This window comes from Myotis lucifugus, unplaced genomic scaffold, assembly GCF_000147115.1.
Source record: "Myotis lucifugus unplaced genomic scaffold, Myoluc2.0 scaffold_105, whole genome shotgun sequence".
Lineage (NCBI taxonomy): Eukaryota > Metazoa > Chordata > Mammalia > Chiroptera > Vespertilionidae > Myotis > Myotis lucifugus.
This window is the reverse complement of record NW_005871153.1, coordinates 497,769-559,145: the sequence shown is the minus strand read 5'-3', so window position 1 is coordinate 559,145 and position 61,377 is coordinate 497,769. Positions and strand designations below refer to the sequence as shown.

The window sequence follows — 61,377 nt, the reverse complement described above, 5'->3', positions numbered from 1 at the left end:
CTCCCCACCCCCCCAGTTTAGGTTATTTAGTCCCTCTCATAGGTTCCTGGACCCCCGTGGTGACCAGCCTTGGCAGGCTGCTGCCTGTCTTTTGTCTCTGCCTGGTTCTCCTTCTCATCACCCCTCCCTAATCCCCAATCAGTCTTGCTATCTGCTCTGCCACAGACTTGAGGTCAGCCCGTCTGAGTCAACTGTTTCTGGTCCAAAGACAAGCCCCTGCCTGAAACAGCTCACCAAGGGAGAGGTGCGCTCTGAGCTGTCAGCCCAGGCCCCACGGGCCCCTGGCTCAGGGGTCTTGGGAAGAGCCCTCTCTCCGGGCCCCTGCACCCACTAAAGATCGGTCCTGGCCCTTGATTGGCTCCTTCACACCCCCCCCCCCCCCCACTGAGTGACCTTGGGCAACTGGCCTCTTTTCTCTGAGCCTGTTCCTGCCTCCATAAAAGAAGACAACACCACCAACTCTCAGGACTGTTGTGAGCATTAAATGGAAAAACATCATTTCCCAAACTTCAGTCATTCTCTTTCCCTGCACATCACCTGCTCTATTTTTTTTAAAATATATTTTATTGATTTTTCACAGAGAAGAAGGGAGAGGGATAGAGAGCTAGAAACATTGATGAGAGAGATCGATCAGCTGCCTCCTGCACGCCCCCCACTGGGGATGTGCCCGCAACCCAGGTACATGCCCTTGACCGGAATCGAACCTGGGACCTTTCAGTCCGCAGGCCGACGCTCTATCCACTGAGCCAAACCGGTTCGGCTTGCTCTATTTTTTATTTGGTTTTTGTCACTAAATCAACTTTTTTTAATATTTATTTATTTATTTATTTATTTATTTATTTTTGGGGTCTTCATTATTTATTACTATGTAACAAACTAATCCAAAACTTAGTAGCTTACAACAACATATATGATCCAGTTTCTGTGGGTCCAGATTCTGGGTACAGTTTCCCTGGATTCCATCGCTCAGGATCTCACAAGGGCTGGAATCAATGTGTCCTCTGTGGCTACAGCCATCTCAAGGCTAACCTATAGAAGAATCTGCTTTTAGGCTCCATCATAGGATAGCTGCATGGCTGTTGGTAGGATTCATTTTCTCCAGGGATTTCTCAGTGGCTTTGACCAGGGGCCACTCTCAGCTCCTTGCCTGTGGGCCTTTCCGTGTGGGCTCACGTCGTGGAACTGGCTTCATCAGCGTAGCAAGGAGACCCACAGAGTAAATGTGAACAAGATGGAAGTCACAGTCTCCTATAGCCTAGTCTCAGTACTGATATCTCAACCCATTTTAAAAAACTAAACTACAGCTTTAACTAGAGTTCACCAGTTTTCCCACCGCTGTTCTTGTTCCAGGATGTGACATCTAGGAGGTCACATGGCATTGAGTTGTCTTGTCTCCTTGATCTGTAATCATTCCTCTTTCCTTGTGTTTCATGATCTTAACATTTTTCAGAACGGTAGCTATTCTGTAGAATGCCCCTCAGTTAGGTTTGCAGAAATAGTGCAAGGAAGTTCCATATAGTCTTTATGTGAAGTGAAACCTGGCGGCGGCCGCCGGCGCGCCGCAGCCGGTTGGTTCCAGCGGCCGCAGGTGAGCCTCGGCGGGCCGCCACCTCCTCCGCCAGGAGGCGCGCGCCGGAGAGGGTCCGGACTAAATCAACTTTTAATCATCTCACTTTATACAAAATATATGTTGCTGAAGAACACGGAGCTCATACAATAGATAGATTCATATACGCAGCCCCTCTTGTTCCTTTGAATTGACCCATTTGGCTCCAAATCCTTCAATTCTTGGTCAGGCCCGGCCTCTTTGGAGCTGGCTAGATTCTAATGCTCATTACAGCGAATGCTTACTTATTAAAATGCAAAGTCCGGCAGCCTGGTGCAGCATGCTTCGGGAGACCCTGTAGGAACGAATGGGCAGCTGGGCCCCATGCCCTGTCCTAGGCAGACGGGCAGTGGCTGTGAACCGCGGGGGAAACCTCTGCCTGGGGGAGTCACTAGCCACTTGGGAGAGCCAGGACGAGGGCCCTCCATGCGGCCCGCCCCAGGCCCACGCCCAGAGCGGAGACCGGGACTCAGGGGACAGGGAGCGCGAGGCCTGACTGTGAAGTGAGAGTCAGCTCGTCCTGGGTGTCACCTTCAGGCCGTCACCCTAGTGCACACCTCCGCCAGCTGGTACTTGAGAACCGAGTGCGGGGAGGCTGGGACCCGGGGAAGGAGTGAGGGCAGGATGTTGCTCTTCAGCATAGCTCAGGCCTCTGGCGCTGTGTGGCCAGGCGGGGCCTGACTCCATGAGCTCGGAGTGGCCTGTCCTCACCAGGATTTAAGTGTTTGGGGACTGGAGCTTTGTCTCTTCAAAAACAAGTCCGTTAAGTTGTGCCATGGGGCCTGCATATAACAATCCTTAATTGGGCTCCGCACCTTCAGCATAGAAGGCCCTTCACGCTCTCCACTTGCTACCTCACAGCCGCCCTATGAGGTACAGCCGGCCCTCTGTATCTGCAGGTGACAGGAGAGGGGTTGGTTCCAAGACCCCTGCCCATGCCGAAATCCTCAGATGCTCAAGTCCCTCCTGTCAAATAGTGCAGTATTTGCATCTAATCTTCCCTCCCATATACTTTAAATCATCTCTGCATTACTTGTAATACCTAATACAATGTAAATCAGTGGCTCTCAACCTTCTGGCCCTTTAAATACAGTTCCTCATGTTGTGACCCCCAACCATAAAATTATTTTCGTTGCTACTTCATAACTGTAATGTTGCTACTGTGATGAATCATAATGTAAATATCTGATATGCAGGATGGTCTTAGGCGACCCCTGTGAAAGGGTCGTTTGACCGCCAAAGGGGTCGCGACCCACAGGTTGAGAACCGCTGCCTTAATCTGAATCAAACCCAGGACCCTTCAGTCTACGGGCCAATGCTCTATCCACTGAGCAAAACCGGCTAGGGCAGAACATATTCTTTTTAAAAAAATTAATTTCAGTACCTCCTGGATACATTATGGTTATTTAGTCTTTGTTGAGTGAGTGAGTGGATGAATGAATGAATGAATGCTTATTCCCACTATCCCATTTCAGGCCTCAGACTTTGTCAGCTCCTCCCTGGACGACAACAATAAGCCCTTGATTGGCTCCCCCCCCGCCCCCGAAGATGCCCCTTCACCCAGTGCCCTCCCTCCCCACCCCCACACAGCTCTACCATGGCCCCCACAGCTGGGACCCAGGGGGCAAGGAGGGCAAGCAAGGCTGCTCAGGAGCCCTCTAACCCTGCTCCTTTCTTGGTCACGGTTAGCCCTGGGACAGCCTTTGAACTGGGCTTGGGACAGTGTGATACGCCCAGACACCCTCTCCCCTGGATCCAGGCCCTGACACCCTGCTCAGCTGTTCCTTCACGCTAACAAGTGCTCTGCTTATGGCTGGTTCTGCCTCTGCTTTTTCTCTTCTTTCTCCCCCCTCTTCGCCGCCCCCCCCCCCGCAAGTGCTGTGACTTGGAAAGACTCCGAGCCTCTGGTGGAACTCCAAGTCAATAATTTAATCATGGGCAATTCAGGCCAACTTGATGGTGGGAATTCTTTCAGTGTATATGAATATCAAATTATCACATCGCGCCCTGGCCAGTTTGGCTCAATGGATAGAGCGTCGGCCTGCAGACTGAAAGGTCCCAGGTTCGATTCTGGTCAAGGGCACATGCCTGGGTTGTGGGCTCGATCCCCAGTAGGAGGTGTGCAGGAGGCAGCCAATCAATGATTCTCTCTCATCATTGATGTTTCTATCTCTCTCTCCCTCTCCCTTCATCTATGAAATCAATAAAATATATATATATATTTTTAAACTGTTATCAACATTTTTAAAAAATTATCACATTGCACACTTTATCTTTTAAAAGAATTTTAAAAAACTGATTTCAGAGAGGAAGGGAGAAAGAGAGATAGAAACATCAATGATGAGAGAGAATCACTGATCAGCTGCCTCCTGCACGCCCCACACTGGGGATTGAGCCCGCAACCCGGCATGTGCCCTGACTGGGAATCGAACCATGACCTCCTGATTCATGGGTCAACACTCAACCACTGAGCCACACCGGCCGGGCTTACACTTAAGTATATACAAATTTTATTTGTCAATTATATCTCAGGAAAATGGAAACGGAAAGAAGAAAATCCAGGCCAGAGCATGGGGCACTGGCAGGGCCCGAGGGCCTGAAGATGGAGGCTTGGCCGGGCCCCGCACTGCTGGGGGCCAGGGGGTGAGTGAGTTCTCCAAGAGGGGGCCCGCCCGGAGGAGGGGGCCTGGAAGACTTCCTGGTAGGAGGTAAGAGGGAGAAGCATAGACGGAGCACCGGGAGGTCAACAGGTGAGCAAGGAGAGCGTCTGATTCCTGAGATCGAGGGTAAAGAGAGTTTTCAAGAAAGAGGGTGTGATTGCCAGTGTCAATGCCACAGCGAAGGATGGAGGAAAAGGGGCGTCACTCACTCCCTGATTGGAAGTGCACAGACCCTCTCCTGGGACTGGGCCCGGCTGTGACGGAGACCCTCAGGCTGGCTCGGTGCTGAGGAAACCCCGGGTGAGGCTGGATGGGTGTGGGCCCTCCACAGACCCAGGGACAAGAGCCGGAGACCCACTGGGCAGAAACAGGGTGGGACGGAAACCAAACAAATTGCTCCTTTAAAGCCACCTGGAATCCGTGTTTCAGGAATGTCTGGGTTTGGGCTTCTTTCCTGCAGCAGGATATTTAAAGAAAGCAAACCTTTTAAAGCTGCAACTCCAAAGCAAAGAGCCTTCTGTGTGCCTACTTCTGGTCTCTGCTTCCAGAACAAACCTCCTTTACTCTTTGGTCTGGACTGTGTCCAAGGCAGATAGAAACTCTTGGCCCAGACGGGTGCAACCCAAGTCCCCACTGAGGGTTCAGAGTGAGCCGGGCACAGCCAGACCCGGAGGCCTCTCAGAGGCTTCCACGCCAGGGCCCCCCGAGGCCAGGCGCCTGGGGGGGCTAACAGATGGTGGTGCCAGCTGGGAGCAGAGGGGGCCACATTCCTGCCCTGAACCCAGGCCCAGCCACCTCCTTCCGGGACAGGTACTTGGTAGGGGAGAGAGGGAGCTGAGAAGTCACCCAAGGAAGGTGACCCAGGCGTAGTCGGTCTGGGGTTTAAAATAAGATGGTCCGTCCCCGGCCACTTCCAAATGACTCACATCCAGAGTCTGCAAGAGGCAGCCCGAAGAAGGGAGATGGAGACGAAACGGAAAGGGAGTTACTCCTGCCGGCTCCCAAGCCCGAGTCTGGCCCTTCACTCTCCTTTCACAGCCGCCCCACACCCACCCGGGCCGGCCTGCACAAGGAAGCCACAGTCCAGAGACAGTCTTCCCGCAGGGGCCATGTGATCTGCCGCTGGGAGCCGGCAGGCATGGGCTTTCGTTTCCCTCTGCAGATGCGGTGACAGCGGCTCTGAGGGGGCGAGGGCAGCGGTTCTCAACCTGTGGGTCGCGACCCCTTTGGGGGTCGAACGACCCTTTCACAGGGGTCGCCTAAGACCATCAGAAAACACATATATAATTACATATTGTTTTTGTGATTAATCACTATGCTTTAATTATGTTCAATTTGTAACAATGAAAATACATCCTGCATATCAGATATTTACATTACGATTCATAACAGTGGCAAAATTACAGTTATGAAGTAGCAACGAAAATAACTTTATGGTTGGGGGTCACCACAACATGAGGAACTGAAAAGGGTCGCGGCATTAGGAAGGTCGAGAACCACTGGGCCAGGGGCTTTTCCAGGGCCGCCGCCGCCAGGAACCACAGACCCTGCTTTCCAACCCAGGCTTCCGGACGCCCAGTCTGTGCTCTCCCCACAGCGTTCCACTGCCCTGGCCAGGAAAGGGCGGGCGGGAGCACGCCTCCCCCTCTGCCAGGGCCTGGGAACAGGTATCTAGGAACTGTGGGCAGGGGGCTCTCCCAGCCCAGATGGCCAAGGGTCCTGCCCAGCGGTCAGTACTCTTGCTTGGTGACCTAATGTCCCCACCCCCACGATAGGGGGCAGATGAGGTTCGGGTAAAGGACCCTCGAGGGCCAGGGGAGAAATCCTGCACACACCCCGTCCACCCGAGGGCTTGTCCTCAGACCAGGCACTGTCCTCCGCTGGTCACTGAGTCATAGACCCCCTGGCAGTCAGGGCAGGAGCAGCCAGGAGGATCCTTCAGGAAACTCTGCTTGCAGGTAGGGAGGCGTGGCCAGGGTCACGTCCACAGAAGGAACAGAAGCGCCCGGCCAGCGTGGCTCAGTGGTTGAGCGTCGACCTATGAACCAGGAGGTCACGGTTTGATTCCCAGTCAGGGCTCATGCCCAGGTTGCAGGCTCGATCTCCAGTGTGGGGCGTGCAGGAGGCAGCTGTTTGATGAATCTCTCTCATCATTGATGCTTCTATCTCTCTCTTCCTCTCTGAAATAAAAAATATGTATTTTTTTTAAAAAAGGAACAGCATCATCTTCCTCCCAAGTTGCTTTGAGGATTACATGGATAATACAAGCAAAGCACAGCCCACAGTTCGCATTCAAACCGACGCTATTATTGTCCTCGCTGTTGTGATGTTAGCCACCAGAGCCAAGTTACTAGGCTTCCAAGGGAGGGAGGAGTCAGTCCAGGCCTCTGACCCATCTGGCTTCTCACCTGGGGTGACGGGAGGCTGAGCAGCAGGAGACCTGGGGCCCCGCCTGGCCTCTCGCGAGACATTCGATCTGGGGAAAGCCCTGTGGAACCTCTCCCCGGTCTTCTCCTCACTGAGAAATGAGCTAGAGAGTCAGTAGGCGCTTTCCAGTTTGGGAATCCCCGATTTCAGCAGCAAAACAGGCCGGCCAGAAGGCGGCCTGGTGAGCGCGTGCCTGGCTCGGAGGAGGAAGCCCAGGTCAGAGACAAAGGCGCCCTGTGCAGGCCTGGCCCCGAGTTCTGTGGGTTTCCATACCCAGGCGCAGGGGCTTCCAGGAATCACAGTTAAAAGTTAATACTTGAAAGTCAGACGGTTGACGTTGTGTTCCTGGAAGCTGTAGTCCAGGAAAGGTGGGTGGGGGAAGAGGCAGAGAGAGTAGGAAGATCATGAAAGGCAGTGACAAGAGGAGGAGGAGGGACAGGGAGAGAAAGGAGAGAATGGGAAGGTGAGAAGAGGTGAGGCCGACAGGCCGGAGGGACAATGGGGCCGCACACAGAGACAGCGGGGAGAGGGCAGACTGGGCAGGAGCAGTGGGCAGTGGCCCTCAGTGTGGCCCAGACAGAGGGCTCAGAACACCATAGCGTGTGATTTCCTTCAGCCTGGGGCACCATGCCCCCCCCCCCCACACCTGCCACATACACACACACAAAACAGAAACAACAGGTGCTTTCTTTTTTATTTTTTTAATCCTCACCCGAGGATATTTTTTTCATTGATTTTTAGAGAGAGTGGAAGGGAGAGGGAGAGACAGAGAGAAACACTCATGTGAGAGAGACATGTCGATGGGTTGCCTCCTGCAGCCCCCGACCAGGGCCAGGAGCCTACAACTGAGGTACGTGCCCTTGACAGGAATCGAACTCGGGACCCTTCAGTCTGCAGGCCGACACTCTATCCACTGAGCCAAACCAGCCAGGGCAACAAGGTGCTGTCTTAACAAGAACTCCCTGTGGGAGGGCTGCTCCCTGAAGACTCAGCCCAGGCTCCATTCCCCTTTGGCCCGGAGACAGCAGTGCTGCTTGATTTTCTGTAAAATGCCACCTCAAACTCCCCTAGGAGGCAGCATCCTTCACCTTTGCTGCCCGGCCACTAGGAAACCACACCAAACTGGGCAGGAGCAGGCTGCTGTTGCCATGTGCCCGGCTTCCTGAGGCCCCGGGATCATACTGTGCTGTCGATTATGCACCTGCCATGGGCCAGTGTGCATGCCAGTCTCTTCGCATGCCCTGCAGAACGAATCTCCGCAATGGTGCTGAGATAGGTATTCACCTCCGGCCGGGGAACCAGGCAGTCTGGCTTCAGAGCCCATGTCTTAACCAGAGCTCTGAGTGGACGGGAGGAGAGCTGCCGTGGAGCCAGTGCAATGGGAAGGCCGGCATGGCCTGGGCTCGGCCCCGCAGCAGCCGGCGACTTTGGGGAAGTGGTGTTCGCTCAGCGCTAGCTTTCTCGTCTCTAACACGAGACTAACAGCTTCAGAGGGTTGTTATGAGGGTGAAAGGCGATCTTATGAACCACCTGGCACGGAAGGTGCTCAATAAAAGTTCTGTTACCCAGGCCCTGGCAAACCTCCAGCCCAGGGCCACGTCCTTCCAGCCTCGCTCTGCAGGCAGGAACTAAAGGAGGACAGGGTGCCGATGGAGCATCACCCGGGGTGCCAGGCGCTGTGCCCGGGTGCCCAGGAGGGGCAGCCAGGCAGGGGCCTGTGCCCTGCGAGGTATTAGGATTCTGGCCCCCATGTCAGGACACTGCTGCAACCTCCTCTGCGCCATCCGCCCCTGCCCTGCCCCACCCTCAGCCACCTGCAGGGCCCCTTGGGTGAGGCGGGCAGGGCCGAGCAGGGCAGGGCTGAGCGGGAGGCAGCAGGGCGTCATTATCGCTCCCAGCACAGGGCTGGAGACAGAGTTAAGCCCGGACTTCTTATCAGCTTCCCAAGCCTTGTGCTGCCATGCAGGGCCTGGCTCTGAGGCATGGGGGCTGGAAGGCAGGGCCCTGTGGTCACCGCCGTCGGCCTTCCTCCTCTGCAATGGTCCCCTGGGCAGGAACGGGAGGGAGCCTGGGAAAAACGGAGCGTGCCCCCTGCCTTGGAGACCCTGTCACCCTAAGCAGTCCCTTCCCTGTCTAGTTCCCATCTGTCGTTGGGAGTGGAGGGGCAGCTGGGTGAGATGACCCCCTGTGACCACCTGCGAGGGAGCCATGGTCATCGTGTGTATAGACAACGAACCTGGGCCAGGTGGAAGGGAGAGACGTGCTCCTGCAGCACTAGTTTGAAGCAGAGCTGAGTGATACCTGACCCCCAGCTCAGTGCTCTTCCCACCCACAAGCCCTGACCTTCTAGAAGGTCCATGGAGGAAAGCTCTAGCGGTGATGAGGGGGTAGGGCAGGGGTCACTCCTTGGCTGCAGCCCAAGGGAAGGCAGGGATGGCATGGCTTCATGAGGTGTGGAGAGCAGATTCCAACAATGGACCCTGATAACACCCCTCCTTTAGGATCAGTGGGACTTCAAGAGGCCTGTCTGAGAATCGAGGGCAAGTTCAACGGAAATGGGGAGGGAGGAGAAAAGGAAGGTGGGTGCAGCTCAATTGAGGCCCCCAGCCTGGCAGGAAAGACTATCTGAGGGGCCCCAATGCATAACAGAAAGGGGGCGGAGTGGGGGGGGGGTCAAAACAAGAGGTGGGCTAGGTCCCACTTACCCCTAGAGGAACAGAAGTCCTAGAAGTCTGAGGCTGGTAGAGACTAGAGAGACCTAGGATCCTCATCCCACAGGAGGGGTCAAGGCCTCCTTGGAGAGTCTGAGGAAAGTTACATCTGTGCTCAGGCTGTCAAGGAGATGACTCACCCTGGCTTAGGACTTGGGAGGCCTTGCCTGAGACGGGGAGAACCCCCTATGTAGCTGGAGGCAGGGACCTGGTATTGAAGAGAAAACCACAGGCTCAAAACGGCATCACTCGTGCTAAAGCTCATGATGCCAAACGTAGGTTTAATACCTGATCTAACTGCAGTTTCAGCCTCTCCCAGAAAAGTCATCTCACCCAGGCTGGAATTTTCTTGTCAAGCACCAATAACATAATCTGTCATGTAGGCCCTCTCCATCCCCCATAGGAAAAAAAAAGGCAATCTGAATGGCAAAACCCTCCCGTTCTCTTCCCCCAAAAAAGACATGCAGGCCCAAAAATAACCTTTCTTTTCTTTTACTCATAGCTCCCTTGCCCCACTCCTCCTCCTATAAAAACCTTCCTTTTTATACCACCCCTCAGAGCACCCTTCATGAGTCATTTAATAAAGCCAATTAGGCCCTGGCCAGTGTGGCTCAGTTGGCTGGGCGTTGTCCTGGGCACAGAATGGTTGCTAGTTCGATTCCTGGTCAGGGCACATGCCTGGGTTTCGGGCTCTATCCCTGGCAGGGGGCTTACAGGAGGCAGCTGATCAATGTCCTCATATTTGATCTCTCTCTCTCTCTCTCCCTCTCCTTTCCTCCTCTGTCTCTAAAAATCAATTTTAAAAATCTTTAAAGTAAAAATTAAAAATAAAAAAGCCAAGTAGATCTTCAAGTTTACTCCGTTGAATTCTGTTTTTTAACACCGGTAAGTGAAGTCCTGATGACCAGCCACCCAGCTCTGAACCAGTCAGGGCAGTGGGGGGGAGGGGGGGCGGTGAGCTAGGCCCACCCAGACCCAGGCCCTGGGACTTGGCCTCCTCAGCCCCTGCACAGCTGGGCTGCAGGTAGATGCCACTCCCGAACCAGCCAGTTCCATGAATACCTCCCCACCCCGGCCTTGGCCCAGGTTCCTGGATCTTGTCCACGCTGGACCAGGCCCAGGCCACCCCAAGGACTTGCACTTGGGAGTGGGCCTGAGAGCTCTGCGGGTGCCCCATTTCACCAGCCCGGGCTGAGCTGTGCCCCCTGCACACAGACAAACTCACACAGATCCGTGTTTCACATACACACCTAGGCTCAGGGGCGGAAAAGGCCTCATACCTTCCTTCCTTCGTCATGTGACCATGGGCAGCGGGCTTCCCAGGCTACCTGAGGCTGCTTCAGCTTTGCTGGTAAATGCGGGCTCCCGGAATTTTAACTGTGGCCACTTACGCTGTTTACAGCAAGGCTCACACTGGGCTGCCCTTTTGCTTGCCGGGGAGCAGTACTCTGCACCCCTCCCCAGACGCCAGGGCAATGCTGAGTTAAGCAGAGCTGAGAGCTGAGAAAAAGCATGAACCCCAAGGGGACTCAGGGTTTGGGGAGACACTGGGAGCAGGGCAAAGGGGATGAGAAATAGCTGGAGTCCTGGGGTTGCACAAGGCTGGCCAGGAGCCTCAGAGCCAGAGCCAGAGTGGCTGGTGAGGCTGGGGCTGGACAGGGACAGGCCCTGGTGGCCGCAGCCGGTGGAGTTGGGAGGAAGAGGGAAAGGCTGCTTCTCAAGAACTCAGCATATGAGAACTGGAGCCCCATCCTGCACTGTAGGTCGCTGGAGAATGAGCTCCTGCCCCCAACACACAAGCACGTGCAGGCTCACACAGGCATGACCACCCCCACAGGCCCCTGTGATGTTCAACTGACCGCTTCACCTTCATCACCACCACCCCCCACCCCGATTTCACCTGGCTACGAGGGAAGCAGGGTGGTGGCTCCCCCATCCTCACCTCTGAAGGCAGCAGTTCTGAGACTTCCAATGCAAGGAAGTAGGGAGGCTCCCGAGGCTCCCACAATGCCCTGATACGGACGGCAGGGTCACATGGGCACTTGGTAAAAATTCCGATTCAAATTCTCGCCCTCCCCCACCCCATAATTCTGGGTCGGCGGCCGGGGGCCCAGGTAATTCTGAGAAGGTGGTCTTTGGAGAAACCCTGCGTGTTGTTAGCTGTGTGGTGGAGAAAATAACGACAACCATACTGCTCCGTTCATTGTGCGCCTACTGTGTGCCACCTGTTTTGCAGGAACCACCTCACTCGCTCCATCCCCTGACCACCTTTCAGGAAGGTGCCATTATTTCCAAGAGGAGCCGCAGTCTCCTGTGGACTCCCGCATACACCACCCCCTTAAGGGGCCTGCGGACTCAGGGCCTGGGGCCCTCCGCAGGAACAGGACCGGACTACCCAGAAGGGAGGGACCAAGGTGAGGCCCACCAGCAGGAAGAAGCAGGGCCGGACTATGGTGGGGACCCCCACTCTCCACCTCCGGGGATGAGGATCGCGAGGGCCCACTCCCAGACGGAGGGCCAGCCCCCACCCACCCAGGTGGCTCCAATGCCTCGGGTTGGACCCGGCCAGGCTTGGCGAATTCCCAGGCAGCGGGCGCCCCCTGCAGCCAGACAGCGGTGTGGCAGGGCGGGGCCGGATCCTTCCGGAGGCTGACATCCCTGACAGTGTGGGGGTTTTCCCTTGAAGGCAGGCGGCCAGGACAGCTACTGTGGGTTTTATGGTTGGCCCCATTTTAAGAACGAGAGAAATCTGAGTGTCTTGCCCAAGGTCACAGAGCCAACTAGTGTTGGACCTTCCTCCCTCCCAGGGTCTTTGTCCCAGCCCCTCACACCCAGGACAGACACACGCAGCAGGGCAATGGTACAGCAGGAAAAGGGTGTTTAATGAACTTGGGGGCGGGAGGGGGGGGGCGGGGCAGGGGAGAATGATCTTGGAATTCCTACCAAGGGCGGGGCTCAGGAGGTTCGGTTCGGGTGCAGGGACTCCTGGCATCGCTGGGTGTGAAGGGGCAAGCCTCATCTGGGGGCCTCCTGCGGCCGGGGCAGCACTGGGCCTGCGTGGAGCTAAACGAAGTGGGGGTGTGGGGTCTTTTCCCAAACCCCACAGCTCAGGGCCCACCTGCTGGGGAGCAAGAAACTGTCCAGCCGCCACCACCCCCAGGCAGAGCAAAGGGAGTGGGCTGGCACCATAGAATGTCATGGCACCCCCATTGGACTTCGGAGAAGAAAAATGACTTTAAATAAAGGAAACTGACCCCCTGAGTTATAAACCATGGGGCTCGTTTCAGTCCCCATTACAGCTGAGGGAGCTGAGGCTCAGAAGGGTGAGTGACCCCCCCAAGACTAACCAGCAGTGAGAGGTGTGGGCTCTGTGTCTCCGGGGAACCCCCGGCGTTACCTGGCGGACTGTGGCCCCACCTCCAGCGCTCCTCCGGCTATAAGCCCCTCCCTTGAGCTTTGAGCGCTCTAGCTTCAGAGCTTCCCCCCAGCACCTGTACAATCGAAGCCACCCCTCTCCCAGCACACACTCACTACTCACCTCCTGGAGGGCTGCCGCCTCCCCACTCCCTGGGGGAGCATTTCCTGGTCCGTGGGGAGCCAGAGGTTGGGGCTGGTGGCCAGACGCAGACCCAGGGACGACTGAGGGGTTGAGTGCAGAGGGGCACATTGGGCAATGCAGGTTCTGCATGAGCACCCAGTCTGGCTCCACCACCCTCTGCAGCCAGACAGCTTTGGCCATGTACCTGGGGAGCAATAAGCCAGATGCAAGGGGTAGTGGCCCCCCTGGCCTGGTCCCCATGCCTCCTCAACTTAGGGAACACACAGCCCAGGGCTTGGGCCTGCAGGGAGCTGGGGCCGGTCTTATCCGGCCTGCAGTATCCCTCTACTCCATTTCTTAGGACAAGAATGAAAGGAAGTAGGGAGGCTCGGGGGCTCCCACAATGCCCTGAAGGAAACCTCAGAGAACAGTGGGTGTGAGGGTCTGGGAGCTGTGCTAAGAGGCCAGGAGAGATGGCCCAGCTTCCCCCCACCCCACCGGCTCCATGGGCCACTGCTTGGACCTCTGGTTTGCCAACTTACTTGGGTCCCAGCGGTGCACAAATTGCTAAATACCAGTTGCTGGCGCAGCCCTGGTCAAAGGGGTTGTATCCCCACAGGTATCGGCACTGGAGAGGGGTGTAGATGGAAAGAGGAGCTCAGAGCCAGCAGGACTGGGCAGACCACCCCACTGGCCCTCCCTCCCAGCCCAGCCCAGGGCTGCTGCAAACTCAGAGGGCAGAGAGGCCTAAGAGTGAGCTGAGGCCTCCCCTACCCAATTCTGAGTTGCTCTGTCCAGGCGACCCTGGCACTGCACCCACCCCTCCTGCCTTCTCAGGGATCCTTCCCATCTCCTGTACCCCCTTCGGCAGCATCTTCCCCACCTCTGTCTCCTTTGGCCACACACATTCTCCTACTATGTCCTTCCAGGTAGACGTTCAAATCTTCCGTTGGCTGACAAACTGCTCCAAAGACAGTTCCATATACACACATCCTGCTCCCCCACTTCTCTACTTTCTTACCTCTCGTTTTTTTCTAAACGTGTGCCTTCCCTGAATTTCACTGTCTGGACGGGCGGTTGTATGGAGCCCTATCCTATTTCCCTAACCAAATCACACGGCCCTGGGGAACCTGGGCTGAAGGTCCTGAGCACCCAACGCAGGAAAGGACAAGTCTGCCCCAGGCGCGCTCTTGACCAGGTCCTCTTCCTCCCTTGTCCCTCCCTCCATCCATGAGCCTTGGGCCTTCCTGAGCCCCATCTGACTCCCCAGCATTAGCCAAGTCTCACTCCGACTTCAAGAGCCTTAGCGACAAAATGTGTGTCATAACCAAAGCTCTGCCCCCCACCAGCTCCCCTACACCCCGTCCCTGTCCCTAAGACTTTGATCTCCAACAGTCTTCTCCACCCAAAGGAACCAGGATTGCATGCAGGGCAGCTGACGCCTGGGACCGGAAAAGTCAAGACAGCTCCAAAGAGCAACACTAACCACTGAGATACTTGAGTTCTGCCTGCTTAAAGATGCTTAAAGCACTGGAGGGAGATTGGCACTCTATTCACAATTTTAATTAAATGGCTCAAAGAGCTTGATCAAGTTGACAATCAGAATTATAGAGAAATAAATGTTGATGTATTAGATGTATAGGAAAATGTCTATGGTTCAATGCTTAAAGGCATGATCATTATTTAATAAATTCATAAGACCTGATTAATAAAGCAGACCACCTTCCTCTCTCTCCCCACATAGGACCCTCTGAGACGTGAATGGAATGCAGCAGCTCTGAAGTTTCCAAACTGTCCTCTCTCACTGGCTCCAGACCTGGGTCTCCTGCCCCAATCCCATGTTTCAAATGCCCTGACAGTCCACAGGACCACAACCCAGTAGGCGTCTCCTCACCCCATCTCCTGCCCAACCCCCTGCGGCCTGGGCTCTCTCCCCCGCCCCCAGGCGGGCATCAGGCTTTTCCCTCTCCCTCTCTCCTTCTCTGCCAAAGCATTGCTGATTCCTTTGTTTGTAGGTTCACTCATTTACTCATAAATATGTTGGGGCCTCAACAATGTTTCAGCAATGTTTCAGGCGCTGTGCTGGTGGAAGAGCAGGCCCAGGCGCAGGCAGAGCGGCAGCTGGGCCACAGAGGCTGGGGAGGGGCCACTGCAGGTGTGTTCCGTTTCAGGTGCTGCTGTGTGCAGCCGGGGAAGATTTAGTCTGAGGGCTGCCTGCCAGCTTGGCCACTTGGAGATGCAGCACCAGTGTGACGCTGAGGAAAGAGGCTGGGCCAAGGACGGCGAAAAATGGCACTAATGAGCACAGACAACTCTTTCAGTACATTTCGCTGAGCTGGAGGGGAGAGTACGCAGGTGAAGTGAATGTTAAGGGAGGGTTTTGCTTTGCTTTTTAAGATGAGAGAGACATGAACATGTGTACATGACGAGGGGAAGGAGTGGTAACAATAACAACAGCGCATACAGCACTTACTTGTACCAGCCACAGTTCTGTGACTTATGCATGTTAACCCAGGAGGCACCAGGTGGCTAAGTAATATACCCAAGATCTCCCTGTTGGTATGTTATAGAGCTGTGGTTTGAGTGTATGTACTCGGGCTCCAGAGCCCTTGCTATCAAGCACTGAGCAAGTTGTGTCACAGGATGGAGGTCCCTGAAATGGGGCCTGCAGGCAGTGGGAAAGAGCCCTGCCCGGTGAATCACAGAGTGCAAACTACATTTAGGTTTCTTAGGCTGAAGATCCTGGATTGGGGGTGGCAGGGTGGGGGGGACATTCTGAGCAGTGGAGGAAGAGTGAGCCACAGGATGTAGGAAGGGAGAATGCTGCCCCAAAAGAGGCTGAAATGATGGACTGAAGCTTGAGAGAGAAAACCCGTAGACCACATGGGGTTAATGAGGAAGGGCTGAGCGGAAGAGTCACAGGTGGGCTGGGAACCAAATATGGGTGGAGGGTAATGATTGAGTGGTGACTGGAAGGATGGGAAGTGGTGGGCAAAGAGGGTTCCTCTGTCTTCTCAGCTGTCTCAATAACTCTAGCTCCTCCCTCTTTATAGTGGCACACTACAATCTTTCTAAAACAGTCTTTAGAAGTCATTGTTCTGAAGGAATCCCATGGCAAGAATGTTCACTTTTGCCACTCCTCCTCCACACTGTACTGGAAGCTCAGGACAGTGCAGAAAAAGAAATAAAGCCATCATGTTGGAAAGGAAGAAATAAAACTGTCCTCATTTACAGATATCGTGGTTTTCTATGTAGAATCAACAAAAAAAGCTATTAGAACTAATAAGAGAGTCTAGCAAAATTATAAGATCCAAGACCAACATACAAAAATCCACTGTCCTGCACCACATAATGATCATATGGCCATGCACCACCTAACTACATTTGGTCAATGGCAGACTGCATATACAATGGTGGTCCCACTTAGATTATAACGGAGCTGAAAAATCCCTATCACCTAGTGAGGTTATAGCCATTGTAACATCATAGTGCAACACATTACAACTATCTACGCTATTCAGTGCAGTAACATGCTGTATAGGCTTGAGGCCTAGGAGTGATAAGCTATACCATATATCCCAGGAGTGAAGTGAGCTATACCACCTAGGTTTGTGTAAGTGCACTCTATCATGTTTGTACAACAAAATTGCCTATGAGGCATTTCTTATAGTTGAGTGATGCATGACTGTAATAGTAAACAAAGGAAAATGAAAACGTTTTTTCAGTTATAAAAGCAGGTCAGAGGAATGGTGGCATGAGAGATCCCCTTGGCCTTTACCCCTGAAATTTCAACAAGTTAATCAGCTATAATTCAACAAAGAATTCCCTACTCAATACAAAGGCATGCCTGAGAGAACTGCACATTGAAACATCTAAAGGTGGGCAACCAGGAAGACATAAATGGGAAGACAAGAAGGGAGGAACGTGTAGATAGCCCACTGGTGCAGCCCTGTAGCCAGGAGCTCATGGCATGGCCTGGAGAGGGGAGGAAGCCAGGGGTAGCAGGCACTTCCTTCAGCCAGGAGGACAGAGAGCTGTGGGGGGAGGGGCTGTCCAACAGGGCAAGTGGAACTAAAGGTGACTGAGCCAGTGGACGTCTGACAGAGCACAGGGTTCTACCATGTGGCTCTCCACTACTGGGCCGGGTGGTGGTGTTTCAGACAAGAAATGGAACCACAGAGCCCTGCCACCACTTGGACTCCCCAAACTCACCTCCAGTAGCCCAAGGAGCATACTGTCTGTAAACCAAGAGTTATTGCAGTAGAACCACTGTTTCCCTCTGTGATTGATCCCCAGGTGGGGTGTTTGGAGTGGGACCCCATGGAGGTCAGTGAAGGTAAAACAAACCCCATCCCCAAGCAGTGCAGCTGTACTGTTTTAGGGAAGCCAGGGAGGTCAAGTCTGAGAAATCAGAGAGGCAAAAAAAAAAAAAAATCTTGCAATTCAGCACCATCTACTGGAAAATAGAAGAACGACCTCTTCAGAGGAAGCTGCTATGGAAGACCATTAATAGAGACAGATACACATGCCTAGACAAAGGAGGAGAGCAAAGATGATCAGAAAGAAAATGAAAAATCCCCAGAAACCAAGCCGGTACACATAAAAATATATGATATAAATAACAGATTACAAGATTGTAGTTCTGAAAATACTCAACAAGATGCAAGAAAATTTGGACAGGCAATTCAATGCACTCAGAAAACAAAACAAGTACTTTACCAAAGAGGTTGAAACTTTTATAAAGAACCAATCAGAAATCCTGGAAATGAAGCAAGCAATTAAGAGATTAAGAGCAATCCCTGTCAAAACCCCAATGTCATTTTTAAAAGAAATAGAATGAGAAATCATCAGATTTGTATGGAACCACACACACACACACACACACACACACACACACACACACACAATGATAGCCAAAGAAATCCTGAGGATAAAACAAAAACAAAAAACAAAGCTGGAGGTATCATGTGCCTGACTTCAAATTATACTACAGAGCAATGATCATCAAAACATCATGGTATTGGCAGGGAAACAGACACACAGATCAGTGGGACAGAATAGAGAGCCCAGCTATAAAACCACATGTATATTGACAGATAATTTTTGACAAAGGAGCCAGAAACACACAATGGAGTAAATACAGTCTCTTCAATAAATGGTGCTGGAGACACTGGAAAGCCACATGCAAAAGAATGAAACTGGATTACAGTTTGTCCCACGAACAAAAATTAATTCAACAATGATCAAAGACTTAAGTATAAGATCCGAAACAATAAGTTACATAGAAGAAAATATAGGTACCTTACTTATGCACCTTGGTCATAGAGAACATTTTATGAGCTTGACCCCAAAGGCAAGGGAAGTAAAAGCAAAAATAAATGAATGGAATTGTATTAAACTAAAAAGCTTCTGCACAGCAAAAGAAACTGACAACAAAACAAAGAGGCAGCCAACCAGATGGAAAATGATATTTGCAAACAGTAGCTCTGACAAAGGTTTAATTTCTAAAATATATAAATAACTCATTAAACTCAACACCAAACAACCTCATCAAAAAGTGGGCAGAAGCCCTGAAAATATACCTCTCCCAAGAAGACATACCAACAGCCAATAGATATATGAAAAGTTGTCAACCTTACTTCCAATTAAGGAATGCAATACCACCTCACACCTGTTAGAGTGGCCATTATCAACAAGACAAGCAATAACAAGTGTTGGAGAGGTTGTGGAAAAAAGGGAACCTTCATTCACTGCTGGTGGGAATGTAGACTGGTACAACCACTATGTAAAGCAGTCTAGTGATTCCTCAAAAAATTAAGAATAGAGCTATCATTCGACCTAGCAATCCCTCTCCTGAGTATATACCTGAAAAACTAGAAAACATGTATTCGCAAATATATAAGCACCCCTATGTTCATTGCAGCATTATTCATGGTGGCCAAGACATGGAAACAACCAAAGTGTCCTATGATAGAGGACTGGGTAAAGAAGATGTGGTCCATATACACAGTGGAATGCTACTCAGCCATAAGAAAGGATGAAATACTGCCACTTACAACAACATGGATGGACTTTGAGAATATTATGCTATGTGAAATAAGTCAATCAGAAAAAGCTAAGAACCATAAGATTTCACTCATATATGGGATATAAAGCTGAAACTCATGAACATAAACAGCAGTGTGGTGATTGCCAGAGAGAAGCGGGGGGAGGTGAAAGGGGTCCTAATATATGATGATGGGATGTTTGACTTTGGGTGGTGGGCACACAGTACAATACACAGATCTTGTAACATGGAAACCCACACCTGAAACCTATATGATCATAGTAACTAACCAATGTCACCCAAATAAATTTAATTTAAAAAGGGAAAAAGAAAATTCTGTAAGGTTGTTAGCTGCAAAAGTAAAAATTTAACCTCATTTATGATTAACAATTGCATCTAGCTAATAGAAAGTAAAGCTTTGTAAAAAGCATTATAAAGTAGCTAGAAAAACATTTAACAAAAGATATGCAAGCCTGTTATGTATAAAATTATTGAAAGATGTTGAAGAACACAAGTAAATACAGAAAATAGCATAAACTTGAATAGGAATATCAACAGAGTAAAGATGTAACTAATCTGATGGAATTGCAATGAAAACATCCACAGTAATGATTGTAGAATTTCACCAGGTAATCTGCTGTTAAACTGTGGTATTTTGAGTTCTAGAATGCCACCTTGATTCAATCTTTAATTTCTTGAAAATATATACTTATTTTACAGTAAAAAAATGTTATAAAAGCCCAAAAACAGGAAAAAGAAAAAATCTAGCACAGTATATGCAAGATCTATATATGGAAAACTGCAAAACACTAACAAAAGAAGTTGAAGAAGGCGTAAATAAGTGGGGAGGTACACCATGTTCATGAATTCAAAAACTCAATATCAATTTTCCAAACTGACCTGTAGGTTCAACACAAACCAAATGAAAATCTCAGCAAACATTTTTGTAGAAATTGACAAGCAGATTCTAAAAATTATGTGGAGGCCCAGCTGGTGTGGCTCAGTGGTTGAACACCAACCTATGAACCAGGAGATCATGGTTAGATTCCCAGTCAGGGCACATGCCGGGTTGCAGGTCATGGCTAGATCCCCAGTGGGGGGCATGCAGGAGGCAGCCAATCAGTGATTCTCTCTCATCATTGATGTTTCTATCTCTTTCTCTCTCCCCCTTCCTCTCTGAAATCAATAAAAAAATAAAAATAAGAATTATGTGGAAAATCAAAGGAACCAATAGTCAAAAGAACTTTGAAAAAGAACAAAGTTGAAGAACTCACAATGTGTGATTCCAGAACTTAATATAAAGCTACTAGTCAAAATAGTGTGATATTGGCAAAAGAATAGAGATCCTCAAATACACCCACACCTATATGCTAGTTGAATTTTGACAAAGGTGCAAAAGCAACTCAATGGAAGCAAGATAGTCTTTTCAACAAATGGTGCTAGAAAAAACCCATATGCAAAAAATAAATTTTGACCCATACCTTGTATCACATACAAAATTTAACCCAAAATGAATTGTAGGCCTAATTATAAATTCTAAAACTATAGAACTTCTAAAAGAAAACATATTTTTAAAAACTTTGTGATTTGGGGTTAAGCAAATATTTCTTAATTATAACATCAAAAAGCATAATCCATAAAAAAAAAAAAACAACGGATCATGTACTTCATCAAAATTCAAAATACTGCCATAACCAGTTTGGCTCAGTGGGTAGAGCGTCGGCCTGCAGACCGAAGGGTCCCACGTTCGATTCCGGTCCAGGGCATGTACCTTGGCTGCGGGTACATCCCCAGTAGGGGGTGTGCAGGAGGCAGCTCATCGATGTTTCTAACTCTCTATCCTTCTCCCTTCCTCTCTGTAAAAAATCAATAAAATATATTTTTAAAAAATTCAAAATACTATTAAGAAAATAAAAAGAAAACGAGATGACAAGCCACAGACTGGGAGAAAATATCTAAATCCAGACTACATAAGAACTCTTAAAACTCCATAGTTCGAAAACAATCTAATATTTTAATGGACAAAAGATTGTAACAGACTTTTAGTCAAACACACTCATATGGCAAATAAGAACATGAGAAGAGGCCCAACATCATTAGGCATTATAAAAATACACATTAAAACTACAATGAGCCCTAGCCAGTTTGGCTCACTGGATAGAGAGTCGGCCTGGGGACTAAAGGGTCCCAGGTTCGATTCTGGTCAAGGGCATGTACCTTGGTTGCGGGCACATCCCCAGTAGGAGGTGTGCAGGAGGCAACTGATCAATGCTTCTCTCTCATTGATGTTTCTAACTCTCTATCCCTCTCCCTTCCTCTCTGTAAAAAATCAATAAAATATATTTTTTAAAAAACTACAATGAGATACTTCTACACATTTATTAGACTAGCTAAAATCAAGAAAAGAAAAAAGAAAAATACAAACAAATCCGACAGTGCCAAATGTTAGTGAGGATGCAGAACGACTGAGATTCTCATGCACTGCTTTGGGAATGCAGAATGGAACGGCCATTTGGAAGGCAATTGGCAGTGGTGAATGGATAAACAAGCTGTGGCACATCCATCTGATGGAATAATACGCAGCAACAAGGGGAAAACTACTGATGTGGATAACCGCATAGACGACTCTCAAATACATTATGCTAAGTGAAAAAAGCCAGACTCAAAAGGCTTTGTTTCCATTTATATGAGACTCTGGAAAAGGAAAAACTATAGGGATAGAAAACAGATCAGTGGTTGCTAGGTTGGCAAAGAGAAAAACGGAATGAAAAAGGCCATGAGGGAATTGGGGGGGGGGGGGATGATAAAAATGTTCTAAATCTTGGTTATGGGGGTTGGTTACAGGGCTGTAGGTGTTTGTATGTTTAGAAAAAGAATCCTATCATGGCTCCCAGGAGTCCACTGCACCAAGACCAAATTCTCCACCTGAGGTTCTGAGCCTTTTAAATCTGGCCAACCCCAAGCAGTCCACTTGATTTCTATGCCCTCTCCTGCTCCAATTGACTATTTCTTGCCTGGCCATTGTGGCCCAGTAGTTGAGCGTGGACCTACAAACCAGGAGGTTGGGGTTCAATTTGGGGTCAGGGCACATGCTGGGGTTGGCCTGCAGGAGGCAGCCCATCCATGATTCGCTCTCATCACTGATGTTTCTCTCTCCCTCTCCTTTCTCTCTCTGAAATCAATAAAAACATAATAAAATGAAAGACAATTTCTTCACCATCCTATCCTCATTCCGGCCACCGTCAGGCTCCCCTGCCTTTTTGCTAGCTGGCCCCTCACCAGCACTGCTCTCCCCCGTCTTCTGCCCATCAAAACCCCTAAGTGGCGCCTCCCACCCTACACTGAGCTGTCAGTTCCCTCTGAGTCTGTGCTACACGTTGTAGGACAGGCCCCTCGGAGTGTTCACAGGTGTCTGGCAGGTGTTATTCTGATTTCAGCACAAGCGCAAGACATAGCCTTACTCACCTGTGCGCCTCCCGCCCAAAATACCGCACACGCGGCCCAGCACACAGTAGGCCCTAGATGCAGTGCACGCAGGAGGGAGAGTGACCGCCGGGGTGAGATCTGAGCTCAGGCTGGGTCTGTAAGGGCTAACGAGGCATCTTCGAGGGAAGTCAGGCCATCAGTGACCAGGGCGGTGGAGCAAGAAAGTGCGGAGGTGCCCGAGAGGCCAGGTGACCACCCCACCGCCCCATAGAGCGGCGCCCCGCTGGGCCCCGCATACCTTGCCCTCGCAGGAGCGCTCGGCCGCGCTCACGGACAGCGCCTGGACCAGCAGCAGCAGGCAGAGCGGCACCAGGAAGCAGGCGGCGGGTACAGCCACCACGATGCTGCGCACCAGCTAAGGAGCAGAGCTGCGGGACCGGCCTCCCAGGCCCTGCCCCTCACCCCCGCCTCATCCCGCCCACAACCAACCACCCTGTCCACCCGCTCCCTGCGCTCCAGCCGCGTAAACCGGTCCAAACCCCCCATCCGTGACCCTGCAGGATTCTTACCTCTTTGCAGTTCCTCCCAGCGCCCCCATCTCCTGGCCCACCCACCTCACCTGGTCCCAGATTGGTCTTCCCCAGCACCTTCTCTCTCTAACCCCGCCCCCATCATTGCTCCGCCCCCAGGACCCCCCTTCGGCTGCCACAGCGCCCCCTCGCGCCCTACTCGGGCACAGCAGTCAGGCGGATACGCGGTGACCTTGTCTATGTAAGGGGTCAGTTGGGTCGGACGCAGCAAGAAGATCAGGCAGGTGGCCAGCACGGCGCCCGAGTAGAGGCACAGGGACACCACGAGCAGCATGAAGCAGCGGAAGTTGCGGTGCCCGATGCAGTTATTGACCCACTGGCAGTGATGGTCAAAATCCTGGGCGAGAGCGGGGAGGGGCCGGCCTCTAGGTCCCGATCTCCGGCCCAGTCTCCGTTGACCCTAAATCTGAAGCCTTCCCTTCCCTCCCGAAGCCACTTGCCCTTGGCCCCGCTCTGCCTTCTCCCTGCTCCCAAGTGAGCCACAAAGTCCTCAGCGCTGGCATTTCCGGGTATGGGCGCTATTGGGGCTGCGGCTCACCACGTGGCCTGTCAGGAGGCCTTGAGAAGCCAAGCCTGCCTGGTCTGTGGTGGGACACATGCTGGCAACTTCAGGCAGGACACCGTGTATCTCAGGGCATCTGTTTTCTCACCCACGGGAGGAGGATGAGAGCCTGGCCCAGCCCCCCCTCCTAGGGTTGGAAGGACCACAGAGGACAGCACATCTGTAAACCTCTGTGGGCTGTGCAAGTGAGAAAGACAAGCACTCAGCTCAGGGTTTGGGCCAGTGTGAGTCTGAGGGCCTTGGGTATCTACTGTCAGCAAGCCCAGGGCAGGAGCCGGGGGAGTAGGACAGGGCTACACTTCCTTCTCCCGGCCTGACCAGGCCAGCCTAGATGTGGGTGGCCCTGTGTATGTCAGCACCTGTGCAGGCACAGGCACAGGGGCAGGGACTGCATGACCCACCGAGATGGCTGGGGGTCACTGCCACCCTCGGCCGTTAGCAGTCCCGGAAGTTGTTTCATAGCTGCCACAGGCCCTTGTATGGGTGAGCGGTGCACACCAGTGCTGGGTGGGGGCAGGGGGCTGGCAGGTGGGCGAGCAAGAGGGGCACTCACCTCCACGCAGATGTTGCACAAGCGGCAGTGGTAGGTCCGGGGTGGGCGGTGGAAGCAGCACTGCCGACACCACTGCAGGCGGAAGGCCTGGTGGTTCACCCAGATCACATGCACTGCCAGGGGACCCTGTTCGTTGGAGCCTGGCATGGGAAGAGGATTGGGCAGCACCAGGAGGCTCCTCCATCCGTCTGCTGCGGTGGGGGGTTCCACCGTCTCGCTGGGCTCCAGCAACGGTGGGGGGAGGTGGGCAGGGGAAACCCTAGTCCCCGCTGAGCGAGCTGAGCAAACTTGAAGAGGCTGGCAGCCAAAGGGAAAGATGGTTTTTGCCTGAGGAATTCTGCGAGAACTCGGGCCTTGGGAATCGTGACTGATGCTTTAAGGCTTTTGTTCAGTGGGAAGGAGGCAGAGAGAGTGGGAAGAGCTGGCTTCTCTGCCCAGCCTGGCCCAGACCCCCCTTTCCCCTCCAAGGCAACTGGAAAACCTCCAGAATTCTGTCTTTCCACACCTTGGGAAACGAAGTGCCAGAAGCAGGGCCCAAGCAGATGAGGACTTAGGGTGAAGGGGTCCTGAGGACACTTTAGGAATCCTAGGGGGGCTACCTCCTTCTCCAGGGGGCCCGGGTCTCACCTTTATGTAAGATGCCAGGGTCTGAGAAGTTGAGTGAAAGGAGACTGAAGAAGGTGAGGACAAAGAGGGGCCCCGTGATGATGGGAAAGGCCCACTCCCCGTTCTGGGCCAGCCACCTGCAACTGAGGCCAGAGCAGGACTCAGCCCTGCTCCGAAGCTGCTGCCAGGACCAGTTCACCGCTCAGGACCCACAGGCCTTTCAGCTCCAAACATACGGCTTCTGACAGATCCACAGAGGCTCCACCAAACGCCCCCCAGGATTGCCAGCCACCTGCAGCCCCCACACATGAAATACCACTACGTCTGTGCCTTTGCACATTGGAGTCCCCCTGCCTAGAATATCCTCCCTCCCCTGGCCCCTCTGCTGCACTTCCCCTGCCTCTGCGCTGTCATTTCCTTTCTCTCCTGCCAGCCGGTAGACTCACGGGAATGCAAAGAAGAGGCCACTGAAAACCAGCAGCAGCACCACATTGAAGGCTGCAAACAGGCTCGGGAGGATCCAGGGAAGCGGGGCCTGCGGTGGGGGACAGGGCTCCTTCACGAGGGGAATGGCATCGTTCCTGAGGGGCATGGCTGGACCTCCCGCGCCCCCAGGGGAGACCAGAGCCACCAGGCTCCCTCTCCCCTGCTGGCTCCAGGCGCCCCATGGCCACAGCGGCCTCGGAAGCCGCAGCTCAGGGTGGAAGGAAGAAAGTCCCAATGTGACATCACAGAGGCTGAGGAGAACGGGGGCCAGGGTTCTATAGCAGAACTGCACGCAGCCTGTGACAGTCACTGCCACCAGCAAGCCCACCCCACTCCCACTTGTGCTGGGGACCGAGAGGCCCTGCCCTGCGAGGAGGTTCACTCCAAGATAACATGAGAGTAGAGACACACTTGGGGCGAAGGTGGGTGGTTCTAACCACCTTTTTAGCTTTGGCGCTCATTGAAGCAGTGCTCTGTGCTCACTCCATTGCCTTTTTCCCTTTTTGTTTATTATAAAATTCCACTTTGGGGGGCGGGGCAGCTAAATAATTTTGCAGCTTCCCTCATTTGCATGGTTGGCTGCATGACACAATTCTGGTCAGTGAGGCATAGGTGGGTGTGGGTTGAGAGTTTCTAGAAGAGCTTTTGCCTTCCTGATAAACGGGGGAAAGGACACAGTTGGCACAACTGTCCCTCTCTTCCCGTCTTGAACCTAGACCTGCTGGCTGGCACCTGAGGTGCCACCTTGGACCCATTAGGCCAGTGGTCGGCAAACCACGGCTCTCGAGCCACATGCGGCTCTTTGGCCCCTTGAGTGTGGCTCTTCCACAAAATACCACGTGCGGGCGCACACGTACAGTGCGATTGAAACTTCAAGGCCCAGGCGCAGAAGTCGGTTTTCGGCCTGGGCGAGTCTATTTTGAAGAAGTAGCGTTAGAAGAAGTGGGGGGTGTCGGTGGGTCAGGCGATGGGAGACGCAGCACAGGCGGGCCGGGGGATACGCAGTGTGGGAGGAGGCGCGCTCGATTCATGCAGGAGTTGAGTGAGCCAGTCAGTCAGCAGTCTCATGTGCAATGGTTAGTGCTAGTCGTGTCTGCAAATCGCGCGTGGGTGACAAAAGTACCTACTCAAAGCATAAAGTTACCTGTATTTTTCCAACCAGCTGCAAATCCTACAGGTATTTTTGCCATCAATTTAAGAATTGTAATTATTTTGTGTTGGTGGCTTTATTATTATAAAATGAAACATGTTTTAGGTGCCCTGTTTGAGATGGCTACAAAGAAGAAGCAAAAGATAAACGGAAGATGAAAACCGTGAATTTAAAGTTGAATGTACCTACCTATATAGTTTAAGTTTAAAAAATGTGGCACTCAAAAGAAATTGCCATCGTTGTACTGTTGATATTTGGCTCTGTTGACTAATGAGTTGGCCGACTACTGCGTTAGGCAATTAGCCAACATGCTACCCAGACAGAATGCCAGCGATGACATTGTTGAATCGCTTCCCCAGCCTTGAACTGCCTACATCGGAGCTGCTTATTGTGTGAGGAAAGTAACTGGGTTTTCTGTTACCTGCAGCTGACATTGGTCATTTCTTTTAGCCACTGAGCATCTGAATTCCTGTGTGTTTGCAGGATTCCCTGCCCTGCGAGTCTTGGTGAAGGGCAAAGACCGCTTCCTTGTCCCGGTTGGAGCTGAAAATGCCAGACACACATTCAAAGCCTCGCTTGCAGCCAGCACTCAGGCCTGTGACCCAGGCGCCACCAGTAGCCTCAGAACGGCTACCACAGAGGCTGCTGAGACGCAGCAGCTGCACATGTCAGAGCTGCCGCGTGCCGACGGGTAATGGCCATTTTGAATGTCACTTTAATGTCACTCAGCAGAGATTATATTATCCTTAAACATGAATAAAATTTATAATTCCAAGATTCCTGTTTTGAATTGGACTAAATGAACTGGGACATCTTGAGAGAATTCATTTGATTAAAAACAAAGAGCAAAAATCCCTCATCAATACACATTTATTACTTATATTTTCTTGTCTATAGAAGCATATTTTTTCTTTTCTTTTCTTTTTTACTGATAACTAATCACTTCTATTTATTCAGGACATAAGATACTTTTTATACCCATAGATGATACTATGTTAAAACCCTATTTAAAAACTCATAGGGTATTTTATTTTTGCAAAGATAGGTTCTAAAATAAAAAAACAGAGAGATTAATAACAATACACATAAAAATTAGATTGAAATCTAGGTGATGGCTCTCATTCACTGTCCTGGCATTAAAGATATTACAAAGATACGCACATAGAATGCTACCAAATATCCCAACTTTTATAGATATAGATGCAGTCAAAAAGTCTTTCTCTGATTTTAGCAAAGAGAAACCATCCAAATTTTATTCTTTGACTACTGAATGATTTAACTTTGGTACATGCATTACTATTTCTCCTACTGTAGCAAATTTTAGTTTTCTCAAGGACTTTCCCCCGACTTCTGGAAATAAAGAATTTCCAACCTTCAAATTAAAATGTTATTCTGATAAATATATGTACCAGGTTGGTCTAATCACATGTAGGCTTTCCATTTTCAGGCCAAGCAAAGACATGCATTTAATGCTTCATTAACATTATTATACAAAAGACAACCCAACCTAATATGAAGAGAAATTGTGACCTTCTAATCAGTGTTTGATATAGAAAAACATTGATTTTGACTTATCTTTTTAAAATTCAAATGCCATTCTGATCACTCATGGTTCAAGAACATTCAAATAATAAACCAAAAATAAACAAATGTTAAAGATTAGCCTTCAAACATTATGCCAAGGATGCCACCCTGGCCCGTGATCTTGCCAACAAAAAGCCACATCCGCACCTCTGGCCTCCAAACCACTCAGCAGAGCTTCCTTAACTGTGAGCTGTTTGAAGCGTCCAGTTTGAGTGCTACTATTTTTTCAAACTTTGAATATCTGTAGGGATCTCAGCAGGGGCTGAAGAAACCAGCTCAACCTTGGCATAGTGCCAAAATGTGGCCAACTGAGGCTCCGAGCCCTGTGCCAGGGCCTCTCCGGGAGGTTACAGACACACTGGGCCATGGCTCTACGATGGGAAGTCTGTGGCCTCGAATGAACCATTTTTTCTCCGTGGCATTCAAATTAAGAGGTTAAAATCAATGTAGTAAAAATGGTGTCTTATAATATACTTAATAAGATTATATGACTTCAAATACTAAAGTTTAAAATTTTAGATATTTTCACATCGGCCTGCAGACTGAAGGGTCCCCGGTTTGATGCGGTCAAGGGCACATGCCTGGGTTATAGGCTTGATCCCCTGTAGGGGGCGTGCAGGAGGCAACCTATCAATGATTCTCTCTCATCATTGATGTTTCTCTCTCTCTCTCCTTCTCCCTTCCTCTCTGAAATAAAAATAAATAAATAAATAAAAATACCTGCATATCAAAATATATTAAAATTAATTTTAAAGATATATGTATAACAGAAAAGAATTGATAGCTTGGAAGTGATCTTTGAATAACACTAAAAGTAATTATTTTCTCTTCTGCCTATTCGACCCAATAGTAGAGAGTTATTGTCTCAGCTAGTCTAAATGAGTAATGTTAATGGGGTCTACTCACTTACGTGCTTTTTTGTTGTTTTTGGAAATTTTATGACATATACAATGATAAGCAAAGTTAGATTGACAGGAGAGTCTTCACTTCTAAAGGAAAACAGAAAATGCTGGGTGTTAGGTTACCTTCTGCTGTGCCAAGTTGGTTTGATTGACAATACAGCCAACACTATCACCATGTCTCATCCTTAGGTGCTTGTATTGTTATACAGCAACACCTCTTTTGGATGTTGCCTTTTTTTCTGACATTGGCCAGAAATTCAGAAGAATAAAATTGACCTCGTGTCTTTTTGACTGTTAGGTAACACCAAAGGCTTGCTCTCCCTCCTCATAACCCATGACATGGCACTCTCAAACACTGAAGGATGTTCAAAACATAGATATAATTAGCATGCTCCAAATGTTCTTCACGTGCTACTGATATTATAAGAGCTGCCAGGGCCAGGGGTCAAACCTGCAACCAAGGTACATGGCCTTGACTGGGAATTGAACCCATGACCCTTCACTCTAATCACTGAGCCAAACCGGCCAGGGCCAACACAATTTTCTTGCAGAAAAGGCATTTGGCAAAATCTAACAACATTACATCAGTGATTTTCAACCAGTGTGCTGCAAGAATTTTTAAAACACGCACTACCTAACTAGTCAAGAGCACTGGTCTTTTTTCCCTTAGATTGTCAAATTAAAAAAATGACAACAGCCAACACAACAATAGCTGTCCAGTGTGAATGAATCAAAATTATACCTATTTTTGTCAGATCACCAAAAAAATATATTTTTGGGTGTGCTGCAGAAATTTATAATTAGTTTATGTGTGCCATGAGATGAAAAAGGTGTCCTATCATGTGACCATACAATTTTGTGGGGAAAATTAAGCAACAAGAAAAGAAAAGGAAGAAAAAGGATTTGTTTTTCTTGGTTCTAAAAACCAATGTTGAGACCTCCCAGTGCTTAACCGCAGGCTGTGTTCTTACACTGCCTGCACAGAAAGAGGAGGCAGAGTAAACTCACCCCATATACACCTCAGCCCAGGCCCTTTGCCTGGTCAGTATTGTGAATGGCCAGATTGTTTGCATATGTGTGTGTGTGTGTGTGTGTGTGTGTGTGTGTGTGTAGCGGGGTAGGGATGGGGGCGGGGAAGGGTTTAGTGTTTGACCAAAGTCTAGAATTAGCAAGAGAAGAATCTGACTGGCTCATCTTCTCTTGCCATGCCTTAGCTATGGATGGACTGGCCTTGAGTCAGGGCAAGCCACCTAGGGACTTCGGGTGGGGCAGAAGCAACGCATCAGAGCTAAAGCCTTCCCTCTCACCAACACCCTCCCACTCCTCCCTCCCTGTCATCCATCCTGAGAATTACCCAGCCTCCCCTGGACCTCCCAGCTGCCAGGCTCTAGAAGACTAAATGTCAGTTCAGCCTACTTCCCTTCCCAATGTCCTCCAGCTCTTCAACACCCCTCTCCCACCCCCACCCCCAGTTCTGTCCTGAAGAAGTTTGGAGAACAGTCTGGTCTAGGGAAATCTAAAGTTCAGGGCTTTGTGCAATTAAGCTCAAGGCCTCTCACTGAGCTAGAGGTGAATGACCCAGGGAGCGTTCCTGTGGAAATGGTTTGAGGAAGCTGAGTCAACTAGGGTCTTTGGCAGGGCGGGCCCGGGCAATTGAGCCTCTGGAGGTCAATGCCCCAGTCTTCCGGTTGTACCCAAACCTCCACCTTAGGAGGGAATGAGCCCTTGAGATTCCTGAGTCACTACATTGTCCTGCCAGAGAACTGTATTTGAGGAGGGAAGTAAAAGAGGGAGAGAACTCTGCTTGACACAAAATACGGGAAGATATTTTGAGGTGTTTTGAGACAGGAGTAGGGAGTCCTGGTACTACATCTGTAACTGCTTCCTCAGATTGTATCTATTCATCAGCCCAGGTCAGGGCGCCTCCTCTGCCCTCTCATGGTCCTCTCTTACTATCAGAGGTCTTTCTTCACTTGAACCTCAACAGAGCCCTGAGCCAGGTCCTTTCTGCCTTTCTTCATTCCACGAGGGCTTTCTACTCAACCTGGTGTCACAACCCTCTGACTCTCAGTTTCCTTATTTGTAAAATGGAAATAAAGCTTCCACTTACCTTCAAAGGGAGGTTGTAAGGCTGACATGAGATAAGGAACATATTGCATTTCCTACAGCACTGGGTGCACCTGAAGTGCTCAGTGGACCTTAGATGCTGCTGTTGCTGTGATTTGATATCATCAGTCATGCCACCACTTCTAAGGAGCACTTGGCGTGTGTCCGGCCCTGATCCAGGAACCTCAGGGCGGGCGCTGTGCTTGGCCTCAGATAGGTTTAAATCTATGAGAAAAGAAAAATCACCAATCAATAAAATAGTTCATAAACAATTTGACAGTTTTAAAAAATTCAGTCCAGATGCTTGCAAATCTCACAATTCTGCCTCTTTAATACCAGGTAATACAGCTTCCCTCTCCCCTTTGCTGCATCTTCTGCTGCTATTTGGCTGGACAAACCCATCGTCAAGATGTGGTGGGCTGGGCGTGGGAAACTCACAGGGGCCTTGTCCGGCTTTTCCACCTAGTCCTTCCTTCCACATGCCAAGCCACCAAAACCAACACAGTCAAGGCCTCAGCCCTGATTCTCCCACCCCCAGGGCCCCAGAGACTGCGTCCAGCCACGTTCTTGGGGAGTAGGAGTTGTTGTCCGGTGGGCATGAGAACTTTGTCCCTACCACCACCCAAGAAGGCTCTTGGGGGGACATGGGGTTTGTAGGACAGGAATGGGCCAGGGCAAAGGATGGCTAAAGGTGTTTATGGGAAGGAGGCAGGAGAGACCACACCTAGGGGACAGGGAGGAGTCAGGAACCTGGGAACTCAGCCAGCTGAGAGGATCAAACTTCAAATTCCTCTGATGAACTCTGAGATAGAAACTGTGAGCAAAGAGGCCTGAGGAGGGAGAGAGCCAGAGGGAAGATCCAGCCACTCTTCCTACCAGTCCGTTGGGAAAGGCTGGCAGTCAGCTCTACCTCAGGGCCCCGACCTGCCTGCCCTTCCTTGCCTTTCAGCACCTGCCAAGAACCGAGAACCGAGAACCGAGCCGAGAACCGAGCCGGAGAGGGAGAGGAGATAATGGAGCCAGACAGGACTCAGATAAAGCTTGACCCCAGGTCAGCCGGCCCTGAGCCAGGAGCCAGTTGCCAAGCAGCAGGAGGCCTCTATCTCTCTGGCCTGTCCCTCCCTCCCTCCCAGGACCCTTTGGTTCCCAGCAAACAGAATGAGACAGGACTGATAATGGTCTGGCTGTCCCTGAGGACACTGTGGGGTTGGGTCAGTGCATGTCCCTTCAAAGTCTTGGCTTTCTCTCCCCATTCGAGGAGAGGAATTTCCCAGAGTTGGGAGCTGGGGGAGAGGGTATATGTACAGAACCTCCACCTGCTGGGGAACCCGACCCTAGTGCTAAGGGTCCACTCTTTCTCTGGGATCCTGCTCTTTCTCCCTAGCCAGCCCCTGGGCTGCTGCCCCAAGGGAAGGGGAGGGAATGGACTGTGGGCTCTTCGGGCACTACAGCCAAGCTGTCCATGACCTAACTGAACAGCAGGCTGCCTTGCACACTAGACCGGGCCCATTCCCCATTCCCTCCCAGAATCAGGTCCTTGAGGGGAAATGGACAAGCTCCCTGCACCCAGAAATGTTTGAGGGAGCGTCAAGTAACGGGTGTCCCTTCTGGTCCCCTCTCCTCTTCACAAGTCCCCATATCTGAACGCAGGCTGGTGTCTCTCCAGGTACACGGCAGATCTTCTGAAAATCCTGGAGACCAATTACAGCATCCCCTCTGCCTGCTTCTCTCACCCTCCCACTGCAGCCCAACTTCTGAGAGGTGAGTCAGGAGGCAATCAAGGAGGAAGTGAGCATCCGGTGGTAAGTCAGGACAGCTGAGAGGAACAGAGGGGAGGTGGCCCTGCACTGCCAGCCTGAGGGCCGGAGAGGATGGCTGGCCCAGTGTCTGTCTGTCATGGTTAACACCTTGGAGAAGAACAACCCCTCGAGGAGCCAATAGGCCAACAGAGGGGCATGGCAACCTAGCCCGGAGACAAACCTGCATGTTGGGCCTCCCGCTTATCCTAGCCCCAATGCTGATTCGAATTGGGGCAGCGGCCTAGAGCATTTTTCAGACCCTGGGCCATCCAGGGACTCAGGCTGGTGCCCAAATGACCCCAGCCCCGCAGAGTGCCCTGAGGCCTACACAGCAGCCTTCTTGGGGAAGGGCCTAGACCAGTGATGGCGAACCTTTTGAGCTCGGCGTGTCAGCATTTTGAAAAACCCTAACTTAACTCTGGTGCCGTGTCACATATAGCAATTTTTTGATATTTGCAACCATAGTAAAACAAAGACTTATATTTTTGATATTTATTTTATATATTTAAATGCCATTTAACAAAGAAAAATCAACCAAAAAAATGAGTTCACGTGTCACCTCTGACACACATGTCATAGGTTCGCCATCACTGGCCTATATCATTTGAGAGGAGTGGTTCTTCTGAATAATGTTCTTAAAACTTAGGTGAGCCAGGCTGGTGCGGCTCAGTGGTTGAGTGTTGACCCATGAACCAGGAAGTTATGGTTTGATTCCCAGTCAAGGCACTTGCCTGGGTTTGGGGCTCGATCCCCAGGAGGGGGTATGCAGGAGGCAGATGATCAATGATTCTCATCATTGATGTTTCTCTCTCTCTAAAATCAATGAAAACATGTTTTTAAAACACACTTAGATGAACCTGTAAGAGTATTCTGACAGTGCCGGCCAACTAGATTCCTATTACTGAATCTCTTTTGAAAGTGAAAGGCTGAGGATGGGACTCAGTTTATTCCCTGGACGCACAGAACATGGCCATCAAATGACCCCTAGCATCTTCCTAGCAAATGTGGCTCCCCCATATTTTATTTTGTTTTCCTACTGCGTGATTAACTACCTTTTATTTTATTAATTTTTGTGAGTTTATCTGAGCCAAGCTGACAACATATGCTGGGGAGCTAGATCTCAAATGCTCCCCTTAACTACCTCTTAGACACTGATGAACGGGAGCTGTGTCTCTATGGCACCTAAATGCTTTTCCCAGCCTCCTTCCTGATTTGTCACTTCAAGGAGTAGACTCTTTCTGAACAACAGGATGTGGTCAGTGTGCGCCAGGAGGCCACATGGGCATGTACTTGGGCAACTTGTTGCATGTGCTCCGAACCACAGTGAATGGCAACTGCCAGAGAGTATCCCGAGAAACCCCTTAGCTGCTCTGTGGTTCGTGCCGGCGGTGCAGCTGGCATACAAGTCTTCCCTTACACCAGCGTTGTCAGCCAGAGTCAATTTTGCCCCCCAGGGGATTTTTGGCAACGTCTGGTGGCAGTTTCAAGTGTCACAACTAGAGGGTGCTACTTGGCATCTAGAGACCAGGAATCCTGGCCTGGAAACAAAGGAAAACCATCCACAGCAAGGAATTATCTTGGCGGAAGGGTCAATAGTGCTGAGGTGCAGAAACCCTCCCTTACACCGTGAAAGTGAATCTCACACCGCTGGGCTGCAAAATGTGCAAATAGAAACACCAAGGATGTTCAAAGCAGGGAGACCATTCTGGGCCTGGTGGTCTGACGAGCTGCCTGATCCCGGGCGGACTGTGGGCGTGGCAGCAGTAGGAGAGTGGTGAGCAGCGGGGGGCACTGCGGGGGTGGGGAGGAGAGAGAAGGAGCAGGCAGGTTCCCAGACACTGAGGAGCTGGATCTGGCCGGACTCCAGGTTGCTGGTGGGGAAGTCGGGGACAGTTGAGAGGCTGGGCAGGTAAGGTGGGGCCCTGTGAGTGCGGGGCAGAAGAGTTGTACTTTATCCTGCAGACGGAAGGAGCCTGGTGAGGGCTCTGAGATTGGGAGGGGCTGGATATGCTTCAGGACCATTAATCAGTAATCAGAATGGACTTCAAGGAAGAAGAACCTTGAGAAGCAGGGGTATAAATTGGGAGTTATTGGCCCAGCCCAGCACGAGGGACAAGAGTCTGAGTCAGAGCAATGTCAGGGAAAGAAAGGGAAGGTTGGAAAACACAGGAAATCCAAAGACAGAGGAGGCAAACTGGTAAATAAATATCTAGACAAAGTAAGTGAAGGGAAAAAAGACTCTAATGATGACGCTGAGGATCTGGGCAATGGCGATGGCGAAGGCGATGACACTGACAGAAATAGGGGAGTCGGGAAGAGGCTATTGGAGGGTGTGGAGAAACCCCTTCCTTCTTCACCTGTAAACTGTGTTGTTCCTTAAAATAAATGCTATTTAAGAAAGAGCTCTTCTGGAAGAACTACGGAACCTTTTAATAATCTATTTTTGAAATGCCTGTGATATGATTGCAATTATAATCCTTACAGCATTTTTGTAAAAATGGACTGGTCCAAACATTTTTATGGAACTGTAAAGGCCCATGAAAAGCCAGGACAATTTTGAAAATGTGTAAGGACAGTACCTGCCCTGCCAGAAATTAAGGCTTACTAGTTTAATAAGACTAGAAATTAAAGCAATAAGGCAAAAACTACAAGGGGTCTGACAAGTAGAAAAATGGAACAGAATACAGGGCCCAGCGATAAACCCATGCCCACTGGGGACTTGCTCCATGAGAGGAGGCTGTACACATCCGTGGGGCCGGATGGACTCATCCAGAAGTGATGCTGGACAATTGCCTGCCCCTATGGCAAATAAATAAACATGAAAATAGCTCCAATGTAGCTTTAATCTGGGTAAATGCAAACATTTTTACAAAAGAAAAAATAGAAAGATATCTTTATGAGAGTAGAGAATAATTTGTTTTTTAAAAAAATGTTTTGCCGAAACAGGTTTGGCTCAGTGGATAGAGCATCGGCCTGCGGACTGAAGGGTCCCAGGTTCAATTCCGGTCAAGGGCATGTACCTGGGTTGCGGGCACATCCCCAGTGGGAGATGTGCAGGAGGCAGCTGATCGATGTTTCTCTCCCATCGATGTTTCTAACTATCTATCTCTCTCCCTTCCTCTCTGTAAAAAAATCAATAAAATATTAAAAAAAATGTTTTGATTGATTTCAGAGAGTAAGTTAGAGGGAGAGAGAGATAGAAACATCAATGGTGAGAGATCAATCGGCTGCCTCCTGCACATCCCAAACTGGGGATCAAGCCTGCAACCCCGGCATATGCCCTGACCAGGAATCAAACTGTGACCTCCTGGTTCATAGGTCGACGCTCAACCACTGAGTCACACCAGCTGGGCTAGAATAGTTTTTTAAACACTAGAAAGAATAAATGATTGTGGAGATTGACTACATAAAACAAACTTCTGTATGACTGAAAACACTATAAAGAATGTTAAAAGCCAAACCACAAACTGGGAGAGGATATTTTCAGCCTATTACCCACAAATGATATGAAAAATTACCCAATAAAAATTGGATAAAATATATGAACAGACAAGTCACAGAATAGGAAACCCAAATGGCCAATAAAAAATACAAAAAGATGGTCTATTTTCTTAGGAATTAGGGAACCAAGAGTTAAATAGTAAAGTATCATTTTACTACATTCTTACAGGCAAAATAAAAAATGTGATATTCCCAAGTGGAGGTGAATTTGAGGTGAACTGTGACTGCAGGTACGATTATAAATTGGTAGAACCACTTTGTATATCTGTAACACTGAAGATTCTCATCTCCTACAGCCCAGCAATTCTAACTCTAGGTATGAATAGAGGAACTTTCCTATATGTGCCAAGGAGACATGGCCAAGAATGCTTATTGTAGCATTTGTTAATGAAAATCATAACAATCACAAAAACCATGTTGACAGGTACTAAAAACTTCTGGACCTTGGTCTTAGAGAAGATTTTATAAATTTGACCTCAAAAGCAAGGGAAGCAAAACAAAAATAAGTGAACGGGACTGTATCAAACTAAAAAGCTTCTTCACAGCAAAAGAAACTGTCAACAAAACAAAAAGGCAACCCAACGAATGGGAGGAGATGTTTGCAAACAACACCTCCAATAAGGGGTGAATATGCAAAATATACAAAGAACTCATACTACTCAACAACAAGACAATCCAATTAAAAAACTTGCAGAAGGCCTAAGCAGTCACTTCTCCCAAGAAAACATACAAATGGCCAACAGATATATGAAAAGAAGCTCAACTTCACTAGCTATTAGGGAAATGCAAATAAAAACGACAATGAGATACCACCTCACACCTGTTAGAATGGCTATTATGATAAGACAAGTAACAATAAGTGTTGGAGAGGCTGTGGAGAGAAAGGAACTCCCCTTACTGCTGGTGGGAATATAAACTGGTACAGCCACTATGGAAAACAGTATGAAGGTTCCTCTTTTGGGTATATACCTGAAAATTTTGATAACATTTATCAGTAAATATATATGCACTCCTATGTTCATTGCAGCATTATTCACAGTGGCCAAGACATAGAAACAATCAAAGTGTCCTTTGCTAGATGACTGGCTAAAGAAGATGTGGTACTTATATACAATCTACACTAATAAAAGAGAAATATGCCAATTAACCATCACTCCGTCACTCCACCACTCTGCTACACCCACCAGCCAATCAGAGCGACTATGCAAATTGACCCAACAAAGATGGTGGTTAATTTGCATACACAGGTGCAGAGCGAAGACTGAAGATGACTGAAGATGGCAGCGGCCACGGAGCTGGAGTGAGCAGGAGGCTTGGGTTGCTCCCGATGATGGAGGAAGCCAAGCTTCCCGCCGGCCCTGTACTCCTCTCAAGGAGGGGTTGGGGCCTGGGTCGCAGGGGGCCTGGATCGCTGGGGGCAACCCAGGCTTCCAGTCCGCCCTGGGCTCCGCTGGAGGAGCTGGGGGAAAAAAAAAAAAAGGAGAGGCTGGGAGCAGCCAGAGCGGAGAAGCCAAGCCTCGCTGCTACGGCCGGACCAAAGGCCTGGGTCCTGGGTGCCAGAGGAAAACCGGTGCCGGCAGCAAGGGGAACGAAGGCCTATTGCGTGAATCTTCATGCAACGGGCCACTAGTAGAATAATAATCAGCCATAAAATACTGTCATGTGTGACAACATGGGTGAGCTTGATAATATCATGCTGAGCAAAATAAACAGACAGAAAAAGTCAAGAACTATATGATTTCAGTTGTAGAAGACCGAAGAAACCCACGCAATGCTTAGAAAAATGGAGTTATACCGCTTTATTATGCCAGTGGTCTCAGAAGAGTTGCCTCTCAAAGTCTGAGCAAACCAAGATGGTGGAAGCTCTTCTTTATACCCCTTTGGTGTCTTTGTCGCCCAAATATGGAATGGGACTTCTGGACCTTTCACGGGGTCTTGAGACCACACTTATGGGCCTGGCCTGGTGTCAGCATTGCTAACTGCCTCCAGGGGTTGTATAATATTCAGTTTATGGCCTCAGGTCTTGCAAGACCAGATTCTGGGAAAGAGGCAGTGAATTATAGGTTATCAAGAATGTACATTAGGTTACTGCCACAGATTCAGATTGCTCCCTGCCCCGCCCCAAAGAAAGAAATGTCTTATTTTCCCCATCACTCTCATATGCGGGATACAAAACTGAAAACAACAAATGAACAAACGACAAACAAAAATTCATATAGACAACAGTATGTTAGTTACCAGAGGGGATGGGGGTGGAGTGGGCAGGTGTTAAAGGGGGTCAAATAGCCGTGGCCGGTTTGGCTCAGTGGATAGAGCGTCGGCCTGTGGACTGAAAGGTCCCAGGTTCGATTCCGGTCAAGGGCAAGTACCTTGGTTGCAGGCACATCCCCAGTGGGAAGTGTGCAGGAGGCGGCTGATCGTTGTTTCTCTCTCATCGATGTTTCTAACTCTCTATCGCTCTCCTTTCCTCTCTGTAAAAAATCAATAAAATATATTTTTAAAAAAAGAAAAAAAGGGGGGGGGTCAAATATATGCTGATGGAAGGAGATTTATGTTTCAAGTGTTCAATTCTATAATACCTCATCTGTATATTGTGAGGTATCATAGAATTGAACACTTGAAAGATATAATTTTATTAACCAATGTCACACCAATAAATTTAATGAAAAAACAATGTTGGGTAGATAAAACATCTTTTTAAAAATATATATATATATTTTATTGATGTTTTACAGAGAGGAAGGGAGAGGGATAGAGAGTTAGAAACATCGATGAGAGAGAAACATCGATCAGCTGCCTCCTGCACAACCCCTACTGGGGATGTGCCCGCAACCAAGGTACATGCCCTTGACTGGAATCAAACCTGGGACCCTTCAGTCTGCAGGCTGACGCTCTATCCACTGAGCCAAACTGGCTAGGACTGGATAAAACATCTTGAGGATGATGCCACTTATATAGATTTTTTAATGCAAAGCAACATAGTATGTTCAGTATGTAGATATGTTGTAAAGCATTAAAACATAAATGTAAAAGATATACACCAACTTCAGAATAGAAGTTAGCCCTGGGAGGTGAGATGGGGAAGGAAAAGGATCCAGGAGGTATAAACAGGCCTTCAAATCAATAAGACCCTGCCCTATGCCCCACCCTTCCTTCATAAATATATCTGTACTTTTAATTTTTCTAAAAGTAACTTTTGAAGCAAAATCAGCAATATCATAACACTTTTTAAAATGGGTTATGGATATAATTATGTATGCTCTATTATCTTTATTTTTGAATTTTTTATCATTTAAAAAAGAATTATAAAAATTGTTTTGAAAGGTTAGGATGAAGTGTTCGATTAAAAATAACAGAATACAAAATTTTACAGTATGATTGCAGTAATATAATATATATCACTTTAACCAGGATGTTTTGGTTTTTTTAAATTATATTTTTATTGATTTCAGAGAGGAAGAGAGAGAGATAGAAACATCAATGATAAGAGAGAATCATTGATCAGCTGCCTCCTGCATGCCCCCTACTGGGATTGAGCCCACAACCCTGGCACCCTTGACCAGAATTGAACCTGGGACCCTTCAGCCCACAGGCCAATGCTCTATCCACTGAGTCAAACCGGCTAGGGCAGTGGTCGGCAAACTGCGGCCCCTTGAGTGTGGCTCTTCCACAAAATACCACGTGCGGACGCGTACGTACAGTGCGATTGAAACTTCGTGGCCACACTCAAGGGGCCAAAGAGCCGCATGTGGCTCACGAGCCGCAGTTTGCCGACCACTGGGCTAGGGCAAACCAGGATTTTTTTTAAAGCTACTTTTTTTTAAAATAATATATTTTATTGATTTTTTACAGAGAGGAAGGGAGAGGAATAGAGAGTTAGAAACATCAATCAGCTGCTTCCTGTACACCCTCCTACTGGGGATGTGCCCGCAACCAAGGTACATGCCCTTGACCGGAATCGAACCTGGGACCCTTCAGTCCGCAGGCCGAAGCTCTATCCACTGAGCCAAACCAGTCAGGGCTAAGACTACTTTTTATTGAGCAAATACTACATACCAGGTGTTGTGCTAGGAGTTTTAATGAGAGAAAATAGTAAGTGGAATTTTACTTTCAATTAATATGTCTCTGACTCCAGAGCCTATGCTCTTAACGCCATGAAAACAAATATGCAAAAATAAAATAATTTTTGACTAGGAACCAGGTAGGATTATGGGTGACACTCTGTCTTCAAAAAATTAATGTTCTTATATTGTTTCATTATAACCTTCACATTTCCAAGACAGTGGGAAATTTGCTAGTTGCTAGCAAAATGGTCAATTAGACAAGCATTTCCTAAAGTGTGTTCCTTGGGATACTAATCCCAAGTTCTGCTTCATGAAAACAGAGTCGATAGAAACGCAGGTTTTATAAAAGCTGTAATTCCTCCTGTTGGAAATTAACATGTAAATCAGATTAACACTTCAGTATGCTCTGCAGGAAAGAGGCGTGTTTAACTTTGTTTAAGGCATTTCCAACAATCCTTTGCCATAGAACACTTTTGTCTCATAATATCAGTTAAAATATAAAAAAAAAATAAGGTAGGACACAAATCTTCTAAGAAGATAAGTAAGTTTGATGGAGAGCAATGGTGTCAGGCTATGGATGTGAGGGAACTTCTCTCTCAGCCTTTGCACTGTGGAAGTGGGTACCCGAGCCTAAAGATCCTGCCAGTGTGAGGAAGAATAGAGTACCAAGCCAGCAGTTCAAGACAGTGCAAAGCATTCCTACACCGAACAGTCAGAATATGCCCCACCCTCCCTCATAAATTAAACCATCTTTTAGGGTTGCATTTGGTTGTTTCCATCACTCCACACGCCCTCCCATATCTATGTGAACACAACCAATAGTCAGTGTGTGTAATGGTTGAGAGTATGGGTTTAGCGTCAGGAACCCCTGGGTTCACTTCAAGGTTGTGTGACCCCGGGCAAGGTGATTAAGAGTGGTTCTCAACCATCCTAATGCTGCGACCCTTTAATGCAGTTCCTCATGTTGTGGTGACCCCCAACCATAAAATTATTTTCATTGCTACTTCATAACTGTAATTTTGCTACTCTTATGAATCATAATGTAAATATCTGATATGCAGGATGTATTTTCATTGTTACAAATTGAACATAATGAAAGCATAGTGATTAATCACAAAAACAATATGTAATTATACATGTGTTTTCCGATGGTCTTAGGCGACCCCTGTGAACGGGTCGTTCGACCCCCAAAGGGGTCGCGACCCATAGGTTGGCGACCCACAGGTTGAGAACCACTGCTCTAAGCTTTGTTTCCTGGAAAAGCCTATAAAATGGAGATGACAATAGGGATTCTCTTGGGGTTATTTCTTTCATTCAACAAATAGTTTAAACACTTAGAGACAGAAGGGAGAACAAGACTAACGAAGTCCCTGCCTTGGTGGCGTGTACACTAAGGTGAGAGGACAGACACCAAGCAAGTAAATTCACATGCACATGACCTCAGTGGGGGAGGGCAGACCACACTGCCTAGAGGAGCTGGCTGAGGGGCATTGGAGCAGAGACTCGGTGATGAGGAGCCAGCTGGGAGCTCGGGGAGAAAAGCTGAACCAGCAGAAGCCCAGTGTAAAGTCCTGGAGGTGGGAGCGCTCATGTGGCAGTTGGGAAGGAGTGGTAGGGAAATTCCAAACCCCTAAACACAGAGAAGATGAGCTGCAGTGACTGAGTCTGGAGAACAGAGGGTGTGGGAAAGGATGAGGAATCAGCAGAGGAGACTTGGAGGGTCAGAGGCCAGGAGGGGACTGTGGTTCTGAGTCAAGGGGAGGGAAGCTTTGCAAGGAGGAGGGGTGTTCAAGGGCAGTGAAGACTGGAAAGGACTGGGCCATGACGGCTTGCCTGAGAAAGGGCCGTTTCCACTCTGCTCTCAGGGAGGACAGGAGTCAGGTAGGGAGTGGGGGTCAGGCAAGGAGAGGCCTCCAGCAGTGACTGCCTCTCCCAACAACGGACATTGGTGTTTAGGAATCTACTGAATTGATTTTGGTTTCTACCTATTTGGACTTTTTCTTGGGTGTGTATTTTTTTTTAACTAAATATTTCTATTATAAAAATAATTCAGAAAAATAAATATGAAAATCCAGAAAAGTAAAAAGAGGAAAAGTTGTTTATAGTCCCACCACTCAGAGACAGGCACTGCTAATCTCACCGTGTATTTCCTTTTTCTGTGCTTTTATTGAACAGTACTAGAGGCCCAGTGCATGAAATTTGTGCACGGGGTGGGGGGAGCTGTGTGTCCCTCAGCCCAGCCTGCACCCTCTCCAATCTGGGACCCCTCGAGAGATGTCCGACTGCCCATTTAGGCTCGATCCCACTGCCCGGGCAGTAGAACATCCCTCTCACGATCCAGGACTGCTGGCTCCCAACCGCTCACCTGCCTGCTTTCCTGATTGCCCCTAACCAGTCCCCTGCCAGCCTGATCGATGCCTAACTGCTCCCCTGCCAGCCTGATTGCCCCTAACTGCCCTCCCCTGCTGACCCAGTCACCCCTAACTGCCCTCTCCTGCCAGCCTGGTCACCCCTAACTGCCCTCCCCTGCAGGCCTGGTCACCCTCAACTGCCCTCCTCTGCTGGCCCAGTCACCCCTAACTGCCCTCCCCTGCTGGTCTGATCGCCCACAACTGCCCTCCTCTGCTGGCCATCTTGTGGCGGCCATCTTTGACCACATGGGGCAGTCATCTTGTGTGTTGGAGTGATGGTCAATTTGCATATTACTCTTTTATTAGATAGGATTAGGAATCATACTATACCTATAATTTTTTAAAAAATATTTGTTCTTTCTTTTTTTTATATTTTATTGATTTTTTACAGAGGAAGGGAGATGGATAGAGAGTCAGAAACATCAATGAGAGAAACATCGACCAGCTGCCTCCGGCACACCCCCAACTGGGGATGTGCCTGCAACCAAGGTACATGTCCTTGACCGGAATCGAACCTGGGACCTTTCAGTCCACAGGCCGATGCTCTATCCACTGAGCCAAACCGGTTATGGCTATACCTATAATTTTATGTCCTATTTAAAAACCCACATTCTCATCACCCAAAGACAGCATTGCTAATGTGTTTTCATTTGTTGTGTTTTTTTTAGTATTTCTAGGTTTTTTCTACACAATTATTTTTAAATATTTTTATTTTATCAAAGTGATACATGAACATGGTTAAAAATCAAATAGTATAAAAGGGCTACTATGAAAATCAACAATCCCCTGCCCTTTGCTTTCCCATTTCTAATCTTCCTCCTCTTGTTTGTTTTTTTTATAGCTGATGTTTCTTTTTATAGTTACCTTCAAATCACCAACATGTGCACACCATTATTTCCTAGAATATCAATTTTGGACATTATCTGTTGCTGCTTTATGATACATAAGGATTTAGCTCACTTAGCACCAACTTTCTTCCATTCTCTCCATATAATTATGGCAATATTTTTTGTTGGTTATCTTTACAGCTTTATATACATACCGATAGTTTATTTCTTATTCTGCCAACTATGGAGAGTGCGTCTTGACTTTCCATTTTGTAAGATAAAGATATTAGTGCCTCACTCTTTCCTTAACATTTTTGTGCCTTTCTCTCCCCAATTAATTCCTTTAAACATGGTTATAATTTACTGTGCTAATTTTTCATTCTGCTCTGTCCACATAAGGTTTTTTAAAGATATAATTAATGCAATAAAAGGCAATGATCTTAAGTATGTAGCTTGACGAATTTGTACCTAGATGTACACCTGTGAAACCACCACTCAGATCAACCTGTAGAACATTTCCGGCATCCAGTAGGGTCTCTTAAACTCTCCCACTTAATGTTTCTACAATGACCACTGTTCCAACCTATATCACCTTTATTTTTTTTAAATATATTTTATTGATTTTTTACAAAGAGGAAGGGAGAGGGATAGAGAGTTAGAAACATCGATGAGAGAGAAACATCGATCAGCTGCCTCCTGCACACCCCATACTGGGAATGTGCTCACAACCAAGGTACATGCCCTTGACCGGAGTCGAACCTGGGACCCTTCAGTCCACAGGTCGACACTCGATCCACTGAGCCAAACTGGTAGGGCAGATGTGATATTTTTTGACAGCTTCACCTTTGACCTGGTGCTCCTTGTGGTGACACCAGGTATGACTGATCCAGATGACAACTCAGTTCTCTGCTGTGCTGTGGTCTCCTTCCTCCCTGGCTTGGTTTCAGCAGTATTATCTCTCTGACTGAGCTGTCCTCAGTCACCAAACGTAAGGCACCTAACCAACACCTTCCTCATACTCTACTCCCAATGCAGGAGGACAGTGGACTGGGTTCTGACAGTCTTCCTTTCCCCCTTCTTCCTCTCATCTGGCCAGGTAGGAGGTGGGAAGGAGAGAGCCTGCCACCTAGGGAAGGGACTTAGATAAATGAGGGCCCAGGCTTACTCACTAAGGACAAAGAGCCCTTTAAAACGAGTTGTTGCATTTATGAGTCACATGTTCAGAAACACATATTATAACTAGATTAATGTTTCCCTGTTAGCAGTAGTGAGACCTGAGGAGTTTCACTGGTATTTGTCAAAACGCTTATCTCCTGACCATTATCAGGTGAGCTTGTTAAAAATACAGTTACTGGGCCTATCCCAGATCTACTGGAGCAGCAACTCTGAGGGCAGGGCCTGGACAGCTACTTTCTAACAACTCCTCAAATGAATGTAATAAACTAAAGAGACCTTCTGGGCCCTGGCTGGGTGGCTCAGTTGGTTGGAGCATCATCCTATACACAAAAAGTTTGTGAGTTCAATTCCCGATTAGAGCATATACCCAGGTTGTAGGTTCAATCCGGGTCAGAGCGCATATGGGAGGCAAATGATCAATGTTTCTCTCTTTCCCTTTCTCTCTCTCTAAAAATCAATAAAAACGTATCCTCAAGTGAGGATTAGGAAAGAGAGAGAGAGAGAGAGAGAGAGAGAGAGAGAGCTACTGGACCACATTTAATGTAAGACAAAGTGTGGGGCCAACATGGGTTGAAGGTCCTTGGAGTCTTGTGTCCATTTCTCTTTTGCTAAAATCCCTTTTTGATGTTCCAGTTTCACGACATAATTTTTGAAATCAATTTTAAACAGCTCTAAAGTATACCACTATATCACATCCTGCTTCGGTTATAATGCTAATTGGCCCCTGTTTGCGAGCATGACACCTGGCACTGGAGGTAGAAAAGTGAACTCCTAATCCAAATTTTTTGCTAAGTATATAAAAACCTGTTTGGTGTCTATACCCTGGCTCAGGTAAGTGTCAACATACCTAAAATGATCTGGTCTTGTCTCCCATCCATGCAGTGGAATGACTATTTCTTAGCCACATGTTAAGTTTTCTAGGTCTAAGAAGAAGCCATTCTTCTGCATGGATAGGCCTAGGCCAGATAATTCTACGTATGGTAAAGCCATTTAGATCCAAGTGAGGAAGCCACATTTCTGCTCCTCAGTCCTGGTCATCAACTCACTGGAGTCTGCCCTCTTTCCACGTTAGCATTGGGCCCTTTGGAGATTGCCCTCACGGCCACCATGACCTTGCTTGCCCTGGGCTCAATTGCCATCTTCCTGGAGGACGCCGTCTACCTGTACAAGAACACCCGTTGCCCCATCAAGCGAAGGACTCTGCTCTGGAGCAGCTCTGCGCCCACGGTGAGGGCCTGCAGCTGCCCTTTGGGAGGGACTGAGGAGGAGACAGGGACCCTTTTTGAGAATTCCTCTAAACTCAACAATTCCAATCAGCAAAGAGTTCCTGCCTCTACCGCCTTAGGTGGGGGTTTCTAATCGAATCTCCATTTGCTTGGAAGGCCCCAGGCAGTGGGATGGAGTGTTGGAATTCTTAGAGCCACAGAGACAACTAAAGAAACCGCTCTGCCACCAGTGGCCCAATCGCTACTCCCCAGGGTGTTGCTGTTAAAAGCAAGCCTCCTCTCTGTCCAGGCAAGCAGCGGTTCCGCAGAGAGCAGGAGGGAAAGAATGTTTTCCTCATGGGGTCATACTTAGCTCTATCCTTACATTGTAGGCTTTTAAAATTCCCACAGTCACTATATTGGCCTTTGGCTTGCTGGTAGATCATAAGATTGGACTTCCGTTTCCTTCTGGTGAGCTCTGTGTGTCTATTTGGAGCAGAGTGGGGCACTTGAGGGCCTTTCCTGGCAGATGACATCTGCCTAAAACCATCTCAAGTCATCAGAGACACTCCCATAACATGGGATGTTGAAGAGTAAGGGTTGAATCTTGATCCACTTACTCCTAAGGATGAACTCACCTACTCCTACCCCAAGGATATAGGATGAGATAGTCTTACAAAAAAAAACAAAAAAACCCTGGCTGAAGGTGACATGCTGTCTCTAACCCTAGACATAGAAGGAACTGACAGCTGAATTAAATTTTTAAAAAATTTCCATTAGTGATATTTCCAGCTGGCCACTAAAGTAATAGTCCCTCAAATGTTTAGGTTTGGCTTCCTTGAGCTCTTGTCACAAAAGCTTCAAGAGGGTGAGCACAAAGTCTCCCTCCCCTGAACCAGCTTCCTGCTCCTCTCCCAGGTGGTGTCTGTGTTCTGCTGCTTCGGGCTCTGGATCCCTCGCTCCCTCATGCTCGTGGAAATGGCCATCACCTCGTGAGTGTCCTGCCCACCCCCACCTCTGGGCGTGGTATCCTTCCAGGGGTTCCCTTCTGCTCCCCACTCACCAGGAATCCAGAGTCCATGCCTTCTTATAGCCCCTCTCCCTTCCACAAATCCCTGCAAACCAGTCTTGATTACAAATAGAATCAAGCCCTTTCCAACTTGTGCTAACCCGGTCTCTTGAACTTCTGGATCTGTTCATCCTAGGCCAGTGATGGCGAACCTACGACACGCGTGTCAGAGGTGACACGCGAACTCATTTTTTTGATTGATTTTTCTTTGTTAAATGGCATTTAAATATATAAAATAAATATCAAAAATATAAGTCTTTGTTTTACTATGGTTTCAAATATCAAAAAATTTCTATATGTGACACGGCACCAGAGTTAAGTTAGGGTTTTTCAAAATGCTGACACGCCGAGCTCAAAAGGTTCACCATCACTGTCCTAGGCCATCATTTTGTCCCCACAGCCTGAAATTCCCCTCTTCCCAGGCCCCTGGGCCCCCATCCTCTCTCATTCCTCTTGGAGTCACACATTCAGAGATCCTAGTCCCTACCATGATCCCTTCAGGAAACCCCACCCCTTGCTGCTCCCTTTGCAGTCCATCATTCTTTTATCCCCCCCAATTATTTCATTTCTTTTTTAAAAAATTAAATCTTTATTGTTCAGATTATTACAGTTGTTCCTCTTTTTTCCCCCATAGCTCCCCTCCACCCGGTTCCCACCGCACCCTCTGCCCTTACCCCCCGCCCCAAACTGTCCTCATCCATAAGTGTACGATTTTTGTCCAGTCTCTTCCCACACCACGCACACCCCTCCTCCCCCACGCCAGAATAGTCAGTCCACTCCCTTTCTATGCCCCTGATTTTATTATATTCACCAGTTTATTCTGTTCATCAGATTATTTATTCACTTGATTTTTTAGATTCACTTGTTGATAGATGTGTATTTGTTGTTCATAATTTGTATCTTTACCTTTTTCTTCTTCCTCTTCTTAAAGGATACCTTTCAGCATTTCATATAATACTGGTTTGGGTGGTGATGAACTCCTTTAGCTTTTTCTTATCTGTGAAGCTCTTTATCTGACCTTCAATTCTGAATGATAGCTTTGCTGGGTAAAGTAATCTAGGTTGTAGGTTCAGCCTTGCTATTCATCACTTTGAATATTTCTTGCCACTCCCTTCTGGCCTGCATAGTTTCTGTTGAGAAATCAGCTGACAGTCGTATGGGTATTCCCTTGTAGGTAACTGACTGTCTTTCTTGCTGCTTTTAAGATTCTCTCTTTGTCTTTTGCTCTTGGCATTTTAATTATGATGTGTCTTTGTGTGGTCCTCTTTGGATTCTTTTTGTTTGGGGTTCTCTGCGCTTCCTGGACTTGTAAGTCTATTTCTTTCACCAGGTAGGGGAAGTTTTCTGTCATTATTTCTTCAAATAGGTTTTCAATATCTTGCTCTCTCTCTTCTTCTGGCACCCCTATAATTCGGATGTTGGTACGCTTGAAGTTGTCCCAGAGGCTCCTTACACTATCTTCATATTTTTGGATTCTTTTTTCTTTTTGTTTTTCCGGTTGGGTGTTTTTTGCTTCTTCGTATTTCAAATCTTTGACTTGATTCTTGCGATCCTCTAGTTTGCTGTTGGAACTCTGTATAATATTCTTTATTTCAGTCAGTGTATGCTTAATTTCTAGTTGGTCCTTGTTCATATCCTCGAGGGTCTTACTAGATTTCTTGAGGGTCTCACTAAATTTATCGGCAGTTTCTAAAATATTCTTGAAAAACCTTAAAAGTGTGGTTTTGAACTCTATATTCAGTAGTTTACTTTCCTCCATTTCTGTCATTTGTGACCTGTTTCTTTGTCTCTGCATTTTTTATGCTTCCCTGTGTTGATAGAGTGGCTTTCTGTGCTAGGTGTCCTGTAGTGCCCAGTGGCTCAGCCTCCCCAATTTTGGAGGGAGGGGGAAATCTGCTTGAATGCAACCTGCGTAGCTCAGTGTGGGGGTTCTCTGCTCCTGGCTTTTGTGAGTGAACACCTCACACCTGCTCTGTGCCTCTAGGCATCACAGCCCCTTGCCTCTGACCCATTTTGTGGATATTGCTTTTGACCCCAAAGGTGGACACTCTTGGTGCTCCCCTTTGTGGGCTTTGTGCACAGTCTTGTTGTAGTTAAGCCTTGATTGTTGTAGGTATCACTGGGAGGAATTGACCTCCAGGCCAATTGGCTGTGAGAATCTGCTGTGTCTACAGTGGGAGAACTTCTGTGCTGGAGACACCCTTCTGGGGCAAGACTTGCTTCAGTGGGGCTTTGGTGCTCACTGAGTCTGCCCCCTGAGTATGTCCCTTATGGATCTGAGGAGTTGTAATCTGGATGGTCCCACTCTGACCACTGGGTACACTGGCTCTTGGATCTCTAAGGAGGTGCTAATTTAGCCTCTGCCTGAGGCTACCCAGCAGGAGCTACGGAGAGATCTGCAGGTTCCTCTTTTTTGTTTGGGATTTGGAGGTGACCAGATGAGGCCCAGCTGTGAAGCAATGCAAGCTGCTGTGGGGCCTTGGGCCTTCTTTTGGAAGTTCTGGGTCTCTCTGACCCAGCTGCAGTTTGTTAGGTAATTTTCAGATTGCAAAGGGCCAGGCCTTTCATATGCAAAAGTCTCTGTGCACAGCTTGGGTGGGGCGGGGTCTCAGGGAATCAACAGGGAGGAGAAAACAGCTATGGCTGCTCCCCAGTCCTACCCTAAGAGGCCCCGAGTCTCAGTGTCCCGGTAATTGCTGCAAGGATTTCTGAGAGAAAGCCGCCCTCGAGTTCTGACCGATGCCAGACAGTCCAGTTTCTCCCCGTATGAGTCTGGGTCCCCAGAGACTCGCCCAGAACTGGAGTTCAGAGCAGTCGGGAGCTTGAGACTCCCTCCTGATTAAAAAAGACAACCATGTCCTCAGTTGCCAGCCCTTTCCACATGCACCTCCGTACCTCTGCACTTTACTTTCACACCTCCTCTGAGTCTCTGTATGCTTTTCTCTTTCCTTCTAGTTGTAGAATTTCCACTCAGCCAGCCTTCCTGTGGTTCTGGATGATGTCCGTTCTGTCTTTTAGTTGTATTTTTGAAGTGGTTGTACAAGGCAGCCATTTCCGGTGTTTACCTATGCCGCCATCTTGGTTTCCGCAGTCCATCTTTCTTTGGCGGCAAAGGCTGTCCTCTCAGCGAGCTGCCACCTCCTCTCTGTGTATTCTCAGGCCCACTTCTCCCCCACTCCAGGTTTTATGCGGTGTGCTTTTACCTACTGATGCTGGTCATAGTGCAAGGCTTTGGTGGGAAGGAAGCAGTAGTGAGGACACTGAAGGACACCCCGATGATGATCCACACAGGCCCCTGCTGCTGCTGCTGCCCCTGCTGCCCCAAACTCAACCTCACCAGGTAAGACGGGAGGGAGGGGAGCCCTTGAAGAACCGGTTCCAGTTCCTGCACTCTCTCTCCCAAGAGCGTCTGCTGGTTGGTTCGCTCAGCTCTGCTTCAAACCTCTTGGAACTAGGCTTGTATGGAACAAAGTCAATGAAAAAAGGGTGGGTATCCCCAGCCAGGACCCCACACATTAGGCACCCACTCAGGGGTAAGGGGGGCCGAGAAAGAACTCCGAAGTTCCCATCAGTTACGCCACTGCCCCCTGCAAAGTTTAGCCACACAGAGGAAACTGAACTCCAGGCTATTGCCCCCTCTGCTCATCTGGTTAATGAGGTTGAATTACCACTGATCGTTCTTGTTCAAAGGCAGCATTCTGGTCTAGGAATGAGTGGGAAGCAAGAAGAAGGGTTGCCAGTGCTCTTAACATTCTAGCTTTTTCCTATGTCCCCATCCATTTAACCATTTTGGTGTCTGATGGCAGCCAAGCCTCGGCCCAGGAGCCCAGTGAGGGAGAGGAGAATTGTCTTGGGATGGGTGGTCTGTGGGCCCATGTTCCTAACCCTCTGCTCCCCTCAGGAAGAAGCTCCAGCTGCTGATGTTGGGCCCATTCCAGTATGCCTTCCTCAGGATAACCCTGGGCCTGGTGGGCCTGTTCCTCATCCCCGATGGCATCTTTGAGCCAGCAGACGTAAGCCAGGAGTGAGGGGCAGTGAACTCCGAGGCTCATTTGGTACCTTTGAGCTCTACAAGGAATAGCTGGAGCCAATATTCCCTGATACCTGGGGACAGAGTGACCTAGAACAGAGGCTTGGGCACTATGGTGGGAGAGAGGAGACTGGAATAAGCCAGGGCTATGGCATTGTTATCCCCTTGGGGGAAGAAATAAAAGGGAGGGAAAGGGCTTGTCCCCCTCACTGACTCCCACTTGGTCTGCCACCAGATTTCTGAGCAGAGCACGGCTCTGTGGATCAACACTGTCCTCGGTGTGTCCACCCTGTTGGCTCTCTGGAGCCTGGCCATCCTTTTCCGTCAAGCCAAGCTGCACCTGGGCGAGCAGAACATCGGGGCCAAATTTGCTCTGTTCCAGGTAACTATACCCTGAGAGAGAAAAGATGGCTCGTAATAGAACTACAAATAATTGGGGTTAGGAGGTGAGTCTAATACAGGCTCAAAGGGGTCTGGGAATCTCCTTAAGCCTTAGGTTCCTGTGAGATTTGGAAAGTGATCCCTGCCCCTTCCCAGATTTTGCTGTTTGTGCTATTTTTGCTTTGTGTTTGCTAGGGCTGCTGTGATAAAATGCCACCGAGTGGCTCAAAACAACGGAAACTTATTCTCTCACAGTTCTGGAGCCTAGAAGTACAAAATCAACATGTCAGCTGGGCTGTCCTCCCTCTGAAACCTGTAGGGGAGAACCCTTCCTTCCTCTTCTCGGCTTCTGGAGGTTTGCCAGCAATCTCGGCCTTCCTCAACTTGCAGCTGCCTCACTCTACTTCTGCCGCAGTCATCACATGGCCTTCTTCCCTCACGCATCTGTCTCTTTGCCTCTTCTTATAAGGATATCAGTCATATGAGAATAATGCCCTAGCACCATGGTCGGCAAACTGCGGCTCGAGAGCCACATGCGGCTCTTTGGCCCCTTGAGTGTGGCTCTTCCTAAGCCTTAGGAGTGCCCTAATTAAGTTAATAACAATGTACCTACCTATATAGTTTAAGTTTAAAAAATTTGGCTCTCAAAAGAAATTTCAATCATTGTACTGTTGATATTTGGTTCTGTTGACTAATGAGTTTGCTGACCACTGCCCTAGCAGGTTTGGCTCAGTGGATAGAGCGTCGGCCTGTGGACTAAAGGGTCCCGGGTTTGATTCTGGTCAAGGGCACGTGCCCAGATTGCAGGCTCGATCCCCAGTATGGGGCATGCAGGAGGCAGCCAATCAATGATTCTCTCTCATCATTGATGTTTCTATCTCTCTCTCCCTCTTCCTTCTTCTCTGAAATCAATAAAAATATATTTTTAAAAAAGGATAAGGGCCCACCTTATTCCGGTATGACTTCATCTTAATTAATGACCTATAATTAGTTAACCAAAACAAAGATGCTGTTTTGAAATAGATCATATTCTGAGGTACTGGGGGTTAGGACTTCAACATATCTGTTTTGGGGGCACAATTCAACCCATAACCTTAACTGCTCCTGTCTTTGCTTTTTTTCTTTTCTATGATTATTCCTAAAATCCTATCATCCATCACCACTAGCAGTATGAGCATTATCTCAGCTACAACTATGAACTACTCACACCATGTGCTAGGCACTTTTCATACAGTACTTTAAAAAAAAGTCCTCACCCAAAGATATGTTGAGAGAGAGAGAGGAAGGGGTGGGGAGGGAGAGAACCATCAATGTGTGAGAGAAATATTGATTGGTTGCACAACTGGGGATCAAACCCACAACCTAGGTATGTGCCCTGACCAGGAATCAAACCCACAACCTTTTGGAATGTGGGACAATGCTCCAACCAACTGAGCCACCTGGCCATGGCTTTGTACATTACATTTAAATATTCACAATAATCTTAGGAGTCATTATTATTTTTATTTTACAAATAAGAAAACTGAGACCCAGAGATGTTATGAGACTTGCTCCAAGGCACACAGAACGCGGCTAGAATTTAAACCCAGATCTGTCTAACTCCCAACCCACATTCCTTCTCTTCACACTGCCTCTCATCATCACACCTCTTCTGAAAGTTCTCACAAAAGCATGTTTGCTTTTTACACTTTTCATTCTCCAAGTCCAAAGACAACTTTTCCACCAAATGCAATATTGTGTTTTCCTTCTCTCTCCATTCTTTCTGTCTCCTTGCTGGGCCCTTCTCCTACTTCCAAGAAACAATAACTGCATTTTAGCTAAGAGTGGTTTCACATAAATTCTCATTTGCTCTAAGCAGATACCTCTGAAATGTGAATTTCTAGGCATATAGCAGGTAGAATTGAAGGGGGTAGGAGAAGAGAGAGATGAGCCTGAAATGGGGTCAGGGACAGAGGGGCAGAAGCCCTTAGGGTCAGGCACAGGTAAAAGCCTGTCATTGCTGAGCCTGTGGGGAAGCCTGGACAAGCTGGGTCTGCCTTGCCTGGGGGGGGGGGGGGGGGGGGGAGACAAGCACTAAGGCAAATAGTGCTCCTGGGGCCTCTGGATAGAGATTATTTTCTTCTTCTTTTTTTATTTTATTGTGTTATAACATATATGTGTGTGTGTGTGTGTGTGTGTGTGTGTGTGTGTCATATGTATATATGACATAAATTTTACAATTTTAACCATTTATATATGTACAGTTCAGCAGCATTAAGTGCAGTCACATTGTTGTGCAACCATTGCCACCATCCATCCCCTGAAGGTTTTCATCTTCCCCACGGAAAGTCTGTACCCATTGAACACTCATTCCCCTTCGCCTCCAGCCCTGGCACAGCAGAGATTCTTCAAAGGGCACTTTAATAGTGAACCGTCCATCATTCTATCGGCAGGGATCTCAGGTACTTGAAGTAGATGGACTGACTCTTCCTTAATCATCCATCCTTTCTATTCTTTAAGTGCTCATTAGCAGCCATGGCTGAAATACGGGGATAAACTTGAACCCCCCAATCAGTTTTTGTTGTTTCTTGTCAGGAACTCTAATAAAATATTGGGTAGGAAGATGAGGTTGTAATTTTTTAAAGATTACAAACGTCACCACATTTTTTTTAAATATATTTTATTGATTTTTTACAGAGAGGAAGGGAGAGAGATAGAGAGTTAGAAACATCGATGCAAGAGAAACATCGATCAGCTGCCTCCTGCACAGCTCCCACTGGGGATGTGCCCGCAACCCAGGTACATGCCCTTGACCGGAATCGAACCCGGGACACTTGAGTCCGCAGGCCGACGCTCTATCTAATTTTTCTAAAGATTACAAACGTCACCACATTTTAATCAACGCTCTGGAACTGCAGCGATCTAAAGGCTGGCCGAATGCACAGCAGCAGGACAAGCATGGCAGCGGGCCAGCTGACCTCAGCGCCATGGACACTGAGCCCACTCTGCCCTTGCTTCTCTTTTCCCTTCTGCAGGTGCTCCTCATCCTGACCGCCCTGCAGCCATCCATCTTCTCGGTGTTGGCCAATGGCGGGCAGATTGCTTGTTCGCCTCCCTTTTCCTCTAAAATCAGGTCTCAAGGTGAGCACATAGAAGTTCCTATCTCTTTCCAGGATGGGTGAGAGGAGGTGGGTCAGGGAAGAGAGGACCTTAGATCAGAGGTTGGGCCAGGCAAGCTGCTGCTCCGAATACTCAGAAAGGGATCTCCAAAGATCTCCGCAGAGATTTAAGGAGACTGTGCCTTCTCTGATCACACAGAGGAGAGCTACAGTTCCACAGCTTGAGGCCAGCCTTGACAGCCAACCAAGAAAGCCATGGGTTCATCCTTAGCTCCTGGGAGAGGAATGGGTGTGGTTGGGAAGCAGAGATCATGCTGATAAAACACACAAAAGAAATGAGTTTTAATGCTAGCCTCAGGTTGCAGAAGGTTGAGAGCCAAGTTCTGGTTCGGGCTTTACTATTAACCTGCTGTGTTACTCACGCACGACAGCCTCTAGGTGCTGGTGTGAGGAGAAATTACAGAAAGTGTTGTCGCACTGACATGCCAGGGCTGCTGGTGGGATACCACCGCTATAATTTAGTATAACTATAACCAACTTTACATTTCACCCCGCACTGCAGTGATGAATTGCCACCTCCTGATACTGGAGACTTTCCTGCTGACTGTGCTGACACGGAGATACTACAGAAGGAAAGACGACAAGGTTGGATATGAACCTTTCCCTTCTCCAGACCTGGATTCGAACCTCAAAGCCTGAGGCGGACGGCTTGGACAATGAGACACTGTACTCATGAGATGGGCACACGATTTCTTCACTGTCCCTCAACATTGACCACATGGGGAAGGATTCCATGTCAGTACAAGCTGGCAAATTACACTGGACTATACAGATGAAGGTGAATCATGCAATAGGATGAGATTGTTTTGGGTCTTGCCTGGGGAAGGTAATTTAGTTTCATAATAGACAAACAGAATGGAGTTTGAAACTCTATAATCGGGCACATTACCCCCATGGGTGCCACGATTAGCCCTTAAAACTTGTATATTGGTAAAGCTTATGGTATAAGAATGAGAGAACTCAGTCAGGCAAAGCAGTATAAGCCCACAGTTTTGAAGAAAGCAGGTCCCTTAAGAATAGATCAAAGGTGTTCTTTTCCTTACAGATGTGTCGTTAGAGCACTGATGACATTAGACCTGGGAGAGCTGGGTCAGCCTCCCTTTGTGGGACAATGGCTTTTTAAGTCTTCTGTGCCAAGCTGCAAAAGGAATCCCCCTATCATATGGTCAGGGAGCTTGACTTTGAGGAGATAAATTAGGATGCAAAAGCAAAGGAATTGAGAGTATAAGTAAAAGCCCCAAATATGCCCGGCCGGTGTGGCTCAGTGGTTGAGTGTCAACCTATGAACCAGGAGGTCACGGTTCTATTCTCGGTCAGGGCACATGCCCAGGTTGTGGGCTCAATCCCTACTTTGGGGCGGGCAGGAGGCAGCCAATCAACGGTTCTCTCTCATCATTGATGTTTCTATCTCCCTCTCCCTCTCCCTCTCCCTTCCTCTCTGAAATCAATAAAAATCTTTTTTTAAAAAGCCCCAAATACATAAAATGTATCATACACATGTATATCAGGTAAAAAACACAGAAAATAAAACATTAGGTAAAACCATTTTGCTTTTATTTGGCTAAATGACAAAAGCCAGAATAACTCTGAACAAATTAATGATACTCAGACAGGAAAACAATATACTGGACACTAGTGGAGGAAAACATTCCGCAGACGTCGGCACTGGTGATAGGGTTAACTTTCATGCCGAGGCCAGCATTTCTTTCCAAGACTTTGTCTCCCCACCCTCCACACCCAGGTTCCTCAATACAAGTAATCCAACCAACCAATTCTCTGTGTTCAAAACAGTCAAGTGCTTCCAAAAAAGGGTGGGAAATCCTACTCAAACCTAAAGAAACACAACCTGATTCATCCTCAGTGTTAAACCTCGCACTTTTGTTTTCTACCCAATCTGAGTACTAATATATAAATTTGGCAGACAGAAAATCTTTCTTCTTTTAAAGAAAATTAACATCTAATAGCATAATCCAAAGAACATGTTCTACTTATTTGGAAAAATAGAAGCCAGGGACTACTCTCTATCCCATGACAATCTATTCTATGAGAGAAAACAAAAACAATCATCGTATGACTTTGAAAAATATAACCTTCAAAAATACTTATATTGGTAAGCTTAAAAAAAATACCATTAGTTAAAAACATTAAGGGAGCTTTTCTTTTGTTTTTCCTATATGTATTGGTAAGAGTGTGTGCTGACAGAAAAGATAGCAGCTATGGCTTTTAGGGAATTAAAGAAAAGCAGCGAAGTATAATTGATTTGGAAAGACTTTAAATATGGATCTGGAACAGGATTAAGAAGGCAATGAGCTCCAGAAAATCGAAAGCTACCCACAAATCAAGAGAATACAGGCACAGAGCAACAAAAGCACTGTGAAGGGCTGTTGTAGAGGGAATACCCAGAGGCTGCCTGACCAGCTGTGTGGTCACAAGTAAAATTTAAAAAATGTAACTCAGGAGCTGCCCAAGAAGTTATCAGCAATCAGAAAAGGTCAAAAATTCTCTTGACCTCATTCATATTTCTTCTCCTCTTCTAGATTTTCAACTTCCTCACATCCCCGACTTTCTTACCCAAACCTCAGCAAAATAGTGGCCTTTGACTCTAGCTGTCAGAAGCAACTATAGCAGTAAACACATCCATTCCTATCCCTCTGAAGTTTCAAGTGCTACTGAGTCTAGTATATGCAGAGAGCAATCTTTCTGCCCAGCCCATCGCAAGGAAACTGCTGAAATGGCGCCTCCTTAGCACTGACAGGACTTCCTTCTCCATTCTCTTTGTGTCTTGCACACAGGCCCTGGGGCCATCCAACTTTGAAGGCTCTCCCATCTCTGCCTCATTTGGCCTATTCAGGCTGACAGCTCCACAACCTCAAACATTAATGTTAGAAGATTTACAAGTCACTGGTATGGTTGTGGTGTGCCAACCACATTTAATTAGGCACAAATTATCAAATAATGCATCATACCAACAGTTTCTCCCATCCACCCATTTTTATCCAGCACCTAGGGTCACAGTGATCTCAAAGCAGCTAACATGCCACACCTTAAAAGTGTTTGCTTTCAGGCAAAAGTATTTGAAGATATACTAGTGTTGGGCGACTGAAGCTGTAGTGTAGAGGCTCACCAAAAGGGGCAAGGGAGTTTCCTAAGAACGTGTGTACATGCCGGCCCTAGCCATCTCACAGAGCTTATCGGCCTGGAGGTCATATTGCAAGGGTCAGCATGCCAAAAGCAGCCCATTGACAGAGCAGAGGAGCAGGGCCCAAAGATTTGAGACCCAGATAACGAACGTGAGAGGAGTGACTACAGGGAGGAAAACCACACTTTGGGCATCTCCCTTTCCAAATACACCGGATAAGATGTGCACTTTAAGGGAACAAGTGTGGGCTTCAGTGCTGACTTCATTGCCTTTCTATACCAGGGAGAGTAAGACTGAAATAGACAGAATTCCCAAAGAAGGCAGAAAAGTTATGAAGCTGAGTAATGTAGGCCAAGATTCATTTCACCTTTAAAAAGAAAAGGATTCCAAGCCGAAGCTCATGTAAACCAGATTTGAGAGTAAAATAGCACTTCATGAGAAGAGTTAGAAGTGAGTTTTCATAAGCCATCAGGACAAGAGGTTCCCCCCCTTTGTCCCTCTACTCTGCCGTGCTCTGCCTCTGGGTGATCCGAGTTTTCAGAACCTAGGTAGTCCTGGTGTGCAGGCAGGCAGGCAGGTTTTACCAGAAAAGGAGATGTCTGAGATGCTCACAGCCCTAGCAGAGGGGCAAGAAAAGATAAAATGTGGTTTTCTTAGCTGAAAACACTAAAACTCCACCCCCACAAGGGGTATTTATGAGTGACGGGGTGGGGCCTGGACAGCAGTCTTCCCCTGAACACAGCTACAAGATTCCTGACGGACGATGGTCTGAGTCACGCGGCTGTAGGCTGCTGGAGGTGTAAGATGAGCTCAAGCTCAATAGCAAGCGTGAGGCTTCAGCATTCTCTGAGGTGAGATTTAAGGGGTGATCCCCCTGCCAACCACCAGGCAGGCACATGTGGGGGAGAGAGAGAACCTACCCTATTCTCGTAATGTGAGCCCTTGCTTTGTGCCTCGCTGGAGGGGCCGTGGAAGAAAGTAAGTCCCTGCCAGCTGCCACTCTCAGAGGAAAGCAAACACCGTGTGGAGCACTGGTTCCAGTCAAGAACATTCTTAAGAGGGCAGAGTTCAAGATAGGAAGGCGGGTATTTCCTTATGCGGTCGTGTCCATGGTCTATGCAAATCTCTATTCACTATGGCTGTGAGCAGCATGGATTAACAAATCATGTTCAGATTACAGACATTTACAAAGTATCCTTTGTAAAAAGCTAGGTAGTAAGCATAGAAATAGGAGTAGCAGGGACAGGGACTTACTCTGGGGGGAAAATGAATCTAAATTGACTGTGTAGGACTGAGCATTGTCCCACCCCCTCCACAATCACAGTAACCCTGAAAGTGTTCCTTCCTTTAGCGGTAGATTACAGGGAAGAGACTGACAAGAGCTCCCAAGTAACGGGCCACAGAGTCTTCTGAGATGAATACAGCGGAAAAGCCGGAAAAGCCGCAGCTGATGCCATGTGCTCTGGTGCCAACCCCATCAGTGTCTTCATGGACCCCAGTGGGTCCAACAAGAAACTCCTCAGGGAGTAAGTTTGGCTTAGACCTCCTTCTCCCACAGCCACATTGACACATGTGCCAGCAGTACCGTTAGGGATTTGTAACTATTACCCAGCTTTTAGCATTTTTTCAAGGAAATAAAAATTATATTCCACCCCCCACCCCGAAATCACCCATCAGCATGGCTTATTGCTTGAACTATTTGGCAAGCCAGTTTGCCTCAGAACAGAAGGCAAACACTTGTAGTGTTATTGGGAAGAAAAGGCCTCTGGGTATTATACCACCTCTTTCTGCCCACTCCTCGGGGGCAAAAAAAAAATAATTAGTTCTATTTACTATATTTTAAAGACTAATTTTTAAAAATTAATAAAAATGGTAATTTCCCTGTCAAGATCATATGAACATAAACAGTAAAGCAAAGTCAATGAGGAGGGTATATGGATGCAGAAAAGGCCTCTAGGGTGTAGTCAGCCTCCTTCTTGGGTGGGTGATGTCTCTTGGAGAATGGGCTGTCTGGTCCCCCCGTCTGAGGTCCTCTGGCCCAATTGTCTTTCCTTTGTAGCCGTCCTTAGGTTTATTGTTGGGATCACAATTTGGAATTCAACAGAGCTTTTGAAGGTGATGGGACAAAGGGAGGGGAGAGGAAAGGAGGGCTGAAAAATTAGTCTTCTTCATCTTCACTGATATCATAGGCTGCAGCCTTGTGCCTGGAGAGGTTTGCTGGGGAGGAAGAAGGGGAAGTCTTGCCAGAGAAGGGCCATCGGAAAGAGGGGGAGGGGGAGCGTTCACGAGTGGGGCTGCTGCTGGGACTCTGCTTTGGGCTGATGGCCTGCAGCATCCGGCCTTTCCCTTCTTTCAGCATATGTTTCTGGGGAGACCAAAAGGAAGAGTTAGAAGAAACCCATGGATCCCACTAAGTCACCACTGGCATGTCTGAGACTTCACATGATCACCAGTGCCCTCTGCAATGTCAAAAGTCACTATATTTCTAAGTAATTTTCTGTCTAAAGTGGTCTATGTTATACAGCTTATCTAAAGTTTGTATCTAGTCACCTGATCCTGACTTCTATGTCAAAGGAATTCTTAAAAGCCTACTTGGCTTGTAGTCCAGGCTCCAGGCACAAACAAAGGAATTAACACAGACAAAAGGTATCTTCCTGAGTATTAGAGTTCTCTGAAAAGGAAATTCCATATTTTCCCTGAATAATCTATTTTGGTATCCAAACACTCTCACAACCAGATCCTTCCTGACATCTAACCGAGGGCTCACTTGCTGAATAGCTACACATACGCCCTTTATTTGGCTTGAAGAAACCTGGCTATTCTTCAAGGTCAGAATCCCCACCTCACCCAGCGATCCTGAGGCAGCTGTTTATTAGTGGAGGCAGCTTTCTTTTTATTGTTCTTTGTTCTTTCCGTTCCTTCTATCTAAAACTATAGTGTTGAAGTGGGCAAGGCTACTTACTTATCTTGTCACCAGATTGGATGTTGATAGACAGCTGGCAAAATTATTTAGGAGAATATGTAACCTCTTTCTGTAAAGATTTGAAAGGACTTTTGGGGAATAGTTGAAATATAGTTCTGCCCAATAAGAGGAACAGATCAGATAACTTCTGAATGTGGATGTCCCTTTCTGCTCAAGGATTCTATAATTTTTTTCACTGCATGAGAATTCCCTACATATTCCTAAAATTCCCTAAATTATCCAGCTGGAAAAAACATACCAGTGCTCCTTCTGGACCAAACATTTCCAGGAAATTTCCAATGAATTCCCGGGATTTCTCCTCCCATTTCTGAATGAGGTCAATGCTTTTTTCCTCTACTTTCTGAACAAATTCTTTTGACTTTTCTTCCACATCTTTCACTTTCTTCTTTACTTTGTCAACCCGTTCCTGCAAATGGTATTTCTTCTCCTAGGTAAAGAAAGAACTGTTTTAAGAAATAATACCCACTCTGACCTTTCATACCAAAGGGAGGAAAGAAACATGGTTCATCACTCTATTGACATTCTTTTCAGTCTTTAGAATTTCACTTTGCTTAATCTACTCCACACTTCTCTAGCATAACAAGTAAGATATGCTCTGGATGGTCATCTTATACAAAAATGTGATAATTCTAACTCATGGGAATCCAAAATAAACTAAATATATAGGGTAGGCCCAGTAAC

General features: G+C 48.1%; 3 protein-coding genes and 1 non-coding gene across 4 annotated transcripts in view; 2 read left to right on the top strand and 2 right to left on the bottom strand.

Moving 5' to 3' along the window:
- Positions 1–12,336: 12,336 nt before the first annotated feature.
- On the bottom strand, positions 12,337–25,317 carry ZDHHC19 (zinc finger DHHC-type containing 19). The gene is made up of 8 exons (XM_006092815.3): positions 25,172–25,317; positions 24,747–24,868; positions 24,120–24,259; positions 23,169–23,341; positions 22,713–22,818; positions 13,485–13,570; positions 12,943–13,147; positions 12,337–12,467 (listed from the first exon to the last, which is right to left on the bottom strand). Exons 1-8 carry the CDS (start codon positions 25,315–25,317, stop codon positions 12,420–12,422), a joined length of 1,026 nt encoding a protein of 341 aa, XP_006092877.1. The 3' UTR covers positions 12,337–12,419.
- Positions 25,318–29,782: 4,465 nt separating this feature from the next.
- On the top strand, positions 29,783–29,913 carry LOC111826845. Its single transcript, XR_002830277.1, has one exon. It is a non-coding gene; the product is annotated as a small nucleolar RNA SNORA51 (small nucleolar RNA).
- Positions 29,914–31,951: 2,038 nt separating this feature from the next.
- On the top strand, positions 31,952–55,442 carry SLC51A (solute carrier family 51 alpha subunit). The gene is made up of 9 exons (XM_006092814.3): positions 31,952–32,004; positions 32,620–32,714; positions 45,804–45,958; positions 46,855–46,928; positions 50,187–50,345; positions 50,907–51,018; positions 51,271–51,417; positions 54,431–54,536; positions 55,077–55,442. The coding sequence occupies exons 1-9, from the start codon at positions 31,967–31,969 to the stop codon at positions 55,211–55,213; spliced, it is 1,023 nt and encodes a 340-aa protein (XP_006092876.1). The 5' UTR covers positions 31,952–31,966; the 3' UTR covers positions 55,214–55,442.
- A 664-nt stretch (positions 55,443–56,106) lies between these two features.
- The window catches only part of PCYT1A (phosphate cytidylyltransferase 1, choline, alpha), a 50,467-nt gene continuing 45,196 nt past the window's right edge, over positions 56,107–61,377 (bottom strand). Inside the window, exons 8-9 of the mRNA XM_006092813.3 lie at positions 60,935–61,123; positions 56,107–60,078 (exon numbers count right to left, since the gene is read on the bottom strand). Coding sequence (XP_006092875.1) covers positions 59,872–60,078; positions 60,935–61,123 — 396 coding nt within the window. The 3' untranslated portion in view covers positions 56,107–59,871. The remainder of the gene's footprint in view (positions 60,079–60,934; positions 61,124–61,377) is intronic.

Excerpts from the sequence above, each read along its gene's own strand:
- SLC51A (XM_006092814.3), top strand. The coding sequence starts at position 31,967 with ATGGAGCCAGACAGGACTCAGATAAAGCTTGACCCCAG. Across the intron at positions 32,005-32,619 it reads CAGATAAAGCTTGACCCCAG|GTACACGGCAGATCTTCTGA; the intron begins GTCAGCCGGCCC and ends GTGTCTCTCCAG. Across the intron at positions 46,929-50,186 it reads GTGGAAATGGCCATCACCTC|GTTTTATGCGGTGTGCTTTT; the intron begins GTGAGTGTCCTG and ends CCCCCACTCCAG.
- ZDHHC19 (XM_006092815.3), bottom strand. The coding sequence starts at position 25,317 with ATGCCCCTCAGGAACGATGCCATTCCCCTCGTGAAGGAGCCCTGTCCC. Across the intron at positions 24,869-25,171 it reads GGCCTCTTCTTTGCATTCCC|TTGCAGGTGGCTGGCCCAGA; the intron begins GTGAGTCTACCG and ends CTCTGGCCTCAG. Across the intron at positions 23,342-24,119 it reads TGTGCAACATCTGCGTGGAG|GATTTTGACCATCACTGCCA; the intron begins GTGAGTGCCCCT and ends GCTCTCGCCCAG.